The 72,089-nt window shown below is 34.9% G+C and overlaps 3 protein-coding genes across 9 annotated transcripts; 1 reads left to right on the top strand and 2 right to left on the bottom strand.

The window, feature by feature from the left end:
- Positions 1–5,454: 5,454 nt before the first annotated feature.
- LOC145822452 (cyclic pyranopterin monophosphate synthase-like) lies at positions 5,455–11,978 on the top strand. 7 transcript variants are annotated; one of them, XM_082919507.1, is made up of 4 exons: positions 5,455–6,524; positions 7,281–7,646; positions 7,774–7,851; positions 7,974–8,149. In XM_082919507.1, exons 1-2 carry the CDS (start codon positions 5,960–5,962, stop codon positions 7,394–7,396), a joined length of 681 nt encoding a protein of 226 aa, XP_082775633.1. In that variant the 5' UTR covers positions 5,455–5,959; the 3' UTR covers positions 7,397–7,646; positions 7,774–7,851; positions 7,974–8,149. The 7 variants fall into 7 exon arrangements, with proteins under 7 accessions (XP_082775633.1, XP_082775632.1, XP_082775636.1 ...); XM_082919506.1 differs by having other exon boundaries at positions 7,774–7,859; XM_082919510.1 differs by having other exon boundaries at positions 7,281–7,650.
- A 7,370-nt stretch (positions 11,979–19,348) lies between these two features.
- On the bottom strand, positions 19,349–24,745 carry LOC114264002 (PPR containing protein). Its single transcript, XM_028204587.2, has 3 exons — positions 24,460–24,745; positions 24,248–24,357; positions 19,349–19,606 (listed from the first exon to the last, which is right to left on the bottom strand). Exons 1-3 carry the CDS (start codon positions 24,609–24,611, stop codon positions 19,575–19,577), a joined length of 294 nt encoding a protein of 97 aa, XP_028060388.2. The 5' UTR covers positions 24,612–24,745; the 3' UTR covers positions 19,349–19,574.
- Positions 24,746–42,193: 17,448 nt separating this feature from the next.
- LOC114264004 (D-mannose binding lectin protein with Apple-like carbohydrate-binding domain-containing protein) lies at positions 42,194–44,591 on the bottom strand. The gene is made up of 2 exons (XM_082917461.1): positions 44,309–44,591; positions 42,194–44,185 (listed from the first exon to the last, which is right to left on the bottom strand). The coding sequence occupies exon 2, from the start codon at positions 44,103–44,105 to the stop codon at positions 42,612–42,614; it is 1,494 nt and encodes a 497-aa protein (XP_082773587.1). The 5' UTR covers positions 44,106–44,185; positions 44,309–44,591; the 3' UTR covers positions 42,194–42,611.
- Between the last annotated feature and the right edge of the window lie 27,498 nt (positions 44,592–72,089).

Here is a 72,089-nt window from a genome sequence, read left to right as displayed (position 1 = left end):
TTTAAATTCGAATCAATAGAATAACATTAGTCAACTATAATAATTTAATTCTACTAACTCATTAATATTTTATTGTGTGGCAAAAAATAAATATTATTTTCTTGTGAGTAAGATTTTCTATATATATATTGCCAGTTAATGCCTCAGACCCCCACTGGGGTGACCTCAGGGCCCCCAGTAGGGTGTGATTGGTCTGTGTTTTTTTTTTTTTTAATCCAATAACCAACCCCACATGTGTGTGGAGATGGTGGAAGTGGTTGGAAACTGGAGGTCTCAAGCACAGCTCTTCAAAAATCTTTTGATCTTTAGCATACGTAAAAAATTTACCCATTAAGCTATTCAAAAATTATTCTAGGTTCTACGGATGGTAATTTGTCCATTCTTACTCCACCTTGGTATTTTCTACGCTAGTTTTCTTATTTTGATTAAAAAAAAAATGAGGAGGTGACAAAATTTGTAACATGTAAAAATCTTCATAAAGATAAATGAAATGGATGGTTTGTCATGTGTAGGTGTGGAAAATTGATTGGTTAGTTGGCCAAGTTAGTAATTTTATTATCGGAAGTGATGGAGATTCCTTCTTCCCATCACACTACTCTCCACACACACGTAAAAATTGGTGATTGAAGGAGGAAAAAAAAAAAATTTAACCAATCACAAGCTAAAAGGGGTCGGGGGTGCTCCCTGAGAGTCCAAATCATTATTCTTTTTGTTAGAATTTACCATTCACACTCACCTACTACACTCCACCTACCACCAATTTACCCTCACCTACGCCTCACCTACTACCCAAACCCTCTCCTATATAATGAGCCACTCTGATTTGTAATACAACAATCTTGTAACAATACAATCAATAATAATACATCAGTATTTTACATGGTATCAGAGCAAGGTTAAAGATCTTGGTGTTCTTCGCCTTCCGGCGGGCGGCAACCTTGCCTTGACCGTCCGCCGGATCTCAACCAATTCAAATCTCTCTCATTCTCCCCGTTGTCAACACTAGGAACTAACAAGGACAGCACTGGTCCACTCTGCAAGCAGTAATCACAGTCCACACGGCACCAGGACCACTATTCTTCAAACTCTGCTTCTGGTCTCAACTCAGTTCATCATCGGAGAGAGAGAGAGAGAGCCATGATGCATGTGCGCCACCGACACGACTCGAGCCCTTTTCTGCCGAACCCACCACGCCGCCCCTCGCGGCCGCCACCGCCGACGACCTCGCCTCCGCCATCGCCGCCTCTGCCGTTCCTCCCTCGTCCTAGCTCGTCTTGACTAGGATTCTTCACTTTGATGAAGTACAGTCAGTGGTGAGGCCCCTTCAGAAGGAGGTGAAACGGGCACCAATGATGCCGACCCTCGAAATCACATTACAGAATAAAGAATAACCACCCAACTTCTTCTTTCTCTCTCCGCGCACATAGTCCAAACCCATGTTCTTTGATTCTTTTCTTTCTTTCTTTATTTCTTTCTTTTCCTTTCATTCTCTCCATAGACCATCCATTCATTCTCTCTCTGGTCTTTTTTTTTTATTTCCCCCACGTTACCCTTTCCTTTTCTTTTATTTTATATATATATATTCTTTTTTTTTATTATTCTTATAATATATATCCACCATCCTCTAAAATAATAATTCTCTCTCTCCCACTTTTAACCCTCTCTTTCCTTTCTTTTTATTTTAATCTTCATATCCACTATCTTTTCTCTGTCATATCAAGCCGCTGTGCTCTGCCAAAATGCGATGATGATGTTTGTTTTAACCAAAAAAAAAAAAAAAAAAACATCACTCCATATTTTATTCATCTCCGGGATCACCCCCGATCACAATTTTACAAAAAAAAAAAAAAAAAAAAAAAACACAAACACAAACACAAACACAAACACAAACACAAACACAAACAAAAACAACGGCTTTGTTTTCTTTTTTGCAGACGGCCACACACTGACATCCCTTCTCTACTCTGCCGCCGGTCTCTTCTTCTTGCCTCCGTCCTGGGCGGCCCTTGACGGTGTTGCCTCCGGATTTCCCACGCCACCGAGCACATTTACTCCCTGCTCCTCCACTACAGCATATGGTGGACCTCCAAATCGGAACATCACGGTGGCCTTCCGCTTCAGCTCCTTGTTTTCTGCCCTTAGCACGCTTATCTCTGCTCGCGCATCCTTATACATGCGTTGGAGCAGAGCCAGCTGGGAGTTTAAATACTGCACCTCATTTGTCCTACTTTGCAGCCGGTTCGACAGGTTTGTAACCGTCGTCATGCTTTCCACACATGCCTTCAAAGTATACTGATTGGCCTCCACATCCGACTGCACTGCCATTCTTTGCTCCACCGACCGCATCGGAAAGTTCAACGGAGCAAACTCCGGGGCGCTTGGTTGAGGTTCCAGTGCCACCGCACCAGTTCTCTCTCTCGTTGACTCGTTGAGGTCGGGAAAGAGGGTGAGCAGCCCGCGGGAAGACGATGAAGCCATTTTCTAGGCAACAGAGTGTTACACAGTATCTCTCTCCGCAAACTCTCTCAGACAACCGAGTGTTACAGAATCTCTCTCAGAACTCTCTCTCAGAATATCTCTCGCAGGTTTTTTGCCTCCGCCTTAGCCTCCGTCTTATAGCCGAGGCAGCCACGCGCATCGCGCGCCTCTTGACGCCAGACAAACGGGCACGCCAACCAAGGCACTCACGTGCCTCGCCATGATGAATCCGGCACACCTTTTGATGAATTGGGCACGCCTTTTGATGGCACGCCTTTTGAAACATTGGGCACACCTTTTGAGGGTGCAACTTTTACAACGGTCCGACATGACCCCGTAAACTGTCTGCTACAACGGTCCGACATGACCCCGTAAACTGTCTGCTACAACGGTCCGACATGACCCCATAAACTGTCTTCTACAACGGTCTGACACGACCATACCGTGTCTCCTATCCTGTTTTATTTATCAGTTTATTTTTCTTGTTTTGTTCCTCTCTTCAAACTCAAGTTGGTTAGTTTCTATCCTCCTTGAGTTTGCGAGGGGCTGTTAGAATTTACCATTCACACTCACCTACTACACTCCACCTACCACCAATTTACCCTCACCTACTCCTCACCTACTACCCAAACCCTCTCCTATATAATGAGCCACTCTGATTTGTAATACAACAATCTTGTAACAATACAATCAATAATAATACATCAGTATTTTACACTTTTATTATGCATGTGAGCATGTTTTGTCTTGATACTGGGTTGGGAAAGAGAGAAGAGTTTTTGGGATTTAATTGGAGGCCTAATTCAACTACGTGGGACGACCATAAATGGGAAACATTGGATATTTAAAAGTAGCATGGGACATATGATTGGACAACACAAAGAAAACAAACTTTTTTGTGATGAACTTTAAATCTTGTGGGGATATTACATGTATTAATTAATATATCAATATTAATTATGATATTATTATTGATCTCATTCATTATATAAATTATAAATAGTAAAAATCTCTTAAATTATGTCACATCATCAATTGATACACTAATTAATATACTAATTAGTACATAAAACAGTATTCTTAAATCTTTGGTTGCTCAACCAAAATTTGGAATGGTTGGAATGACAACACCAATGTTCCCTTCCTTTCCTTATCTAATTTAACACAATTTTTAAGCTTGGGTCCCAACAACTTCACAACCATAGCATAAAAACTATGTTTTAAATTGGTATTTGTGGAGAAATTTTTTTTTTTTTTAAGAACAAGTTACTTATTTTTCTTCCTCTTCTATCTTTTTTTTTTTTTTTTTCCTCACAAATTTAAAAAGCAATCATAGTCAAATTATTTTAGCTTTCCTAAGTAGCACAAAGAGAAAAATAAGGCTACTATTTAATCATGCTTAAAAAATCAAAGTCCATAATGTTTTGACATTCTTTAACTTATCTTATGCAATTGGTCATTATATACTTGACCAGTAATTTTCATGTCTCTTGATCACCATTAAAATGTGTAGGAGAGGGTTCGAGAAAGGAGTTGGAAAATTCGAAGATCTTCAAAGATCCTTGAAGAACAACTTCGAATTCTCTAGAATATGATGAGAGGCTTAGATTCTTCAATAATCTCAACTTAGGAACACAACAACAAAGGAGATGATGGAGATAAGAGATTGGGTGAAGAAGAAGGCAAAATGGCTAGAGAATAGAATAATGGCAAGGCTCTCCCATTGATCTCCCACTTTCACTCTCAAGGTCGATAATGGAGAAAGGAAATTAGTTCTTTCCCAAGAGTTAAAAATCTCCAAAATCCATCCCTTGTAAAGCTATGGGTGGGTGCTATTTATAGGCACCTCATGATATAGGATGGAGCCCATGTGCAAGGCACATGGGGGATATTCTCTCTAACCACCTTGTCCGAGGAGGTGACCTCTCCGAGGAGGTGACTTCTCCGAGGATGAGAAAACCCCGAAGAGGAGATCACTCCCTCGGCGAACCCTTCTTCTTAGCCACACCTAACCAATGATCCCCAATCATCCCAAAGGGTCAGGGGTAGTCCCAGAGGACGTCCTGCCGCAAAATATTGCCGAGTCTCATGGACCCCCCGGGGTCGTGCCACCTCGACCCGGGTATAGGCTAGTTTAACCGAAGAGTGAATTTATCTCCACTCACCGTCCTCGAGATCGGGTCCTTTGTTCGAACTCCATTACGCCCATGGTTCTGGTGCGTAGATCCCGGAAAGCTCCGAGCCCGCAAGTGTTCTGGGACTCATTAACGGAGCGACTTCTAGATTGCGTCTGAATCCGTTCGAAGCCAAGTGTTTCGGATCTCTAGATTCGTGGGTCCGAATCCTTTCGAGTCCGAGTGCCTCGAATCTCTAGGCTTGCTTAATACCCTTTCGAGTCCGGGCCTGAGTAAGTCTCTAGGTTCGTGGATCCGAACCCTTTCGAGGCTTAGGGCGATTCAATCCGTTTAATGGCGATAAATCTGGGCCCACCGATTCTTGGACTTGCGATAAATTCGGGCCCACTAATCTTGGGCTATTGGGCCTAAATAATTTAGTGGGCTCAAATTAACCCCTCTTACATTTGCCCCTTGCGTGTATGAGAAATTTTAAATTTCTCAGACATGCATACTGTCATTTCTTCGCCCCTGTTTCGCATCACGTTCCCCCAAAAAAAAAAAAAAAACATTTTGTCACGACAGAGCCTATGGATAAAGTTGATGACGCACTTCAATTTACAGAAAAAATTGACAAGCAAGAAATTTATTTTTTTGTACTCTTTTTTCTTTTTTTTTTTTTTTTTTTTTTTTTTTTTTTTTTTTTTTTTTTTTTTTTTTTTCATCTCAATATATATATATATATATATTTCATTCCAAGCAAAAAAAAAATAAAGCACACCGACCATCATTTTTTATTTTAGAAAGATAAGGCCCATTATTTATTTTTATATATATACGTATATATCCTTATGAGGACCATAAGTTTTTTGACCTAGTCTCTTTTTGTCCAACCCTATATTCAGCCGCCCCTCTCTCTAAAACAGAGACCAACCCAGGCTTTTTGTTCTTCAACAAATCTGAGGCTAACGCCATTTGCATGCTGGTCGGCGCAGCTCCAAGCAACACCATCGAAGACCCACGCCACTGTCACGGTTGGCCAGTACTGGAACCAGCTCGCCACGGTAGCTGCTTGCTCATGCTGCTAACGTCCTGCAACCTCGCCACTACCTTCAGCCGTGATTTGATCAACGTTGACCACCGTTAACAGCCACAGCTTCGGCTAACCTTGGCGTCACGTCAGCTTCGGCTACCCCCAGATCTTGGCCTTGATTTCACACCCACTGAAATTCATCGCCCTTGGTTCCAGCAGTGAGTAATCAACGCCAACCACATGGCTGACTCAGCACGGTGTCGGTCTGCCCAGCCGCTCCGCCACCTGTTTGCTCCATGATGTTTCGAGTGCCATTGCAGAGCTCAATAAGGAAATGGAATCTGTATTTGGTGAACCTCCTCCAGCTACTCTTGCCGGTTCTAGTAATAATGAGCGCATGGTTCAAGATTCTCTGTCTGTATCCCCTAAAATTGCAGAAAATGAAACGGGCTTGACCCATATTGGCGGCAAAGGTGAAGCCGAAATGGTGGATGTCTCTCCCAAAGAAATTAGCAAGAGAGTTGCTGTTGCCAGTTGCAAAGTTATTCTGGGAAGGAAGGTGTTTGATTTGGTCTCAGCCAATCAGATGGCCAAGGGAGATGTCCTTAGTGTGGCGAGAATTGCCGGAATAAGTGGAGCGAAGCATACAAGCAATCTCATCCCACTATGCCACAACATCATCTTGACTCATGTTCGTGTTGATCTGAAATTGAATCCGATTGATTTTAGTGTTGATATAGAAGGGGAAGCGGCTTCAACAGGGAAAACTGGTGTGGAAATGGAAGCTATGACAGCAGTGACTATTGCAGGTCTGACAGTATATGATATGTGCAAGGCTGCTTCAAAGGATATTCAGATTACAGATGTAAGGCTTGAATGCAAAACTGGTGGGAAAAGCGGTGAGTGGTCTAGGGAGAAATGACGGTTTTCTGGAATAATATGGGTTCTCATTCCAACCACATGGCTGACTCAGCACGGTGTCGGTCTGCCCAGCCGCTCCGCCACCTGTTTGCTCCATTCTCAATTTTTTCTTTGCTCATTGTTGCTTTGAATCTGATCTTGCCACTTCTACCAAAAGCCCTCTTCTCCTTCTTCTTATACCATATTATATATATACACACATATATATTTATGCTTTGAGCTTTGATTTGCGAAATACATATTTGGAATTTTTGCAATCTTGCCTATCTCCACTAATTCATTGTTGATATTGGAAGTACTCACAGCACTGTTTTGTTGATTTGGGAATGATGAAGCATTGTTTGCATATTATAACCTTTAAATTTGATATCCGAGGGGATAAATGAACTCTCAATTCTTGAATTTCTTGAACACTTTCTTGGGAGAATAAAAAAAAATGTCATTGTAAAAGAAATAGAGCCGTATATCATTGTTTGTTGTTGATCCAGCGGAAGCTCAGGAAATAGATAGTTGATGCCGGGCTTTTGTTCGAACATTGTTGCTTTACGTTGGCTTTAGAGGAATCGACCCGAATAGATAAAACCTTGATTGTTGCATTTTTCAAGAACTTGCTCGTCTTGAAATTTGTAGAATAAATAAATGTTGTTGCAAAAGAAATCCGAGAAAATAAGTCCTTCATATTGTATATAGGTCATGTTGTTGAATAATTAATTATTGTCTTGTCGATCTTGTAGATGCTCGGAAGATAAATAGTGGATGCCCGATGCTTTGCCTTCGTCTTCGGCTGTTCAACGCGAACCACACGTCGCCCACTCAACGCGATGTGTGGTTTTGCTGGATTCGGCCGTGATTAATCAACGTGGACCACGTCGCCCTTTCAACGCGTCGTGTATGGTCGCCACCTTCTTTCCGACACCATTGCTGCCTCCGGCTTCAACTTGTCCAACGCCGACCACGCACGTTCGCCCACTCAACGCAACGTGCGTGGTCTTGCCCAGCCTAGCTCAGTCTTGTTGATTACAGTCTATAAAACCTCTCTGATTTCAACTTGAATTTCCAACATCGGCTTCGGACTTCACCCCTCTAACAGTCCCAAATTTGTGGGTATGAAATTCGGCTCCCTCTTCCTCTCGTTGAATAATAAAGATGATATATTATTGTTTGTTTAACTTGTGGATGCTTGGGAAATACATAGCTGAATGCCAAAATTTTGTGTGACCGTTGTAGCTTTACGTCGGCTTGGGAGGAGCCAGCCCGAAGAGACAAGAACTTGATTGTTGCATTTTCATGAACTTGTTCGGAGGAGTAAAATTGTTGTAGCTTAAATAGATCGATATTATTTGTTGATGTTGCCCCATTCTGATAATGCTTGAATCATATTCTGAACTCAATATTGCTCATCTCGTTTGTCGGTTTTACTATTTCAGGCAAATAAATTCTTGATTGAGATCCACGACCTCGGGGCCCTTAGAACCCACACTAATGAGAGCAAGGGCTGTTCCTCGGAAGTCCGAACAGAAGCAAGACTGTCCCTCGGGAGTCCGAAAGTAGCACACACCCTACTTTGGCAAGAAAGATTCCTCTGGAAGATAACCGAGTCTACCAAGCTTGCACCAACAGAAATAAAGATTGTCTCCCAGAAGTCCGAGCAGAAGCAAGGCTGTCCCTCGGAAGTCCGAGCAGAAACAAGGCTGTCCCTCGGAAGTCCGAGTGGATGCGCACTTCTACTTCGGCAGCTAATGGAAGCAAAGGCTATCCCTCGGGAGTTCGAGCAGGAGACAAGGCTCTCCCTCAGAAGTCTAAGCAGAAACAAGGCTATCCCTCGGAAGTCCGAGTGGATGCACACTTCTATTTCGGTAGCTAATGGAAGCAAAGGTTATCCCTCGGGAGTTCGAGTAAGAGTCCACTCTACTTTGAAAAGAAAGATCCTCGGAGCTCGTATTGATGAAATCAAGAGCTGTTCTTCAGACCCACACTAATGAGAGCAAGAGTTGTCCCTCGGAAGGCTCTCCTTCAGAAGTCCGAGCAGAAACAAGTCTATCTCTCGGAAGTCCGAGTGGAAGTATACTTCTACTGTGTCAAGAAAACTCCCTTCGGGTTGGTAACTGAGTCTACCATTCCTTTTTCTTCTTTGAGGGGCAACAAAAAATTGAAAACTGTTTCAAGCAACATAACACAATGAAAATATACAATGTAGAGAAAATAACTTTTAATGGAGATACATAATATAGAGGAAATAAAATTTTTTCATAACATAAGAAAGATAGAACTTCTTGGACAATGTAGTAAATGCAAACTGTAAATGTCATAGATAGACTTCTTCTACGGAATGTTGAAATTTGCCCCTAGAGTTGCAAGATCATTTGGAAAGCTTTCACCAGCTGCTCGGGTTGTGGCCATCATGCACCATCATAAATAGTACACCATCTTGCCTCCTTCTCGAACTTTCATCACCTTCCGAGGAATAGGCGGACTTTCTGGTCTAGACATTGCCCGCTTACTTGACTCTGCCATCAGCTCCTTGTCATCTTTGATATCCTCCCAACGAGGAATTTTGACCCCTCGAGGCTTAGAGGTGGTGGGAACTTCTTCGATAGCCAGTTCGGTGAAGTAGATGGCATCAGAATAATGAGCTTCATGGATCTCGAAAGGCCTTTCTGTAGCCTGAATCGTCACCGTCTTCTTTCCCCATTTTGCCTTAACACACTGATGATAACTCGATGGTACAGCCCCATATCTATGCATCCAGGTCCTCCCTAGAATGATGTGATAATTTGTCTCAGAATCGATAATATGGAACTTGGTGACCGAGCGAATCTCTCCAACGGCTAAATCAACTGTTACGCATCCGATAGTAACTCTCCTTTCTCCACCGAAGCCAGTGATGACTATCGGCTGCTTCACAATGCGTTCTTCAGAGATTCCGGCCTTTTCTAGAGTAGCGCGAGTCATAATGTTGATAGAGGCTCCACTATCTAGAAAGGCCCTTTTGAACTCAACCCCGTTAATAAAAGCAGTCACATAAAGCGGGCGATTGTGAGAAAAAGGATACTTTCGATCAACCTCGGAGAAAGTAATGGCACTAGATTGCTCTTTTGCCTTCCTCGGGATAGATCCCTCAGTCGACATGCATTCCTCATGGTGTGCCTCGGCTATATTAATGATAGACTTGGTGATTTCTGTTCTTGCCACCTTGGAAAGTCCAAGCTGGTCAAAGAACTGCTTGAACTTTACACAGTCTTGCAAGGTTTTGGCATAGTGATCCGGATCTTTTTCCACTCTTGGAGGCTCGTAGTTAACCATCTCCTCGGTCTCTTCAAAATAAGATGCCACATAAACATGGTGTCCTCCTCTTCCGTAGTACTCTGCTCCTCCTTCTGGATCAAAGGGATCTTCGCCATGAGTCGTAAATGTTCTGCCCTCTGGATCGAGAGCACTTCCATAGCAAACTTGCTCACCCTCTGGCTCGAGGATGTCGTCCAGATAACAATCATCGTCATCGAGATTGGCGATAGCCTCGATCATCGGGCCTTCATAAGCTATCATAGCAACATTCTTGCCCTTGCCTCGGTGTTGAGGATATGGTTGTTCTCGGATGTCTTGAGTCCCTTGCTTTTTGAACCTTAATTCGTCTGCCTCGACTTTATCTCTGAAGATTTTCCTGAGAGTCCAACACTTCTCTGTCGGATGTTTCAATGTACGATGGTAGACACAGAATTCAGGGCTCTCACGGTCCTTTTTTGATGGCATTTCTTCAACATAAGGCAATTTTAACTCTCCGTCAGCCACCCATTCCTTAACTAGAGCTTTCACTTCCTCGACTCCACATGGATAAGAAACATTCCCCTTTTCACCATTATATTGCTTTCTCTTCTGGCCTCTATGACCTCCTCCTTGTGAATTTCGGGTATCTGGGGCAGAGGCAGCAGCAACAATAGGTCCACGAGACGATTTGAAACTAGTCTTGTAACTGGCTTTAAATCCGGACTCCTGAGCCTGAGGAATGCTAATGTTCCGAGCTGCTTCTATTAATGCCGAGAAGGTGGGTAGCTTGTGATTAACTAGAAACATTTTGTACCTGCTCAATGCCCCTTCTAGACAAATTTGAACCAGATAACTCTCCTCAACTGCTTCATGACAATCCACGGCCTTGTCCTGAAACCTTTTGACGTAGTCAATGATGTCTTCACTTTCTTGTTGCTTCTCTTTACACAATGTAAGTGTGGTCACCTTCTCCACCACTTGAAAGAACTTGGAGTGGAATTTGTTAACCATTTCCTCCCAACTTCGGACAGAGTTTGGGGCCAAATTAACATACCAACTATATGCTCGGTCGGTGAGGGACTTAGAGAATTCTCTCAGTCGGAGGACGTGGTTTGAACCATGAATACCCAGAGTCTCGATGAATCGCACAACATGTTCTCGGGCATTTCCTTGTTTGCCGTCGAACTTGATGAACTTCGGCACTGTATACCCCTCAGGGTATGGATAGCTCAGCATCTCAATGGGGTAAGGCGGCTTGATGTCTGGATCAGGCAAAGAAGGTAAGGTCCTCTTGCCCCGTTCGAGATCGAACATGGCCTGCACATCGGCGAGAGTGAGAAACTGTTGAGGGAGAGAGTTTGATGGTGGTATTCCCGGGACTTGGCTTATGTACCCGAAGACTGAGCTAGGGGCGTCTTGGCCATTCTGGTGCTGCGAATTCATCATTGGTGAGGACATTTGACGATACTGGCCATCAGCGCCTATAGACAAGCCAGTTGGTGATGGGATATTGAATTGAGGCCCGTAAAGTCCACCGTACGGCGCCGCTATACCGGGTTGTGCTTGCAGATTTGTTGTCGGCACCAAAGGAGGCCCGCTTGGTGCTTGGGTAACATTTACTGGTGGCGTGACAAGATTAGGTACGGGCAGAGCTCCCTTTTGTGCCATCACGCTCCTTATGTTTTCCTGGACACCAACAGTCGCCGGAGCACCATTCATTACACTAGAAACTCCCCTAGTCACCATTGGATCTTGGCTTGGCACGCCATGGAGCCCGGGTATGGGCAAACTGCCGCCGCCTACTGTGGTTTGAGCATGTGTTACTGTGGCCGTGTTGCCATGAGCCATAGGTTGATTGGGGCCTACTTCTCCTTGGATTTGATTTTGCGCTCCGGCGGGAATAACTCCACCACCAGTTTGATTTCCGTTTGGCGCCGGTGCAAAGTTAGAACTCATCACCAACATGGTGTGAGTGAGATTCTGAAGAGTGGTAAGAATCTCTTGCTGAGTATTCTGAAGTCCTTGAATGGCTTCAAGCAAAAGTGGTTGATCTGGAGTCATGGTTCTGTCATCACCACCATTAGAGGATCCTTGTTGGTGAACTTCATCTTCTCCCGCCATCCTTGTTGGAGTTGTGTGGATTCCAGATCTCGTTGAGACCATTAACCAATCCGCCTCCCCAGCAGAGTCGCCAAAATGTAGGAGAGGGTTCGAGAAAGGAGTTGGAAAATTCGAAGATCTTCAAAGATCCTTGAAGAACAACTTCGAATTCTCTAGAATATGATGAGAGGCTTAGATTCTTCAATAATCTCAACTTAGGAACACAACAACAAAGGAGATGATGGAGATAAGAGATTGGGTGAAGAAGAAGGCAAAATGGCTAGAGAATAGAATAATGGCAAGGCTCTCCCATTGATCTCCCACTTTCACTCTCAAGGTCGATAATGGAGAAAGGAAATTAGTTCTTTCCCAAGAGTTAAAAATCTCCAAAATCCATCCCTTGTAAAGCTATGGGTGGGTGCTATTTATAGGCACCTCATGATATAGGATGGAGCCCATGTGCAAGGCACATGGGGGATATTCTCTCTAACCACCTTGTCCGAGGAGGTGACCTCTCCGAGGAGGTGACTTCTCCGAGGATGAGAAAACCCCGAAGAGGAGATCACTCCCTCGGCGAACCCTTCTTCTTAGCCACACCTAACCAATGATCCCCAATCATCCCAAAGGGTCAGGGGTAGTCCCAGAGGACGTCCTGCCGCAAAATATTGCCGAGTCTCATGGACCCCCCGGGGTCGTGCCACCTCGACCCGGGTATAGGCTAGTTTAACCGAAGAGTGAATTTATCTCCACTCACCGTCCTCGAGATCGGGTCCTTTGTTCGAACTCCATTACGCCCATGGTTCTGGTGCGTAGATCCCGGAAAGCTCCGAGCCCGCAAGTGTTCTGGGACTCATTAACGGAGCGACTTCTAGATTGCGTCTGAATCCGTTCGAAGCCAAGTGTTTCGGATCTCTAGATTCGTGGGTCCGAATCCTTTCGAGTCCGAGTGCCTCGAATCTCTAGGCTTGCTTAATACCCTTTCGAGTCCGGGCCTGAGTAAGTCTCTAGGTTCGTGGATCCGAACCCTTTCGAGGCTTAGGGCGATTCAATCCGTTTAATGGCGATAAATCTGGGCCCACCGATTCTTGGACTTGCGATAAATTCGGGCCCACTAATCTTGGGCTATTGGGCCTAAATAATTTAGTGGGCTCAAATTAACCCCTCTTACAAAATGACATTCAAAATTTGAGCACAACGTGCTAAGGTTATGTCACTGTTTTTTATTTTATTGGTTCAAGTCATTACTTATTTATTAATTCCTTATTTCAAACATAGAAAAAATAATGAGAATAATATATTGGCACATAAGCAGTGACACAAAACGATAAAAGAAAATAAGAGCAGTGGTTGACCTAGTGGAAAATGTGCTCTCTTATCAGATGTGATACATGGATTCAAGTCTTACCTGTTACTCTATGCAACTTTCTCTTCTCTTGTCATCTATTGCTGATTATATTAAAAAAAAAAAAATTAAAATAAATAAATATTAAAATAAATTATAAAAGTAAAAAATAAAAATAAAAATAAAAATCATCCGTCAACTCCAAGTCAATTAATTTCCCAGGATTTTCCCCACAAATTTTCCTGTGAAACAAACAGAGGCTTAATTAGTAATCTATCAATCACCCTGTATTTTGCCACTTCTCATTAGAGCTGGTAGTTTATCCCATATCAGGTCTTCATTCAGTCACTCATGTCCTCAAATCTTCACAGCACAAAGAACAGTCCAGTGTCATAATTGTCCAACAATTCAAGTTTAAAACTAAAACAAAATGACAATAATTTTTTCAAGAAACTAAACACTTCAAAACTACATCGTTTTTTCTACTTTAAATTTGGATTGTTGAATTACCACAATAAGATTATGGTAGGAAAAAAAATCATGGCAAATATTCTTGATTCAAGCCAAGAGCCTTGGGTTCCATTTTGATATATGGACTTGAAAAAATTTAGATGTAAAAGTTTAGATTTGAATTTAAGAGTCTTATCATGACCGATTATGATACATTTGAATTTAAGAGTCTTATCATGACCGATTATGATAGATTTTAAATAACACTATAAAAGTAGTTATTTGAAATCCTTCATACTATGGACTACAGTCATGCAAAGGTCATAACGAAATAGTTCTCATCTTACTCTACTCTATTTTCTTCTTTAATTTCTGAATCAATCCATATGATAGTTAACTCCCATATATTTTTTATAAAGTTTAATCTCATATTTATTCATGGGAGAATTACTCGGCAGTGGGGTAAAGGAAAAATTACAAAAACATGGGAATGTAAGTGAATTTGTGGTGGGGTATAAGTGAATTTGTGGTGGGGTATAAGTGAAAAACTATGTGGGTGCAAGTGACTTGCACCCCTCCATGTTTGTGTATTTTTTTTTTTTTTCTGTCCAACTGTTTAGGTCTCGTTTGGGAACAGACTAAATTAGTAACTTTTTGACTATTTTGTTAAAATATGAGCTAAAAAAAACTAGTATGTTTGGAATGACTTTTTGACTTTTTACGAAAAGATGTGCAAAAAATAGAGAGAAAAGAGAATTTTTGACTTTTTGGTATGAGTTGTTGGGTTTTTGGCTAATTTAGTAACTTTTTGACTTTTTAACTAAAAAAGAGAGTTCCCAAACAAGGCCTCTCTTTATTCATTTAATGTGTCATATGAAAAGTGAGAAATAAAGAGAAATGTAAAGGTAGTAAAAAAAAATACATAAGTGAAATATGGGATAATTGAAGCTAAACCAATCTATATAGTGTTTTACATATACATAAAGATACAAATGACTTGCATAATATGGGATAATTGAAATTTCACAAGGAAAAGACAATTTCATATTGTATTTGTATATTAGATTTATGAAGAGAAAAAAAAGAAAAGAAAAAGAATATGATAAAAGAAAATGAAGCAGAAGTTAAATTGTTTTTCACTTTTTTGGTTGGATCAATAGAATGAAAAGAAATAAATATATATTTCTCAAAAATAAACTTCATTTTCTTGTTTTAAATACCTATAAATAAATAAATAAAAATAGTATGTATAAGTAATCTTATTTCACCTGCATTTGCTTTCTTTTGACAAATTCAGGATCCAATAATAATAATAATAATAATAATAAATTCTCAGAGTGATCAAAATGTCAATGAAAATTTTGGATGAATACTATAACGTGAATGAAATTTTAAAATGCTACCTAACGGTAAGAACAATGTTATATAAATTACTAAATTTTTAATTTTGTTTTTTATTCACATGAGTGGTCCTTCTTGTATTATTTTAGCAAGTCGATTTTATTATTGTCTATCACATTTCATAAATTCTTAATTTGTATAATGTTTTTAAAGATGTAATAAAGGAAAAGGGACATTCTTCATCAATAGAGAATATGGTGTTAGAAGAGGGAGGGTCTAGCATTATTATGATTCCTTTTCAGCTTGAATGAGAAAGCAACCTTTTGGCACCAAAGAAAACCATGTCTCCTTTATAGTAGGGTCATCTACAAGACTGTCTTCATTATGGAGGATCCAAAATCTTTTATATATATTTATAAATAAAAAGTTCAATAGCTTATATATGTCTTCATTATCTTGGTTGTAAAAAGTGAGGATCATAAAATAATGTCCTCACTACAGTTAACATGACCTGAAACCAGCTTGAGGTTGAAATATTTAAAGTACCACTACATACAGCAGCTCTACAATTAGGTTTGCAATCTAGTGCATGAGATTTTTATTAAAAAAAAAAAAAAAAAATTTAAAAAAAAAACCTTCACATGTTTATTGCAATTTTAAGGGTAAATTACAAACACAATCCCTGAAATTTACTTAAATTACAAATTACTCCAATGGTTTTAAAAATTACATTATGTCCCTAAAGTTTCTAATTTAATAATAAATAAGTCCTTTTATTAATAAATCATCAAGTTAATTAACAGTTTTTAATAATGTTAAAATTTTATTTCAATTAATAATTCAGATAATTTTATTATTGTATAAATAAACGGTTAGAAATTTCACTTTTCAATTAATTATGTTAAATAAAAAATTCTGACAGGAAAGTATTTGTAATTTTTTTAACTAGATGGCGCAATTCGTATTTTAAACAAACCTCAATAGATGTATTTGTAATTTATCCCAATTTTAAAACTAATGTATTAATGATTGTATTTGTATTGGTGTTAGTGTGATGATGGTGGTGATAGCAATAGTGGTTAGCATTAGTAAGCATTTAGTTCGAAAAATATTTTCTACCTTTCAAAATTAAAATAAAATAAAAAAATTGTCCAAATAAGTTTGCTTTCCATTGATCAAAGGAAACATTTTTTGTTACGTTTTCTAGAAAATGCGAAAATAACTTGTTGGAAAATATTTTCTACCAAAACAAACTAAACGCTAATTTCTAATTGCTTAAACCCCAAGAGAACAACAATCAAGAATACCCAAATCACTAAACAATTAGGAAGAAATACTGAGCAAAATAGAAAATGGGAAGAAAGAAGTAGAAGACAAACAAGAATATACTTTTCCTTGTTATGGAACTCCTACTAAACTAATAGGGGTGAAACACTCCTTCCTTTGCATGCCTAAATGTCTCTTTTTAAGAATTTGCCAACTTGTATCAATGCTCAAACAAGACAACCTTTATTAGGGAATTTATGCACCAACTTTAGTAGCCAGATCACATGGTCCAGTTGTTACTTTATAGTTGGAATTTATTCTTTATTTTATATTACAACTTAATTTATGCAAGCTTTTTCTAATGCAAATTGCTTATTTATTTATTTATTTAAAAATGCTACACAAACTCACACTTTTACCAATCAAACACAAATAAGTGAGTCTTACCTGTATTTATATATAGATTCCACTTCCTTGAATCTAGTAAGTAAGAAGATGATATACGAAATTTGAGTATTTATATTATTACTCTTCATTTTTATCATATCAAAAATGATCTCAAGCATGTGTGGTCTGATCAAATGCATGTGTGAAATCTATAAACAATTCTTAACAGCATGCTGAATCAAATATAAATGTACTCTTCTACCAAAACATACTTCAATTCAATATCTTTAACAATTAAAAAATGCATAGCACATTGAGATAATCAAAATACAACAGTAATGGACTTTCAAAGCTAAAGAAAAATAATCACCACATCTTACATGGAACAATGAACAATTTTTTGTGAACTATAACCTCATGTGTCTAATTAGAAAGTCAATTTAGCTTACTTTACGAACAATAAAACTTTATAACTGGGGTTTCACTTAAAATCAGTAAATTCAATCTTCTCCCTAAATTATGCTTCATCACAGGCACTTGATGTCAACTCCACCATATTCTAACACTGCCACTCAGATTTGAATCAAGTTGTTCCAAACACAACTTGATGCAACTCTCTCTCTCTCTCTCTCTCTCTCTCCCTCTCTCTCTCTCTCCCTCTGTGATTATCAAAACTGTCAATTGCCATGTTAGACTTTGTATTGACTCCAAGATGTACACTAAAAGATAAAACTGAAAAGAAATAACTACCTATATGAAGATAATATGAAACACTTTAAAAAAAAATGCATCAACAAAAAGAAAAATATCCAACAATGCTACTCAATTCCATGACATGATTGGGTGTTAGTGATCATTTTCTATGCCTGAAATTGAAAGCAAACTTAAATATGTTTTTCAGAATATGATACCTCACTGCACTATATCAAGTCACTTGTGCAAACCTCTACAATTTCATGAAGTTATTTAACTTTTCTAGTGCTGCCCTTAAAGCATGAAGAAGAAGCCAGATATAGTAAAAGGTCTATTCTCAAGTGTCAATTATGTGATTGAGTAGGCCTCTTTTACTTGCTGGGAATTCTTCCAGAAGAAAGGCATTATGATTCTAGCATTCATCATTCCTTAAAAATGCCTCAACAAGGATCACCCAATGCACTTCTCAACTCACGCTTGACCTCTATGATCAATTTTATAACAAAATGTGAAATGTAGTGTCATGTGTACCGTATTAAAGGAAAATGGTCAAGAATTCCAAAAGAAAGTCAGCCAAAAAAGACATTGACCAACATGTAGATGCATTTTGCCCCAGATCACCACCATTAAGGAACGGATTGCCAAAACTTTGCTTAAGAGCTAAGAACATGATAAACAAAGACAATATGTAAAATCACCAGCTAGCAGTATGTGACACTAATACAGGTTTTATTTTATTTTTTTAAAAAAAGGTAAAAAATCCTCAAGACGGTTTTTTATCCCCCAAAATTTCAAAATAAACTACCCTTAGTCCTCAGAACTAAATTAACTAACTACATAAAACAAGAGCTATGATCAGATTAAATTTTTTTTTTTTTTTTTTGTAATCGGACATCCGGGCCAGCTTACGCGCACCTCGACTAATCCCAGAGAACCAATCCCATTGCTGCTAACCTACTTCCAGGAGTCCCATTTAAAGTCAGGGCAAATGCCCTGTATGGACATGGCTCCAAGGAGCTTATTGCTACTAGTGGATATTAAACATAAGACCTAAAGGGAGCACACCCTAGGCCCCAAGTTTTGCCCACTAGGCCTACCGCTTGAGGTTTATGATCAGATTAAATATGAAGTATAAGCTTCGCTCAATCTCAAAGATAAGAAGCCCTCAATCAGTAATTGCTTCCATAAGCAGGTTATATTCTGAGCTCAGATCTCGGTTTGGCTTTGGCTAAATAAACCAAAAAGCAAAAGCTAGTTTGTTTTCAGCTAAAAAAAAACTAAAAAGGCCAACTTTCCCACTAACAAAAAAGCAACTTTTAGCAATTACCAAACACATCAGTGTTTTTAGATTCTAAAAAAACAATTGCAAATCCCACCAACTCTTGCTTAAGTTACATGCCTAAACAATACACAACTTCCTATACAGCTTCTTGCAAGAGCATTTCCAACACTGTATTCCAATTTATATCATCAAGCTAGAAACAAAACAAGACATAGGCTAGTCACAAGGCTTCGCAACACAGCTCTCAAGTGAGGTTCAAGGTCAAAGAAAAAGTAATTAGATATGCAATAATCTATCACAATTTCATAGATTTACCTAGTCAATGCATGATCAAGGTCAACACTGGAACTCTCATCATTACCGAACAGTAGGAGTGCATATAAATAATAGTTAAGGATGCCCCACTGGCAGATTTCAATTGAACCATATATCAGTACAATTCTTGGAGGGATATCAATAATTATGTCAATTACCTCGTGTAACATGCCCCATTGGTACACCATGTTACCAAACCAAGTTGCAACTGAACCACGTCAGTGCAATTCTAGGAGGCATGATCAGACATGCCAATAATTACATCAATTAACTTGTGTAACATGCCTACCCCACTGATAATGAGTTTGGAAGAGCAAGTACACAAGTCAATGAGGCCAAAACAAGAATGCTTCTTAACCACATATCTAAATTTTGTTTTATACTGAAACTTAGAAATTAAAATTTGTGCCTACATCATTTAAATCACAAATAAATAAATACCTCGGGTCAGAACAAATTTTTCATTCCATCACTACAGTGACATTGCAGAGTTATTCTCCAATTTTTAAACATGGCCATGAAGCAGTAATTCAAGAGATAATCCTTTTGGCCTCCTTTGTAACATGACCTCCTTTAAACCATTTTCAACTAGATAGGGCTGACGTAATTAGTAAACCGACCTGCCAAACAACAAAAGTAACATGAATGTCAGTGTTCCACATTAGTAATATATGCCTGTTTTCAGTAATTTAAGCTATAGAATAGATCAACAGAATAAAATTGATAAGCTTGTTGATAAAAACAATTATACATATCATCATTACAGCCATTGCATGTCCTTCCAGCTACAGTGGCTGCTAATAGACTCATTTAAAAGCCATGTATGCCAGTGGCATTCTAAATTGTTCTGTGTATTGTATATATGAGAAAAAAGTTACACCTCAGCCTGCAAGCTTACCCAAAGGCCATGAACCTAAGTAGCACAGACACAACAATACAAATAGACCGACAAGACGATTTTCTAAATATGCAAAACACGAAACGCTTGGGACACGTTAATTTTTTATATTTTTATAAATTTTATCATATGTCTATTATATAAATAGTTTATTCAAAGGTTAAAAATAAAAAATAAATAAAAATAGAAAAACAACAACAACAACATAACACTAAATTAAAAAGTCATATATCCTTCAAGAAATTATTCACGTAACACAATTTCATTCTAAAGAATGCAAAACAATTGTAGAATATTGAAATAAACATGATGTATTAATCTTATAAATATTTCAAAATATATTTTGAGTACACAAGTTGCATTTCGAAGGATACTATATTGTTACTATGAAGCATAGTTGTCAAATCGGGATTTGAATCGTGAATCGAAATGGCCTCGTACCGAATCGCGAATCGAAATGGTCTCGTACCGAATCGCGAATCGAATCGAATCAAATCGTGAATCGTAAAGATTCGGTCACTTTTTCTAAATTACTTAGAAAAATATATCTACACCCTTGGATCAAAATATATTTTATGAATGTGAAATATTTAGATTTAAATCAATGAAAATATTGTGTTGAATGACAGTCACATAGTTTAATAGGTAAGAAGTTAACAACGGTTCCTATGTAAGATCATCATTTAACCTTTTTCTTTTTTTAGATATTTTTTATTAACCATTCTTAATAAAGATAGTAAGTAAAGCCAAACTCTCAATTTCCAAATTAACAATAGTTTAACAACAATATTGATATTTAGACAATAAGCATAAATATTTTTCCAAGTAATAATGACCAAATAATAGAATTATTTAGGATCTTTTATTTTAAAACCTAAAACATTTTAAAAGGTATAACTGACCTCACTTATGTAATATTCAGCTATATTTAATTTAATAAAATAGCAATAGATAATTCATGGTGTAAGTTACTTTAATCTTAAAGAAGATATATTATGATTTTTTAAGAAAAAAATGAGAAGGTTAAAAACATATTGGAACTAACTAAATCTGATTGGATCCTATAAAAAAGTCCATGATCGCTAAAATAACAGCAAACCATGTGTATGTATTGGTTATTTTGGTACTAAACGTCATTAGAAGTTTTTAAGAATTGCATGAATCGTAAAAATGAATCAAATCGTGAATCGATTGTGAATATTGTAATTCACTATAGATTCACTTTCAAAATAGATTCACCCATAGATTCGTATCAATTTTGCAAAAATCGTGAATTGAATCGCGAATCAAATTGCGAATCATAAGATTCTAATAACAAAGCTATGAAGGGATTCATCACATAGGTCATGTTCAAAGAAGTGTCTATAAGATGTTTGATATAATGGGTTTAAATTTTTAATTAAGAGAGGTTGAAGAATTGTCTGTCCGACACATTTTTAGGCATGTCAACAAACCGTCGTGTCCGACACGACATCCCTCCTCAATATAAGTGTTTGTGCTTCTTAGCCATGAACTTAGTGCGAACTCCTTTAATCTATAAGAATTATGTCAGATTAGCGAAACTACCACTATGTAATGAGCTTTAAGACTTATGCTCACAACTTACAAGGAGTAAAAGGTTGTAGGCTACTTAGTAAATCATTCATTAGACAAAATCAAAGTAAGATTTAGAATTCTTTTGGGATACAGGGAATTTTGTTGTACCGATCATAGAACAAGCTGCCTGGTGTCATACCACAGGAGGTAAAATGGATTTTGCCCTACATAAAATTATAACAACGTGGATGCACTGCAAAAGTGCTCAAGGGTGTCATTATTAAAGATTACTAACCAAATTAAGGGAAAACTTTAATAAAATGATTCTAATGTCAACCATGCATTCAGGTACAGAATAAAATCCCAGCCAAAAACTACTTGTCCATAAAATGTATATATACATTTGAAGTTATCAAAATGAATGAGGGGTAGGATATAAAAGAATGGATTCATCAAAGCTAGTGGCAGTACCAAATGAAAAATAGACACAAATATCAATCAAATTAGTTTGGTTATATTGAAAGACCATAAACTGCACCAAGAAGTGATTTAGGCCTCGTTTGGCAACTCACTTTTTTAGCCTAAAAGTCAAAAAGTCACTAAAAAAACTAAAAAGTCAACAACATATACCAAAAAGTCAAAGATTCCTTCTTCTCTCTACTTTTTGCACATCTTTTTGTAAAAAAACCAAAAAGTCATTCCAAACATACTAATTTTTTTGACCTCATATTTTAACCAAAAAATCAAAAAATTACTAAAATAACATGTTCCCAAACAACGCCTTAATGTGTGTTGAAATCACTAGAAAGACATAAAAGCAAAAAAGAATCTTGGTCAAGACTATGTAACACTTTGTGATAAGCACAGAGCTAATGGCATAAATATTTTTTTATAGCCAACAGCAAGAAGTTGATTCAAGGCTTTCTTGAGGCAAGTTGAGCTTCCACAAAAGTTTTCCTTAAGACTCCAGCTGTCGTTAGCATTTCATTCTCCAAATAATATACATTTTTTAATTTTCAAATGATTTACATCATGGCAAAACTAATTTGCTACCTGATAGATCCTATAATTCATCTTAATTTTATCATTTGCTTTATTTTTCTTTGGAACAAACATAAGTAAAACCATCTTTGGAGAAAAGCTGCTGGTGGTTTCTGCTGCTCCCCAAACAAAGGAAGCCATGTTGGGCTTTTTTTTTTTTGCTGGGCCATGTTGGGCCTTTTTGAGAAACACAGAATTGCTTCAGCAAATACTTAGGTGAATCGTATTTGGGCCCCAAACATGCATCACAGGGACAAAAAGGGATTATAAAACAGTGCCAAAGTTACCAAAGTTGTAACCAACAAGAAAATTCGTCATCACTTGAGTTGATGGCAGTCCTTGAACAATGAACATGAACTTGTTGCCAATATTTGTGTCCAACAAGTCAATCATCAGAGCTATTTTTACTGGAAAACAAACTGTTGCTATTACCTTGGCTACAATATCTTCAAACATTTCCCACAAAGTGCATGGATTCTATTTACAAAAGAGAAAAGTGGTTTGGGATTGTAGAACAGCCCAAAAACAGGTACCTATCATCAGATAAGCACATCGACAAGAAAAGGAAAGCCAAGCTTTGCCTTGCCCAGATCAAGTTCTAAAATATGAAGTTAGGCTCAAGCATGCTAAAATCTGACTGTCTGAGTAGGTACAAGGTCAGCAACTAGAGGTCACACAACTTTAAAGCTTGGCCTATATTAAGCCTACAGAATATCATAGCACCTTTGCATTCGAGTAGATAAACAACATATCCTCAAAATTCATAACTGAAAATCAAACTATCAAAATGTAAAACTAACTTTCCACCCATGAAAAAATTAAGCTGCAAGGTAATTAAGGGAGAACATGTTTGCCTTAACTTAACTAAAGCTACGACTTCCAATAGAGCCAACTAGGGAAAAATGGATCCATACAGCCAACCCCAAGTTCAGTATTAAATAAGTTATCCTTTTACGATTTATTTGAATCTCAAAAAGAGTTTAGGGTTAAAATTGCTTAGCAATGACTTCCATTCTACAATATTTTTAGCATTCTTCTTTTTTGTAATCCCATTCCCATGAACAAAGGATTAACATATTACTTCACAAATTACATAGCATAACACTAACCGCTTATCCATACCACTCAAACTCAAAGTCCTAACACTATGTTTGATTCGTGGATTTGGGTAGGGATTTGAAAAGTGAAAAGGAAAAGGAAAAGGAAAAGGAAATGTATGTAAAATTTAGCTATATTTCATTCACATTTCAACTACATTTCCTCTTTCCCTTGAAAAATCTCTACCCAAATTCATAAACCAAACACAACCCAAAAGAACTAAACTGACAATCTGAGCTGATTTGGGTCACTGGTGCCATACAGTTGGTTGCACCACAAGTCCGAATGCTTTTACACCACATAAAACAACTGAACTGGCCAAAATTGTTTCTTTATCATCATTATTCATTCAGGGAAGGCTACCGTGTGCACCCCAAGAAGGGTGTATAAACCTTTATCACAAAAAAGTATAACTCTGTTCAGGGTGCACACCATAACTTCGGAATTCATAACTTTTTTCAACACAAAAATCATAACTTCACATCACAAAAATTCATAACTTCCGTCACAAAACTCATAACTTTTCTTAATATTGTAGCATTATCATTATCAAGCCTCAAGGGAAGAATCTCTAATAAACATTGCAACTGATGAAATCAAACACATTTCTGAACAAGTGCCCAAATATCACAATCATTCAGTCATTATTGACATATGAGAGAGAGAGAGAGAGAGAGAGAGAGAGAACCTTCAGTGGATGAACTGAGTTCATTGGGAAGCTTGGAGACAAGACAAGCGGAGGCGATTGCACTATGAACAGGGAGGAGAGAGCTCAAAAACATTGATTCACGTCGCAACCTTTTTCAAATTGAGATGAAATTCAATCAAACAAAGAGCAAAATTCAAAGAACAACAAGTACCAATGTCAAATTAAAGCAAGAAAATTCGAATTTATATTACCTTGAAGGAGAGCGAAGAAGGGGGTTTCGAGATTGGCGAAGAGAGCGATTAGATAGAGACAAAGGGCGTGAAATTGAATTCACTGAATTGAGTGTTCGGGACAGAGTAGTAGTGAGATATGAGGATCTTCGAGCAATCACTGAAACTGACATTTTCACTACTTCTCGAAGAACTGAGATTGAAATCGGGAGGCTACAACATCCCCATAAACCTCTGTTAAACCCCTAGAGTTTGATAGTAGAGTCACAGCTACTATCGACTTAAAAAATGACAGCCCAATCATTGCAAATCAGTATCAATATTATGAAAAAAAATTATTAACTTCAATTATTGAAATTAGTAAAGTTATGATTTGAAATTATTTTTTAAAACATGTATGGATTTGTGATTTTTTCAATAATTAAGTTATAAAATGTCAAGTTAATCGAATATCGATCGACCAGTCCTTAAGCTTATCCACATAAGTGATTGCTCGTTAATGTAAGTAGGTTGACAGATGATCCAATAGATCAAGTCGAATTTCAAACTCAACATTTACGCTATGTTTGGATTGAGTGATTTGGAGAGAAAATAAAAGAAATTGAGAGATGTGTATTTTTCTTACTTGTTTGGATAATCTAAGTAGAGAGAAATAGAAAGAAATTGAGAGAAACTCATTTCTCTTTTGAGCCTCATTTTCAATCTTCTCATAAGTAGAGAGATTGAGAGAGAAAAGAAACCACTATTTTTATAATACAAATTTTGTCCCTATAAAAATAAAAGAAATAAAATGATTGAAAATATAAAAAGGTTATTTTGGTAATATAACATAAAATAATTTCTTTTATTTTCTCTTAATGAAATCTAACCAAACAAGAAAGAGAGAAATCATAATCATTTCTTTTCTTTTATTTCTTCCTTATCCAAACAAAAGTAAGAAAAATCACAATCATTTCTTTTCTTTTCTTTTCCTTTCTCTTATTACTTAAATAATCATTTTTTTTCTTTTCTCTTTTAAGTTCCCAAACACAGTGTTAAGCCTAACCCTAATCTCACTCAAGTTGGGAAAAAGCCCAATGGACTACACGGGCCAAATGTTGAGGCTTACAATATAGAATCATTTTTTTTACATGTCAATATATTATGCTTTGTTGTGTTGTGAGGAGAAAAAAGAATGAAAGAGTTCAACCTTATAAAATCTTCTTTCTTGTTTTTCTTAACTTTTAAAGTTAAATTAAATTTTAAAGACAATAAATTATCAAAAGTAGGATATGTGAAATTTTATATGTTTAGTCTAAAAAATTAAAAAAATATCATTTCAATTATTCGCGAAATTAAAAACTTGAGAAATTTGTACACAATTTTTTATTATTTCTTTTTTAGCAGGTGGCCCTCTTATGGGATGGTATAAGGTCTTCAATATATGCACTCGTTTGGCATAACTGGTTTTGGGATTAAAATGTTATTTTAGTTTATAAAAGATAAAATAGGTTAAAAAATTGGGGCTTTTTTTTTAAGGTCCCTAATATTATGATTTTATAGCATAAAGGGCACCAAATATTTTCATAATGTCTAAGGTCCCTCAACCTTGATCCAGAGAAATTTCAGTCAAGAGAAAATTCGTCCAGAGAAATTCTGGCCCAGAGAAATTTAAAATTTCTCTGGACCAAATTTCTCTGGAAAGTCTACAGCAATTCTGAATTTCTCAGAATTTCTCTGGCCCAATTCTTCCTACAATTTCTCAGCATTTCTCTAATGCATTGGCTGAGTCCAGAGAAATTTTGAATTTCTCTGGTCTAATTCTCTTCAAATTTCTCTGATTTGCAAATTTCTTTAGTTTTCTCCCAGAGAAATTTAAAATTTCTCTGGACTCCAAACCAGAGAAAAACAATGCACACACAAACACATTAAATAGAGAAAGAGAGAGAGGGTCAATCCAATCCTCAACCAATAGAGGATCAATCCAATCCTCAAACATCACATTAATGTTGCTTCTGTTAGATCCCCGAACGTAAATCAACCCAAATTTCAGGGTAAATCTGGATTTGTATTCTTATTTCTTGTGAAAACTAGAGAATTTCTCTGACATTCCCAGAATTTCTCTGGAGAGAAATTCTCTAGGAAGTCCAGAGAAATTCTGTAGATGGAATTTTCTTTGGAGAGAAATCCTCATCATGAGCAACTTCATCTTTTTCCTCTTGCTTAAAACAAAGCAAGTTCCAATTGAAGAGATACATTTTTTGTTTCAAAACCATTGGTTCTGGAAGACATATGTTGGAACTGATATTGATGAGAATCCCAGGCATGTGTGAATTCCCAAAAATGTTGTAGAAAATCGATGATTCATCAACAATTGTGTTACGAAATAACTTGTAGTTCGGTTAATATTCGGAAAAATACAGTGTTTTGTTTGAGCAAAATTTAAGCTTTGGAAAAATGTGAATTCTCCTCAAGTGATTTTCCAAATAACTTGGGGAATTGTGAAAATTGTAGAAATTGTTTGCAATATGGGATATTCTTGCTGATTACGGACCTGATTGTCATCATGAACAACTTTATCTTCATCCTTCTACATGTTTTCTTCACCACTACCCCAAACCATTTCTCTCTCTCTCTCTCTCTCTATATATATATATATATATATATTTACAACCTCATTGGAGCTCTGTTGAATCGTCTAATCTGCAGAGAGGCTGACTTTTATTTGGTGTGTGAAACGGAATCTGATTTGATTAATCTCCATCTATCAGCTTCATTGTGCCACAATTCCGATCAGAGACGATGCTTCTCCCCCTCTTCTTGGGGGCTTTCTGCTGCTGCTGTGACTGCGGCTCTAGGATTGGAGTAACAAAAGGACAATTCGAACCAGAATGAGAATGCTCGATCATACTCCCACCACACACCTCCTTCGACTCCATCTTCGCCGGTGTTAAACCCTAGCTTCCATTGATGAGTAACAGAATAGATAGAATACGATGAAGAGGAGAGAAAAAGAGCACGAGATCGTAGAGCCGCCCAATCAGATCACACCCACAATATATATATAGATCATAGAGCTCAATCGGCTGGAGAATGGAGAAGTTTAGAGAGAGAGAGACATGAGTTTTGATTTGGTAAGGTTAAATTTCTCTGTGATATGTTCAGGGATCTTAGACATCAAAAAATAATTTTGTGGACCTCTTCCATTATGAAAAGTGGAAGAGGGACCCTTCACTAATTTTCCCTAAAAAATTAATAAGATAAAATATTATATCTAAATCATAATCATTTTATTTTTTCTCTTAAAAAAGTCAAAAAACTTATCTCAAACAAGATTTTTTAATCCCAAGCTAAAATAGTCAAAAAAGTTAAAAAGTCAAAAACTAATCAACATCCCAAACAAACCCTATGAGCCTTCATTTAGGATGCGGGTTGATTTTTTGGCTTTTTAACTATTTTAGTTTAGGGCTAAAAAGCCTCGTTTGAGTTGATTTTTTGATTTTTTTGACTTTTATAAAAGAAAAAATAAAATTATTATTGGTTATATATGATATTTTGTCCTTTTAATTAAAATAATTAATATTTTATCCTATATGACTATTTTAGTCCAAACTATATATGGACCAGATCAAAGTACTCTTATATAAATTTGAGTGATAGAAATTCTTTGTTACACCATCACCACTAGAGAAATGTCTAATATGGAATGGTCTAATTTCTCTCTGCCAGATATCAAACCATCGTATATTTTTTGAAAAAACAAATTTGGATCTAAAGCAATTTTGCTTTTTCTTTTTCTTTTTTTCCAAAATAGGTATTTTGCTATGTTTAATTCTAGAAAAGTTACATAAAATTTGAAAAAACAATTCGTCCAAAATTGAACAATGTGTGCAAAATGATGGCCTTTTGAAGTTTGAACACCACAATTGCTAATTTTCTTCATACTTGCACTAAGCCTCCGTTTGGGAAGTGGGTTGGCTTTTTAGCTTTTTGACTTTTTTGGCTATTTTAGCCTGGGCTTAAAAGCTTGGTTTGGGAAGGGCTTTTTGGCTTTTTAACTTTTTTGAATTTTTTTGTGAGAGAAGAATGTAATGATTATGGATTGGATGTGATGTTTTGTTTATTATGGCTAAAATAGCCTATTTTATTTTTTGTAACTAAAATAGTCAAAAAAGCCTGCAAATCCACTTGCCAAACACAGGCTAAGAAACTTTTGTTGTTTAATAGTGAAATTTTGTTATACTTAGAGAAATTTTACCACCACCACTAGTGAAATTTTTAACCTATAATTTTTAGGAAATTTCATTGTTACTTAATAGAGAAATATCTATGTATTGAATAGAGAGATTTTACCACCAACACCAATAAAATTTCTAGCACGTATGTTTTTTGAAATTTAATTGTTTCTGCACGGAGAAATTTGCGACCACCACAACCAATAAAATTTTTAATAGACTTTTTTTTTTTTTTTTTTGATGAGTAGGGAAATTTCATCAATGTAAAACTTCTAATCCATTCTTCTTCTTCTTTTTATTTTTATTTTTTAATGTGAAAAAAATTTAAAAGTTATTGCAACTTGCAACAACACAAGATTAAGCAACCCAGTTGAAAGGAAGCTTATCCTTCAAATGACTTTAATCTGCTTTTGAAATTCAAATTTAAAATACTGCATTGACTTGATTCCAAATCTATTCATTTTCAATTCCATAAATTCACATACAACCTTAGAGTAGAATCTTAATAAATCAAAAACTGTGAATGGCTGGATTTCATTGTCCATTGTACTTCACTGTCTATATGATGCCTATAATGTTCATTATTTTCACATGAATTGACTATCTTTATTTTCACCAAGTGTGCATATCTCAAAAGTCAATCCTTAAAATTAAAATGGAAATTAACTAAAATATGAAATCCAACAATACACCAAGAAGAAATAAAATACAACCGCAATAATAGTGGAAAGATAAACACCACAAAGGATATCAAACTGATCTTCACAAGAGTTTAATCCACAACATTACACCACAAAATAGTCTTACACAACCACCAAGTCTTTTTTTTTTTTTTTGTCAAAGATAGAATGTTAGTGTACGAGCACGAAAATAATCTTTTCGTATAATCCTGTTGATTAAGTTTGCACTTCTCCAAACGTCGTCACTTTACTACCTGAAAACACAAACGTGAGCTAGCCGGCGGATGTATACTAAAAACCTCTCTAATGCCTAAGTCAGCAAATAGACAATAGACACAAAAGCTCTGTATATTCTAAAGTAAAAATTGTGATACCTGTACATAGGTCCTGTCATGAGCTTTTATAGATTCCACTTGGCACAATTCTAGTAAGACTCCAACTCTCCTCAGCAGAGTCCTCCTAAGAATCACACGCATCGGGATAATACATATCCTGATGACACCCTTCTCACTATCAACCCAAATGAGATGGCCCAAACCTCCTTACCTCGGCTCGATAGCAGCTCAACTGAGCTAGGAAGAACTTGCCCCACGCCAGACAGAACCAGGGCAGTCTTTAGCCGAGATAACCACTCTGAAACCCCGTACCATCATACCCCGATCCTGCTTTGATATAACCACCTCGATTGAAGCCTTGGGCCGAATACCCGTCCAGTCCATGACCGAGCTTAATCCATTCTCATTTCTACCCGCAACGCAGCCCAATGACCAAGAGTGAACCTAGCTCGGTCCATTCAATAGATGGCCTTAGCTTGGCCTTATTTAGACATAAATTGCTATCTCAATTGCCCCTTAATTCCATCTGCAGTGTATGATTAGGATTATTCTTCTCCAGCCGAGCTAGATGTACAAGCCTCTAACCAAGCTCAATATTTTCGGGCTCCCCATTCGCTCGGTCCAGAAATGTCTTGTCAGTTGCTTTACATGCCGTTCCACTACTCAAGCACGTCTGAAACGTTTATTTATTCCTCTAGACACGTTGCATGCCGCCACTAGTCAAGTACACCTATTACAGCCGTCTTTGTACCATGAAATTTGAACAGCCCGCCCATTTTCGCACATATACCAAAACCCATTTCTTGAACCAAAGCACGCTTACTGTTCATCTTCTCTCCTTTGCCTTTCTGAGTTCCACATCTGTATCCTAGCCCCAAAACAAGTAGCCATACCACCCGCTTCACTCGACCTTTTGCTAGTTGGATTCTGCCTTCAAGCTTTAAACCGATAAGTTGCTAATGCCTCTCTCTTTCTCTTTTTGGTGTTCCTTTTTTTTTTTAATTAATTTCCATGATTCTAGTACCTAATCCCCATATATGCATGCTATATACACTAGAGTATTGAGTTTTAAACCCAAAACCTGACACTCAAGCTTAAAAAACACACTAGTTGGATTTTAAATCAGTTTAAAACATGGTCCTTAATCCAAAATTGTGTTGTGACCGAACTAGGAATTTGTTTGCGAACCTTAGGCTTGTACTTGACTGAACTAGAAGTGAGCTATAACTTTGTGTATTAATCACCAACCATGCTACAAACTTTCAGTTGGCCCTGTTTTACAGGCAGTTGAACTGCCTGTAACCCAGATGCAGCCGAGCTAGGTTTTTTTTTACTTGTTGCCTATTTACTTAGCCCGGTCCAATTTATCTGGGTATAACACTTTTTCATTTCCACTTTGTAGACTTGACTAGGTTGGCCAGGCACACCCTTGCACTTTGCCCCTGGGCGATTTTGCTCAATCGAGCCATCCAAAGTCACACCAACGCCGAACTAGGCTGTCGTACTTATTTTTACAAAACAAACTTTAACTTTAATGAGTAAATACCGATTCCTGGTAGACTCGCCTGGGGCAATGGCCGAATTTTGAAGAGACTACCATATTCCTAATAGCGTCCACCTCTCCTTAGCCAAGCTAGACACCACACCCCGGGGCAAACCGGGCTTTGTCCCTTTTACAATGATATCAATTGTAGAAGCCGGGCTTCGGTTCCCTGTATAGCCCTTTATATGCAAGTTCTTAAGACAAACCAGATTGTGTCCAACCCGACTGTCCACAAACACTTATAGAATAATAAACGGTATCGTCGAGCTAAACCGCCGGCTCGGCCTCAGCCTCGGATTAGCCGAACTATTTCATCAATATTCACTCAGCCAAAATGACGACGGCTGGGTATACTACCTCAAAGTAAGAAGAGGCCGAGAAAAAATTATAAAAAAAAACACCCCAGACAAATATCTAAACGATGATGATTTCTTCTGAGTTTCTGGAAACTTTGAAGACCATAAAGCCCAAATACCGGGCTATAACATTAACTGGAACAAGGGAACAACTGGTAAGGACAGCTCGGTTCCTTCTTCTTGGTTATCAAAACAGCTCCCATACTAACCCTTATGTTCTTTATTCTTTGTTCTTTATACAGATTTGAACCACTTGAAATCGACTTTCGCCTACGCGAATCAAAACGCATTCTGAGCCGCACTACAATACCAGCATCGTGAGTGGACTGAGCTACTCGACACACAACCGACCTACCATTACAGCGGCAAGAGGAAGACCAGAGTGACCGACTTTCTTCTTGAACCTTCCCTCGAGCCAGATCTCACTGTTTCCCAAATTAACCTAATTCTCCTTACAGAAGAACAAGAAATGGCAAAAAGAAAGGCCGTACGAGCACTTATCACTAAGCAGACCTCCGGCGAAGTGCAAACCAAGCTAGAGCCATTCGGTCAACTGCATGAAGCAGTGGTCGCCCTTCCAACTACTAGGGCCACCACATCTCAGTCGAGCAAGCATGCATGTACCTTATTGACCGACCCGCAACGTCTGGTGAATGAGGAGGATACCGTGCTTCCTGAACCTGCGCTGCCGAGCCCAGAGTCCGCACACTCTGACTGAGTAAGCCCATCAAAATGGACACCCTCTATGACCTACAAGAACCATGCTGTAACCACCACAGATTCAGTGGTTGCTGACAAGGACCATATGCTCGCTTTTAACCTCTCCAAGAGTGTCTGTCTGCCACTAGACATGAAGCATCATGACCACCTAACCGAGCTCAAAGCTATTCGCTCAGCGACCAAGTCGATGGTGCTTGTAAGTTCTCCCATCTAGGTGTTTCCATATTAACCATCTGTTTGCTCAGTTTATCCTAACCGCTACCTTTCCTATCTACAGGCCCTGCAGAAAAACCACGTGGCCCACAAGCGTGTGCTTGAACTCCGCAAAACCGCTCGATCGACCGTAGTTGATGCAAATGCCAGGGCAGCCGAACTGAAGGAGGCCTAGCTAAAGTTGGCCAAGCTGGAATCCGAAAACAAGCGTCTGACTGAACTAGTCAACGTTGTGAAAACCAATAAAGAAAAAACCTAGCCGAGAAAAATGAATGCTACCTGCGTGAACTGGCAAAGTTGGAAAGAAAGAAGAATGCCAAGGTCGCCAAGCTGAAGAAGAAGATGGAAGACGCCAAAGACCGAGGCTTCAAAGAATGAGAGGTAACCTACGTCTTGCAGTGTGAAGCTGCCAAAGACATTTTCTTCAAATGCAGGTGGAAGGCTGTTGTTGTCAAGCTCGGTCAGGGGCCAGACACCGAGATCTTTCAAACCCTCCCCCTCACTTCATTCCAAGCTACATGACAAACTACGCCAACGCGGTCTAACAGAAGTTTCTTCAAGAGAGGGAAGAGGAGGAAGAATCCCCTGAACCGAATAATGCCTCACTTGCAAACACTGACCCCAGTCTCCAGCCTCTTCTACCAGCTCGGGTGGGTCCTCTCAGCCAACTAGTGCCAAGTACGGTTGAGGGGGTGGCTGTAACCGACCTAGTCTATGAAGTATCTACCGGAACCGGCCTACCGAGTGGCAAAGCCCGGGTTGATCTAGATGCTGATTCAGACGATCTTTTTGCCTGATTTTCTTCTATTCTTCACTTTCAACGAAAAAATGTAACCGGGCTACAAGCCCCTCCTCTTGTAATGGATTTCTAATGAATGAATCTTTTGTTTGCTTTTTGACATCTTTTTCTTCGGCCAATGTACTTTTTTCCTTTAGTGTACTATATTTATTTATTTTTTCAAGCATAGCTGGCCTAATTTGGCTCGGTCTTCCCTTATTCTGCCCACCTTTTGTGGCTGAGATAAACATCTCGGCTAGATGGCTGCTCCAGGATTTAGATGAGTGTTGGTCAAACCTGCCAACCTTCTTTAACATAGATCCTTATCTCAGTTGAAGAAAGAAAAGTGTTGGTCAAACCTGCCAACCTTCTTCAGTCTAGATCCTTATCTCGGCTGAAGAAAAAAAAAGTGTTGGTCAAACTTGCCAACCTTCTTCAGCCTAGATCATTATCTTGGCTGAAAAAAGAAAAATATTGGTCAAACCTGCCAACCTTCTTTAGCCTAGATCCTTATCTCGGCTGAAGAAAGAAAAGTGTTAGTCAAACCTACCAACCTTCTTCAACCTAGATCCTTATCTCGACTGAAGAAAGAAAAATGTTGGTCAAACCTGCCAACATTCTTCAGCCTAGATCCTTATCTCGGCTGAAGAAAGAAAAGTGTTGATCAAACCTACTAACTTTCTTGAGCCTAGATCTTTATCTTGGCTGAAGAAGAAAAATTTGTTAGTCAAACCTGCCAACTTCTTTGAGCCTAGATCTTTATCTCGGCTTCAGGGACAAGCTAAATGTTAGTCAAACCTGCCAACTTTCTTGAGCCTAGATCCTTATCTTGGCTGAAGAAAATAACTATGCTGGTCAAACCTCCAACCTTCTCGGTTGCCTCCAGTCAGTAACAAGTACAAACCATTTTTACAAACTTTGGGAAGGAATTTTGATAGAAAAAAGTCTACTTGTTTTACTGAAATAGAAAAATTACAAGTGTTTTTAAGAAAAAGCTAAAAATAAAATAGTTTGAGATTGGCCGTGTTCCATGGTCTAGGAACAGCCTTGCTATCCATATCTTCTAAGTGATATGCCCCTTTTCCTGCTAGACTAATCACTTTGTATGCTCCTTCCCAGTTGGGCCCTAACTTGTCATCTACCGGTACTAAAGTGTTTCCCATTACTTTTCGCAGTACCCAATCTTCAATCTTAAATTTTCTTGGATGCACTGTTTTGTTGTATTTTCTAGACAATTCTTGTTGATAAGAGACAATGTGCACTAATGCCCTTTCTCTTCTTTCTTCTGCTAGGCCGAGTTCGAGGTTTATGGCTTCACCATTCAAGTTTGGATCAAAATTCTCACTTCTAATAATGGGGAGGCCCACTTCCAATGGGATTACTGCCTCCATGCCATAGGCCAATGAAAAGGGTGTTTCTCCAGTTGATCACCAAGGTGTGGTACGGTAGGCCCATAAAACATAGGAAAGTTCCTCAGCCTACTTGTCTTTTGCTCTTTCCAACCTCTTCTTTAGACCGTCTAAGACTACTTTGTTGGAAACCTCAGCCTGGCCATTAGCTTGGGGGTACGCCGGTGTAGAGTTGTAGAATTTTATCTTGTATTCTTCGCAAAAGCCCCTAAAGATTTTGCCATCAAACTGAGTGCCGTTATCGGATATTAGAACCTTGGGTATTCCAAACCGAGTTATGATGTTCTACCAGACAAATTTCTTAACGTCTTTTTCTTTTATAGATGCGAGTGCTTCTATCTCTATCCATTTTGTAAAATAGCTCGTTACTGCGAGAAAGAACTTTCTGTTGCCAAGCGCAGTTGGGAGTGGTCCTATTATATCCAGGCCCCACATTGCAAAGGGTCATGGGCTAGTCAATGGTAGAAGCTCTCTGGCTGGTTGATGTATTTAGTGTGCGAACTTCTGACATTTCTCACATCTCTTGACATACTTCTCTGAATCTGCTTGTATATACGGCCATCAATATCCCTGTGAAATTGCTCTGTAGGCCAGCGATCTTCCCCCTTGGTGACTTCCGCAGACGCCTTCATGTATTTCGAACAAAAATGCCTCGACCTTACTGGGATGGACATACTTCAAGTAAGGTCCTATGAATGGAGAGAGCCAAAATCGCTGTGATTTTGCTCTAATTTTGTTGGCTTCTTTCTTTTCTTCAGATAAGATGCCATCTTTTAAAAATACTATGATGGGATCCATCCAGGAAGGACCTAGCTCGGCACAACATGCTTCAGCTGTTTCGGGTTCTTCAATACTTGGTCTGGGTAGGAATTCAATCAACAATGGGTGTGGGATAAATGTATCTGCCATTGACGCAAAATCGGCCAGCTCATCTGCTTTACTATTTTCCTCCCGACTGATTTGCTCTATTCGGACTACTTCAAACTTTATGATCTCCTTTCTGACCAAGTCTTGGTACTTAGCCATCCTATCATCCTTCGCCTCGTAGTCGCCTGAAATCTAGTTAACTGCCAGCTGGGAGTCACTGTATACCATCAGCTCGGTGGCCTTCACACAAAGTACTGATTTTAAGCCTGCTAGCAATGCTTCATACTCCGCCTCATTGTTCGATGTTGGGAAGCCAAGGTTGCCTGCCTATTCAATTGTTAGGCCATCCAGTGAGATGAAGACTATGCCAAGTCATGCACCGTGCCTGTTGGATGCTCCATCCACGAAGAGTTTCCACATCTCTCTGACGAATAGCTTCCAGCAAGTGGAGGGATCGGATGATGTCTTGGGATCAGGGGTGGTGCTGATGCTGATGTCTTCTTCCAGGTTAATATCTGTCGTTGGTCTTTGATCCTTACTGTCGGACTGTCTCAAGACTTTGTTTTTGGGTGAGTCTTTGCTGGTAGTGCTGCGGTTTGTTCCCTCTTCCCTTTCTGTAGGCCTGAATGGCTTACTACGCAATTGGGCGTCCTGCTTTGGGGGCTGCACTATTCCTGTAGCACTTCTCTCCCTTCTTTCGATTGCCTCGGTCAAGTCAATCGGGTAAATATGATGACTTCCTGGTGTGAACTTGGCTACGAAGTCTGCCAAAGCTTGGGCCTTTATTGCAGTTCTTGGTTAAAACTTAACGTTGAACTGCCCCAACTCCACTGCCCAGTTCAAAATTCGTCCAGAAAAATCCGCCCTCTCAAACAAGGCTTTTAAGGGGGAGGCCGTTAAGACAATTACGGTTTGGGCATAGAAGTAGTGTGACAATTTTCTTAAGGCCATCATCAAAGCTAAGGCCAGCTTTTCCAATGGCAGGTATCTTGTTTCAGTGCCCAACATTGTCTTGCTCACGTAAAAGATAGGCAAGTGTTATATTCCCTCAGCTCTCACCAACACTGCGCTAATTGCATGTTGGGATACTGCTAGGTATAAAAAGAGCTCCTCTCCTGGTACTAGAGTCACCAATAACGGATGAGAGGTCATGTAGTCTTTCAAGCTTTCCAGAGCGCGGTCGCACTCATCATCCCACTCAAACTTGGCCTTTAGTGCTTAGAAGAACGGTCAACACCTGTCTGACGACCGATTTATAAATCGGTTTAGTGTGGCTGCTAGGCCAGTGAGATCTTGTACCTCCTTGATCGTGTTAGGCCTCTCCAGATCTTGGATGGCTTTGATCTGAGAGGGATCTGCTTCTATACCCCGGTTGGTCACTAGAAAGCCTAGGAATTTGCCTGAACCTACGCTGAATGCGCATTTAGATGCGTTCAGACGCAACTTATGGGACTTCAAAATTTGGAACATTTCCTCTAGGTCTCTAAGATAGTCCCTTTCATCTCTGCTTTTGACCAACATATCATTTATTGAAGCCTCCATTGTTCTGCCTAACAATGGTTCAAACATTTTAATGATCATCCGTTGGAATGTAGCCCCTGCATTTTTTAGGCCAAAGGGCATGACCTTGTAGCAATATAGTCATCTGGGTATTGTAAACAATGTGATCTCTTGATCGGGTTCATACATAGCGATCTGATGGTAACCGCGATACACATCAAGAAAGCTAAGTCGGTTATACCCTACTGTCAGGTCCACCAGTTGGTCTATTCGTGGTAAAGGAAAGTTGTTATATTTTGGGCATACTTTGTTAACTGTTTTGTAGTCCACGCAAACGTGCCATTTGCCATTCTTTTTTGGCACCACTACAGTGTTGGAAATCCACCTAGGATAGTGTACTTCTTTGATTGCTCCTCTCTCCAGCAAGTTTCCCACTTCCTCTGCCACTATCTCTGCATGGTGGAGTGCCGATCGGCGAGTTCGTTGTATAATTGGTCTAGTAGTTAGATGGACATTAAGTTGATGGCAGATGAAATTAGGGTCAATGCCAGGCATGTCATACGGCGTCCAAGCGAACACTTTGATGTTAGAGGTTAAAAATTCCATAACCTCTATTCTCTCAGTGCTCGACAGAGACGAGCTGAGCAAAAATAATTTTTCTGGGTTCTTTTCATCTATTCTTACCACCATCAAGTCTTCCACTGTCTTCTGTTCGGCTGTTTTGCCGACGTCTGTAAACAATTCGTTGATTTCTGGCTCTTCTACCATCTGTACAAATCCTTTTGCAGCCCGGCTGCCATTTACTATGACAAAGCACTGTTTTGACATGATTTAGTCCCCTAAGACTTCTTTAATCACTCTGATTTCGTTAGGGAACCGTAACATTTGATGGTAGGTTGATGCTACTGATCGCATGGTGTGCAACCATGCTCTTCGCAAGATTATGTTGTAAGTGGAAGAGATTTTTAATACCCAAAATTGCACCTGTTTCCTCATCATTCCTGCTTTGACTGGTAAAATTATTTTGCCCACCGGCCATTCAGGCATTGAGTTGAAGCCGACTAAAGGAGATATTACGGGTGCCAAGTCTCTGTCCTTCAATTTCAGTTATTTGAAGGTCTCGTAGTATATTATCTCGCAAGAGCTCCCTTGGTCAATTAGGATTCGCTTGATGTCGAAGTTCTTGACGCGCAAAGTGACCACCAGTGCGTCGTTGTGAGGGCATTGTAACCTTGCCAAGTCTTTGTCAAAAAAGGAGATGACGTTTGTTGCCTCCGTTTTTCCCCTTTTGACGTTAGATTGTGCACTTAGTACCTCTCTCAAGTGCTCAGCTTTTTGATCATCCCTCTGAGCTCACATACCCGCTCAGGTTCGACGATCTCATGTATCACGTTAATTATGCCTTGGGGTGGACCGTCGACTGGCATCCTATTTGGCTTGTTGTGATCCTAGGAAGTCCGCTGTGTTCCCCCCTCTATATACTAGTCCAAGTGACTAGCGGCCACTAACTCCTCCAGATGTTGCCTCAACGATGTACAATTTTTAGTTCGGTGCCCCTTTTTATCATGGAAGGTGCAACGGTACCTATCATCGTAGCCCCTTTGTGCTTCTCCCAACTTGGCTAGGTACTGAACGAAGGGTTCATTGCATAAAAATCCGATAGATAGCTTTGTTGAATACCGTGGTAATGGCAGTGTGGACTTTCAACTTCCTTGCTTGGAGGTCCTCTCTTTTGGCTCGTCTGCCTCGCCCATTCTTGCTTGGTTGTTCTACCGTGTTGTTTTTTGTATGTTAGACCCAGGTCACCAAGGCTGAAAGGAAACAAAATACACATTAGGGCCTTGTTTCATCGATACGTGGCCATAACCTGGCAAAAGTGGCTTAAGTGCATGTAGGGGTCTAACTTCCCCTCATAAGTAGTGAATTTGGACTGGTGGAAGCTTGAGAATAACGATGCGTTCTCAATTGCCAGAACGAATGGTGAGCTCTGCAACCTTGCTAACACTTTATCTACTAGTTCGTAAGTAAGGCGTGATATTGGCATCCCTACCTCGACACTTTCATGTGTCTTAGGAGCCAATCGTTGTAGAGCTGAAACTCTACGAGGGCCGCGAGCCTGGGTGACCTCATTAAATCAGGCCCTCTCCTCTAGCACTGTACGCAGGTCTGCTGACCCAGGCAACTCTGTATGCCTGGATGTCGTTTGGTGCGTATGCGAAGGCCGATAACTGTTTCCTTCTATATAAGACCTTTCAATCCTCGTTCTCTCAGACCTAGAGTAACGAGTCCTAGAAGTCCTTGATTATGTATCGCCTGTCCTGAGGTTTCTACTTTCAGCTTGTGATGGTGTGACCTGTCTGTCATGATTTTTTGAGTGGTAAGAGCGTGTGTTACCTTTGCGCCTCTCTTCCGTTGCTATCCATTTGCCCTTTATCTAGCGCTTCATTATCTCCATGTTTGCCGCCATCCTCCGTATCAATTCGTCCTGCTCCCTTACCTGATCTTCTAGAACCTGAGGATCCAACCTTCACCTCTACCTTACAGGGCTTTGGGAGCGACGAGGACTGGAGCCCGTCTTTCATGGGTATCCCTCCGCAGGTTCCGTCGCTGGGGATCTAACTCTGCCATGGGCGGGATAAAAGGTAAGTTTCGCGCCTTCTGCCCCTCTCGGGGTTTGCCCATCAATGACAAAGTGTGGCAAGTCTTCATTGTACGTCATTGAAATCAGTTGAAAGGAAACTTAATCAAGAGGTTTGTTCTTTATGATTGCAATTCCCACAGACGATGCCAATTATACGAGCACGAAAATAATCTTCTTATATAATCCTATTGATCAAGCTTGCACTCCTCCAAACGTCATTACTTTGTTGCCTGAAAACACAAACGTGAGCTAGCCGACGGGTTTGTGCCGGAAACCTCTCAAATGCCTAAGTCAGTAAATAGACAATAGACACAAAAACTCTGTATATTCTAGAGTAAAAATTGTGATACCTGAACATACGTCATGTCATGAGCTTTTATAGATTCCACTTGGCAGAATCCTAATAGGACTCAAACTCTCCTCAGCAGAGTCCTCCTAGGAATCATACTCATCGGGATAATACCTATCCTGATGACACCCTTCTTACTATTTACCCAAATGAGATGGCCCAAACCTCCTTACCTCAGCTCGGTAGCAGCTCAACCGAGCTAGGAAGGCCTTGCCCCACGCCAGATAGAACCAGGGCAGTCTTTAGCCGAGATAACCACTTCGGAACCCCGCACCATTGTACCCTGGTCCTGCTTTGATATAGCCACCTCGGTTCAAGCCTTGGGTCGAATACCCATCCAGTCCACGACCGAGCTTAATCCATTCTCATTTCCGCCTACAGCGCGACCCAATGACCAAAAGTGAACCTAGCTCGGTCCATTCAATAAATGGCCTTAGCTTGGCCTTATTTAGACATAAATTTCTCTCTCAGTTAGTATTTTAGTAAAGTTCTGTTACAACTTAAAGGGATTGCCACTGATCCATCAACCTGGATTCCAGACTTTTCACTTACTATATCCTAAGACGTGGTTACATGCCACTTGACCATAAGAGTCTCGGCACACTACCACTAAGTCAAAGACTCTAATTAGTTGTACACATTTCATGATACCAAATATCATGACAAGATTGTTAAATTAACCACTATCACATTACACATTGACATATAACTCTTCAAGGTAATGGTTCTTTTAATTTAATTCTTATGTCAATTTGATTTTATAATTTTATTTGTATGACTTTAGTTAGGGGTGTGCGCAGTGCGGTTCGGGCGATTTGAGAATAAAATTACAAATCGAATGGCAGGTTAGCGGATTAGCAGATTGACAAAATGCAGTTTGGGTGGTTTTTGGCAGATTTGCGGATTGAAGAATATTTTAACTAATTATCATACATTTTCATAATATAAAAAATTAATTTGTATAATATTTTTTAGATATATAACACAAAATAATTTTACATAATATGCTTCATATATATAACTATTAATTTGTAATAAACTTCATATCTTAAATATCTCGCACACTCATTTTTACATTGATATTTTATTGGAGGTTAAGAAATATATATGTATTAACTATAGCGAAGCGGAGTGGTTCGGTTGGCGGATTATAAATTTTAAAGTTTAAACCGCGGTTAGCGATTAGAGCGGTACGGATTAATGCGGATCAGTGCGGTTTTAGCGGATTAGGCGGTATTTTACACAGCCCTAATTTTAGCCACCTAATTTTATACATTGTATTAATTTAGTTCAATTAATAATATACATTAAAAAAATTAGATAAAATAAAAGCAAAATGTTTCATTTTTTAAAAGGAATTGAATCATTTTAATTGAATGCTAATCCTACAGTCACTTTGAGAAGGGTAATGAATTATTTTTGCATTTTATTTCAATTTAATTTTAAATTGACATTAAAATTGGATTCAATTAACACAAAATAAAAAGAGAAAAAAAATCAAGAATAAAATTGATACAATTTAAATTATGGAGATTAAGTCAACATAATATAAAAGCTAAACTACAAGATGGATGTAATTTGTCTTAAAAATGACAAAAAAAAATTATAGTAACATATACTCTCCGAAGCAAATATAAGGCAAGTTTTGTACAACTTATTTTAAGCTAAAGTCTCGTTTGAGAACATGCTAATTTAATAATTTTTTAATTATTTGACTAAAATATGAATTAAAAAAAACTAGTATGTTTGGAATGATTTTTTTAACTTTTTACGAAAAGATGTGCAAAAAATAGAAAATTTTTTTTTTTTTTGACTTTTTAGTATGAATTGTTGGTTTTTGGACTTTTTTAATAACTTTTTGACTTTTTAACTAAACCAGCTGCTTCCCAAACGAGGCCTAAGACCTTATTTGTCATAATCTAAAAAATTTAAAAAGTCAAAAAATCACTATCCTATTTAAGTCACATCACCTCTCTATCACATCACTTTAAACTCAACCCATACCTAATTCATATTTTATAAAAAGTTAAAAAAATACACTTATTTAGATCATTCCCAACAACCCCTAAAAACTCATAATTAAAAAGTAAAAATTAAAAAATACCATTACCTCAATTTAATGGAGAAAAGCTATAAACAATCTCCATAAGTTGCCCCAAATCAAAGCCATATATCTACTATTTGAAATTTGCACCAAAAAATAAAATAAAATAAGTTTGGCATGATTGAAAAAAGACAAAAAGTCAAAAAGTCACTATCCTATTTAAGTCACATCATCTTATTTAAATCACATCACCTCTCTAACACATCACTTCAAACCCAACCTAAACTCAACCCATATTTCATAAAAAATCAAAAAATACACTTATTTAGTCTTCCCAAACTAGGCCAAAGCCTAGTCTGCATGTTGCGTCATCCACGTTTGCATGTCTTCATGTGTTTGGCAAGTGAAAAAAAACAGAGCATCTCCAAACAAGGCCTTAATCCCCGCAAGAACCATGCAAGTTGATTATGAATCAGTGATAAGACAAAAATGCCCTCAACCCACAAAAAATGTCATCCCTTGCGTCACTTTTCACAAAGCTCAATTGACCGAAAACTAGCAGACCCCAGGTTCTTGTATGGTCCCACACCCACTTCACCATCTTCCTCCACGTACCCCTTAACCCCTCTCTTCCTCTTCCAAACCCTAAAAATCCCAAGCCCAACCACCATTCCAAATACCAAAACTGCCCCACACAACACTCCAATCCCAACCCCATACCCCACTACCCTATCCTTCTTCCCTACACCTTCCCTCACCTTAAAATACCCCACCTTGGTCTCATCCCCAATACCCACCAAACTCTGTATGGGGTAATCTATCATGTAGCAGAACCCAGATGAGTTACTGTACACCACACCCCAACATGTGCAATTCACTTCACACGCCCTCTCACATTGGAGCTCCGAACCCATTTTCTCATATCCCATCAGCTCTTTAAATGGTAATTCCACACCATTTCTTCTCAAAACCCAATACTTGTCATCACCATTTGTGCCACAAAAGTCCCCGGAGTTGTTCTCCTGCGGGTCACACCCGCCAGAGCTGTGGTCGGTCCGGTTATTCATGCAAGAACAACCCTTACCCGGTTGGCAGAGACCATACGACCCGCAAGAACTGGGTAACTCACATGGGTCGGATATTGCCTGGTAGTCCAAGACCCAACTTGACCCGGTCCAGAAATACCCTTTTAGATTCCCGTCCGGTTCGATCCGGACCCGTCTGATTCCGGATCCTCTCTGTTGAAAGGTGCTGAAAGATTGCACGTCGACGGGAACCAACCCGTTTTGGTACATACCCAGAAACCCGTCCGAACTGAGCACCATGTAAATGGGTCCTTGGCCTTCAATTACGTCTGCCTTGGCCTCTAATGCCTTGTGCTTCAAATAAATCTGGTTGGAGTCGGATCCTGGGTTGAACCGGGCATACAACCCGACAAAATCGGATCCTAACATCATATAATAAAGCCCATTTGAAGAAACTAAAGACATGGCACTTGTGAAATTTTGATTCTCCACAAGGGTATCTGAGGGAAATTGGAAACTTTGCCAGAGAATGGAATGAGACTGATCGAGCTTTTCTATTTGGAGATTAGAGGTATTTGATATCCAAACCCGATCCCCATCGGTTTGAGTTGACCAAAACACCCCCGAATGGGAATCAGAAATAACAAGACTGCCATTGAAGAAGAGCCGAGTCGGGCCGGACCATTTCGGCAACCGGGTCATGTTGGCGACCCAAAGTTGTTCGGAGGATGGAACGTGGATGACTGAAAGAGCTAGTTGAGTCTGTTTGACTCGGATGAAACCCAGTGAGTAGTTGCCAGTGGAATCGCTGAGCAGAGCTTGAAAAGAAGAGACTGATGGGTCTGGAGTGGATGTGAAGCCTCTGAGAAGCTCTTGTGTGGCGGCGGCGGTGGTGGAGAACAGAATGAAGAGGATGGTGGTGATGGTGTAGAGGAGCTGAGTCAAACCAAAACGAGTCACCGAGTTGATGGGTTGGATGGCATGTCTCTCCATGTTGGACTCGGTTCAGGCAAATTATTCAGTAAGATATGATTTGACGTTTGAGACGTGGCTTCAGTAAATGAAGTCGGTTCCTCATGAACTCCGTTAGCAAGGATGTATTTTGGAGCACTCTCAAAATTTATAAAAATTATATATATATATATATATATATCTATTAATAATTAGTAAGATAATTTTAAGAGATAAGAAATTACATGTGCTTTTGCGCTTCAAATTTTGAATCTTGAATCCGTCTTTCGTGTTAGTTAGACGCGGGTCCTTCTCCCGCCAAGTAGTTAGTCTGCTCACTCGAGAAGAAAGCCTTACACTTACTCTCTTTTAATTCCGACGTAGCTCGGTGGAGTCAAGGGGTTATAGGGTGAAAAAATGTGTGGAGAGGTGTTCCATGCATATGAGTGTAGATATATATGTTGTATATATACACATATAGTACACTTTCCTCATTTGCTATAAGGCAGGATGGACCAAAATAAAATAGTTTTAAACTAGCGTATTATACGACAAATATAGGGTTGTTTTGAAATGTGAGTTGATTTTTTAGTTTTTTTTTTAGTTATTAATTTATGAAAAATGTTTGGGACCTCTAATTTAGAGGTAGTGGTAGTGGATCTCACTCACTGCCACTGTCAGTCATGTGTCTTGATTTTTTTATTTTTTATTTTTTTTCCCTTTTCCACCTCATTAAAGGTGTGTTTTTAGAGATGTCTAGCATTGTTGTTAATTTATAGTTAAAAAGTCTCTTTTGAGATAGGTTTTTTGACTTTTTCAAATTTTATGAGAAAAAAATGAAATGATTATGATTTAGATGTGATTTTTTATTTTATTAAATTAAAAAGTCTATTTTATCTTTTTATGACTATTTTAATCAAAAAAAAATCACATTTTAACTTTTGTCAAACAAATGCATAGTTAAGAAATGAAAGGATTAGTGATCTATTACTGATAGATACCCTATATTGACAGGGAGATAATCAATGATAATAAAATATAATTAATATTTGGATGTATTAACCCATGTGCTGTAACCATTGTGCAAGTTAAAAACTCTAGTCAAAACCTATCTGTAGGGATTATTAAAAAAGTGTATGATTATGCCCCAAAAAAAAAATTAAAAAAAAATAAGACAATAGGCTAGAAAGAAATAGAAGTAATGAAGCTTGTATTTGTATAAGACTCAAACTCAAGTGTTGTTTGGGATGGAATCAGACAAATATTATATACAAAAATTTAACTAAATGTAGATTATATTTATATTTTAGATCCTAGTAAACAAATATGGTAGATGACAAAATAAAAGGAATATTTTTAAATATATATTCATTTAGTTGTTTATTGAATAGAAAGACTAGCAAGAGTAAGGGGTTGTTTGAGGTGTTTTAAATAAGTATACTTTTTGTCTTTTTAAATTAAAAAATTGAGAAAAAAAATATGGATGATTGAGTTAATTTTTTGACTTTTTATGAAAAAATATGTATTAAAAAATTACAAAAATTAGTTTATAGGGAAAAATTAGGATTGAGAGTTGTGCTGCCGTAATTTTTAACTTTTGGTGAATAGTGTAAACTTTTTAACTTTTTAAATAATTTTTTGACTTTTTGATTTTTTTTTATCTTTCCAAACTTCACCTAAGTATTGAAAATTTATTTAGTAGTTTCTTTAAAAAAAAATTAATAATCAAATGGTGTCTATATAATTTTGTAATTTTTCAAGATATTATAACAGGAACTTTAAGAATTTGATAGAATTATTTTAGTGCTTTCCTAGAGAAAGACTACACAGATAGAGTTAATGGAGTCATGTCTACTTTATATACACAACATCCGGAGAGCTTCTAAATATAGTTATTATTTTTTCTCTTTAAGAGTGTATAATGGAGGTAGAGAAAAATTAAGTAAATATATTTAGAAGTGATTACATTTAGGTGTCATTTGGGAAGGGTTCATTTGGACTTTTTTGGTTCTTTGAGTCACAAAAGACAGAATAGGTTATTTGAGCCATAACAGACAAAACATCACATCCAAGCTATAATCATTATACTCTTCTCTCACAAAAAAAGTCAAAAAAGTCAAAAAGCTAAAAAGTCATTCCCAAACCAAGCTTTTGAGCCCAGGCTCAAATAGTCAAAAAAGCCAATCCACTTTCCAAACGGAGGCTTATTTTATCTTTTTATGGTTTAGCATTGAAATACTTTATCTTCTATAATTTAAATATAGTAAAAAAAGTCTCATGCAATTTTGAATCAGTATTACTGTTAGTTTTTTCATCCAAATTAATAGAAAGTATATTACACACACTATTTTTTTAGACTGAGTTTTATTTTATAAAAAATAAAATAAAATTAATATAACAAAAGGACAATTTTACCCTTGTTTTTTACAAACCTAAAATTAGATTAAAATGTTAATTAAATTAAATTAAAATATAATTAAGAATTGAGCTAAAATATAAAATATAATTTAATAAAATAAAAATAATTAAGAATTGATCTAAAATATAATTAAATTAAAATTAGATTAACATGTTAGAAATTATAATAAATAATTATGAATTTATGATTAATTGTGATCTAAAATATAATTAAATTAAAATTAGATTAAAAAGTTAATAATTACAATAAATAGTTAAATATTTAAGATTAATTGTGATCTAAATATAATTAAATTATAATTAGAATTAATATAAAAATTTAAGAATTACAATAAATAATTAAGAATTTATAATTAATTCTGATTTAATTGAATTAATACTAGACATTATAAATTATGTGTATGAAAGATGAGGAAAACAAAAAACAAAAAAAAAAATTTAGGATATTATAATCATTTTATATCTATAATTAACGATATTAATAATTACATTTTAGTCTAAAATCATATAAAAAACATATAACTATTTTTAAAAGCTAAAGTAAAGTATTAACCAGTCATATCACACCAAGATAAAATGAATTTTGCCCATTAAAAAATTCGCATGTACGTGGGTTAACTGAAAGAGCTTTTTACTAATCCACCCTTAATCATGAGAGGGGAACAATTCTATTTTGCACATCTAGAATTTTATTGTCATATATTAGCCTCGTTTGAGAAATTGGTTTAGAAGCTTTTTTGGTTAAAATAGTCATAAAAAATAAATAATTTTTTTAGTTTAATAAGATAAAATATTACATCCAATCCATAATAATTATATTATTTCTCTCACAAAAAAATCAAAAGTTCTTCCTAAACTAGGCTTTTTAGCCCCAAGTTAAAATAGTCAAAAAAACTAAAAAGTCAACTCACTTCCCAAACGGAGCTATTATATACTAGCATATCACTCCTATTATATATGAAATAAAATAATATATTATTTATTAAAAATACGATAATTATATTTATTTTTTTTATATTTTATCTCTCCTAAATAAAATTTTATATATAAGTTTAAGTAAGGGTTTTATTTCAAATATTCTTTTACTATAACATATAGTATAGATAAACTAAGATTGTTATATTGATAATTAATAATTAAAATTATGCTCTGCTTAAAAAAATGACATAGTTCTAATATTTCACTATTTTAGAATAAAAATATATGAATTTTAAAAATTTGTCATATTGATTTTTGAAAGGGAAATAATTAAATAAATTTTAGAAACTTAATGAGTAAAAAAGAATCACCGTGACATATAACACCGCTAAAACAATGTTAAACCAGCAAATCATTCAAACCAACAATGGTTTACCTTAATCAGTTAGGTCAAAAGACCAATCAACTTATACAAAAATTAATTAATTAAAACTTTTAAATTTTATTTTATTAAAATTTAAACTGTCACTAAATATGAAAAGCAATCTATTAATTTAAATTTAAAATTGACACAATATAAATTTAAAATTATAATAATCTATCCCATATTTTATAAGTTTTAAATACAAATTTAAAATTATCATAATTATCTCATAATTTTTGTATTAAAGAGCAGTAAGAGTGATGTTGAAATTATCAATATATCTATATATTTTACAAAAGAATAACTTTAAGGAGAGGTATTATGAGAGTTTCAAAACCGCATACAAAATTATTTTTAAAATTAAAACTTGTATATGGGATTGTAAAATAAAAGTTAAATGGAAGCTAACCAATGAAGATTTTCTTAACTGTTTAAAATTAAGAAAATCAAAAAATAATTAGTATGAGATATTGATCATAAGACTTCTCACTAAAAATCTCATTTTGCTTATATAAATGGGAGTATAAGATTCACTTTATGTAAGTGAAACAATTCACTTTTTATTTCTTTTCCCGATATGAGATTGTAAAATAGAAGGTAAATAGAAGTTAGTCAATGGAAATTTTGGTAATTGTTTAAAATTAACAAAATTTTATAATTTTTGAATGATGGTTTGAGATTCCTCTCTAAAATTTTTATTTTTCTTATATAATATATGTAGGGACATATTTTTAGGTAGTTCACGTGGCGGAGGTTGTTAGCCGAGCTACTACGTAGGCAGACCATGATGCCTAGATATGGTGCAATAATATCAGAATCTGAGATATTTTAATAGAGGATTAGAGTCCTAAATGACATCAAACTACCTATTTGGATAGAGATGAGACTCTTGAGAAAGTTGGACATTGACCACTATAAAAGTGAAGCACCCACATGGGTCTAAGGTATGCTTTTTATGTTCTGTCTAGCGAGTCAAGCACTATTGGTTATTTTTAAGAGATATTTGATTACTGACTTGAGCGTTGGAGTGCCCCCGAGTGGATGAAGCACCGCCGGATTCTTATCTTTCTGTGACAGATTGTTCGGACTTAATCTATTCTGCCGGTGCTCTCCAACTAAATTCCCTTTTAATTGTGTGATCGGAAATCAACACCCACAATATATATAAATATATAAGTTTTGTAAAATGTAGGGGTCCATGGCCATCAATGGCTAGGGAAAAAATAATTTCTCATTGCTAGTTAGAGTCGTGATAAATATGATTGACGCAACTCAAGTTAAGTTGAGTGGTGCACTACTAATTCAACCGTATTCGATTTTTTTTTTAATAATTTTATAAAGGCGTTGGCCTCTATTATTAACCAAATAACATCAATTTGATTATTAAAGTTCTTCGATATTGGTATGCAAGTAGGGGTGCGTTTCATGCAGTTACAACCCAAGGAATTCAAGAGGAAGGGTGTTGTGACAACACTCATGTTATAAATTTTTGTTTATTTATTTTTGAACATTTCTTACCATTAAGATTATTAATTCTTTCAGTAAAAATCTTATCGCATGCATGCTATCACAGCACCTTCCCTAAATCCCAACCAAAATTGAATTTGTAAAATTTTAAGTTTTGAACAATATAATTTTAAATTTTGTTTGAGTCGGTTAAAATTTGTCACTTTAGATTAAATTCAATCTAGACAACCTAGAAATTTCAAATTTTATTGTTAATAGATGTTACTAACATCAAATAATTAACACAAAATACTCATTATTTTCCAACGTTGAATTAAGTTATACTTGATTTTAAAATAAAGAGTTTAGAGCATCTCCAATCCAGCATTAGATGTTTCATCAAATTTGAATTTGATGAAAATTCATATTAAATAAAGGAAAAATCAAAACTTTTATCAAATGAAGGGAGTCTTTTATCTTTTTTCAAATTTAAATTGTTACCGTTGAGCCGGACATCCTCTCAGATATCCATCCAGATGTCCACCCAAGAGCAATTTTGACATTTTTTTGTTCATATCCGAACGACTTTTAGAACATTCGCTCAAATGTCCTCCGGGATAATCAGGAATATGAAAAAATCTTGTGAAAACTCAAATTTTAACATTGGAGTGAATTGTATCAAATTCAATTTTTTATCAAATTTTTAGTCGAATTTAATGAAATTTTTTATTTAACATTAAAGATGGTCTTATGGCCTCGTTTGGGAACAGGTTTTTTTTGTAACTTTTTGGCTAAAATGTGATGTAAAAAAAATTAGTATGTTTGGAATGATTTTTTGACTTTTTACAAAAAACTGTGCAAAAAGTAGAGAGAAAATAGAATTTTTTATTTTTTGATATAAGTTGTTGACTTTTTTATTTTTTTAATAACTTCTTGACTTTTTGACTAAAAATAACACTTGCCAAACGAGGCAGCAATACATACTGCGAGCCCTAATCTCATTCCTCTCCTCTTGTGAGCCAACCTTAATTCCCTCTTCTTGTTTGCCATTGGTGGATTGAGCGATGGTGATAAGCGTCAACCACGTAAAAGCATATCCTGGTAATTCTCTTGCTTCTTATACAATACCAAATTTTTATTATGTTCCATGTTTAAAATTTTTTGAGATATTTTTAATTTCTTTTTTTTTCTTTTTTCTTTTAACAAAAGTACAATACATTGCTTTAGAATAGCTTAGCAACTCAAGATAAATTGTGTCAAATTTAGACAATTCGAACATAAATTAAGCTCTTTGAGAAAAGTTCAAATTCAAACTAATTAAGTCTAGATTACAAATTAAACTCGAATCAAATATGAACAAAACTCTCCACATTTTAAATGAGCTCAAACAAATTTTTATTCCGATGGAACCCACTTGAGTTACAACACTAATTGCATGACATAATCTATGATTAAGCATGTTAAATGATTGATTGATTGAAATCCTGAACTGATTGATTGAGTGTATAGCTTAAGTGCATTTCTATCTGTTAATTGTTGAATGATTTGTTCATGTTTTGCGCTTTAAACTGTAAATTGAAGGCCTTATCGGCGACCGAATCTGAAATCGAGTAATGTTTTATGCTAGTTAGAATTTATGTGATTTTATGGTATATTTAATTGAAATGTAATTTGGTATGATTAAATTAAATTAATGAAGTTAAAATGCATCAACTTGAGTTATTTACCAAAATGTCACTTAGTGGACTTTCATGAGCCTTTTATTGATTTGTACATATTAGCATTATCATCACTTTTCCTCAGCCATTTGAGAGCAAAACCGACTAGAGAGGGAGAGATAGGAGATAGTTTGAGTTCATCAAGAATTGCTTGGAATTTAGAGAAATTGAAGTGTAGATTGCAAATTGAGCTTGTATATCTTGAATTCAAGACCTAAGGTAGGACATTCACCTTCTTGTTTGTGAATTTGAGTTGATTCTTACATGATTCATGGAAGTTTAATGAGTTGAGTCTAGAATTGACTTAATGAGTTGAATTGAGGCTTAAATCATGCATGCATGTGCATATCTTGAAGTTTAGAGTTATTTTCATGGAAATTATTGCATGCATGTCCATATTATTGTTATAATCCATGAATTCACCATGTTTTTTGAAGGACTGACTCATTTGATCTTGTGTTTGAAGCTTTAAATTCATATAAGCTCATGCATGTTACATTTGAGTCTTGTTCTTGGAGTTTATTGAAATTGTGTTCAAATGGAACTAACTTTAGGCTTTGATTTCTAAAATTGATCTTTGAAACATGTCATATTATGAGTTTACAAGTGTTTTCCAGAAAATAAACCCAAAATGATCGAATTTAGTACATTTAAAGTTCATTTTGAGCTTGAAGGTTCAATCTGGAATTTTCAAAATTTGGACTCACGCTCGAGCGAGGAACTCCACGCTCGAGCGTACACTCTGGGTTCATGCAGTCCGCTCAAGCGAGTAAAGTGACGCTCGAGCGTGAAATGCGTGTAACCAATACTTTGCATGTGCTTACAGTCCGCTCGAGCGAGGACTTGTGTCTCATGCTCGAGCGAGGGTCGAGCGCGCCGTTGAGCGTGAATTTCACCCATCCAGTACTTTTGCAGTCTGCTCGAGTGAGGAAAGTCACGCTTGAGCGGAGCTCCTTTGTCTGCATGTCCGCTCGAGCGTAGAAAGCCACGCTCGAGCGAAACCCTTGTTTTCTGAAAATTTTGAAAAGTGTTTTTACATGCATCTTTGCATCCTCGCATCCTCATTCCATCCTAGGTATTCTTAGACCTAGTTTAAGGCATCTTAATGAGGATATTGATATAGAACCACACCGAGACAAATTAGGGATTAAGTTATTATTTCTGAGCTGTGTAGCTTAGTGTGTGTTCGTTCTGTAACTGTGTAGGGTTGGCATCCGAGGACGCTCTAACTGCTCTAACTGCTTGTAGCCCAGTGCTCTGTGAGTAACAATGTTGTAGAGATATGTTCAATCATGAATATTTTCTGAATGAACAACTGTACTGCTTTTTGAAATGATATTTCTTACTGAATGAATGTTTGTCCTATTTGTGAACTGTATTCGTGGCATCCATAGCAATTTACTGTTACTGTACTGTACTGCTACTGTCACAGAGATCTCTGTCGGTTCCCATGTTTGGAACCACTACTATTTACTGATATGATGGCCATCAATTGACTGTTCGGTCTGATAAGACCTACTGTACTGTTTGCTATTGGATGTACCACTTATGACTGCTATGATCGAATAACTGATATACTATTCAAATAACTGTTTTAAATACTTAAAAGACATTCATTCTTAACATCTTTACGCATATGTTATTTACTGGGTTTTAGCTTACTGTTTATATATATATGTAGGTGTCCAGGCACCGGACCGAAGCTAGGAGCGTTGGGTTAAACTCCCTTTTTGTCAAGTCAACCAACTTGCCTCACTGCGAGGTTTCATGTGTGTCCAAGCCAAGGCTGCTTCGGGGAGTTTTAGATCTCCCCTTTCTGTCTCCGTATTGTATAGACTGTATAGACTTGTACTGTACTGTTATGGTAGGGATTTGGTCCCTAACCCGAATAATTGTATATGTATGTATATATTGTTTTGTTTCTGACTGTGAATATGTGTGAAAAGACTTTTTGTATACAGACTGTCACAGCTCATTGGACATCTTTCATTTACTATTTTGGCTTCCGCCAGCCCATGTACTCTGTATTACTGTTATTACTGTTAAGCAGGCCTTCGATAATCACGTATTACTGGCCGGTTACGGTGCTAAACTCATAGGGGCGGGTTTGGGTCGTAACAAATTTATTATGAGGCCAATTATAATTTTTTTATTTTATTTTAAAAATCTATAAAAAAAAAAAAATCATGTAAGTTATGCTTATAATTTATGAGATAAAAAAATTAAATAAACACTTTTAGCTTACTTCAAACTTGGAGTTTGACTCATGTACCTCATTTACTCCAAAATCAATATTAAAGCAATTAACAAATCGCATATTGCTTGTTATATCCTTGTGGTTGGAAGAAAAAACATTGTAAGTGGTTGGGATTGTAGAAACGTTAGTTGGGTTTGGCTAGGAATTTATATGGCATTTATTTATAAGCATACACAAAGATAGATAAACAGTAATGTTAGGGATACTAAATTTTCTACCAAACAAATGACCAAATGTCTGTGGGGTCCGCAATTTTGTGGGCTCCACACCCATATGAGACATTTGATCATTTATTTGGTAGAAAATTTGGGACCTCTAGCATTTTCCTAGATAAAGAGAGAGGAGTAGATGAATTATACAGACAACTGGTTATACATGCGACTTTTGAGAGGAAATTAATGAGAGATATGGACCATTAAGATGGAGCATTCAAAGTGAATGTGTTTGACAATCTATAGAGGATAAGACAATTGGGTGTTCCCCTTCCCTTCCCTTTTAAAATTACACCCCACTTGTTGACTTTAATTGTCCAACCAAACAATCCCCAACCATCTAGATGAAGTAGTATTCAATACTTTTAGACCTTGTTTGGCTATCACTTTTTTTTTTTTTTTTTGTCGTCACTTTTTAGTTATTTAAGTGAGAAATAATAATAATCACTTAGCTATGACTTATTTAGCTAACAATTGTGAAAAAATTACTATTTTTAATAAGTTTCATCCATCTTTGACAACTCATAAAAAAAATACAGTTTTGTTCTGAATTCTTTTTTTTTTTAGTAGTGAAGTTTTTTTAAAAAATTTTGCATTAAATTTTGTTAATTTTATTTTTCAGGTCTTGTTTAAGTCTAAAATGATCTAAAAAAGTGAAATTCTGAAAATAAAAATTTAAAATTAGTCATTTGGTTGTGATTTATTTAGCTGACAACTGTGAAAAAATAACTTTTTTTTCTAACAAGTTTTATCTGTCTTTGGCAACTCTTAAAAAATATAAAAATTTTCAAAATCTTTTTTCTTTAGTGAAGTTTTTAAAATTTTTGCATTTTTTTCTAGGTCTTTCTAGTTTAAAATGATCTAAAAAGGTGAAAATTTTGAAGGGAAAAAAAAAACTATTAAAGAAAAAAAGCCACAAAAAAAAAATTAAATTTGAGAGATTTGGTCAAAACTCTCTCATACTAAAACTTTAATGCATTAAGGATAAGTACAAAAAAAAATTTCTTAAAAAGTTTAACGCATACCATTAATATCAAAATATTAAACTTTAAAATAATATAAATTTTGATGTAAATGTCAATTTTTAATAAAATTAGTATTTTTTGAATTCTCTCGTCAAAATCTGTCAAATAAGATCAATGTTGACTATGAAATTCTTTATAAAAAAAATTATTACCATCGAAATTAATGTAACTAGTAATAGTAATACGTTACTCTGTTTGACAGTAACATGTTACTCTGACAATATTGTCTATAAATAAAAATAAAAAAAGATATTTTATTTTATCCTTACTTAATTATGTATTTTCTCCTTAAGAATTTATGAAGCAAAATAAATTGAATTATTTTTTTCATCAAATAAGGGTCCAATAAGACCATCTCCAACGGTGAACCAAACCTGGCATCAAATTCAAAATTTGGTGAAAAAATCACTTTTTTAAGCTCCAACGTTTTCACCAAATCGATATCAAATCCAGAATTTAGCAAAAATGGTACCAAACTGAGTGCAGGCGAAGCATTTCACCAAATCACTGTTCCTAACCGTTGGGATGAGACGAACGGGTCGATCATCCGGTTGACCAACCGGTTAACCAACCGATCGCCCCGGAGAAAGTTCAGACAGTTCACAAAAAGGTAGAAACCAGTCAAAAAAAAAAAAAAAATTTTTTTGCCTAGGTGGTCGACCGATCGGTTGACCACCCGGTCGACCACCAAAAGTTCAAAAAAAAAAGGTTCAAACCGGTAAAAAAAAAAAAAAAAAAAAAATTGCCGTTACTGGTTGACCGGCCGGTCAACCAACCGGTTGCCCAGCGCAAATTTGATGAAACGGATTTGATGTTGAACCGTTGGAGCGTGAAGTATCAAATTAAGGAAATAACCCATTTTTGACTCAGATTTGGTGAAACATTTGCTACACCGTTGGAGATGCTCTAAAGAAGTTTTAACTAAATTTCCCCCCAAAAAAATCAAATTAGCTAAAGCTTCTCAATAACAAAAGAGCTAACTTTTTAACACTTGTCAAGCACATCAATTATTTTAGCAATAACTTTATCATTAAAAAAAAAAAAACATACGAAAAAAATTGTCAAACTCAACCTTAAAATTTTAATATTTAAGAATACAAAAATGAGCATTGCTCTAAAAACAATTAAAAATAATTAAGAGCACTACTTTAATAGTACCGCTAATAATGTGGAAGTAGGCCCGCCCACTGCCTGTACCTTGTTTTTTATTTTTATTATTTTTTTTTGACATTCTCAATATATTAATACTATTAGTAATTTTTTTTTTAAAAAAATAATCGAGACCCCATTTTCCCCACCCCTTTGACCCCCTCTCTTCTTGATTGGCCAATTTTTTATTTTTTTTCCTTCTCCTTCTATCACTAGCCGCGACGTGTGTATGGAGGTGGTAGAGATTGGTGATTGAAGGGATTTCAATCACAATCTTTTTTTTAATGGTATAAATCATTATTAAAAAACAATTACTAATAATTTTCTTTTGCCTCCCCCACAAGATTTTGACTTGACCTATTAAATATATTTATTCTACGATGTCAACCCCAATCCATACATATCCTTCTTTCTTCTTTCTTTGAAGATCTGGTTGGATCTTCACCCACTCCTTTCTCTCTCTCCCTCTCTCCAGAGTGGAGGCCGTAGACAATGCTCAGACAATTTAAAATTCTTTGTCCAAAAAATATGATTAGTTAGCTTAATGGTAAGAAAGTATCTTCTTTCAAAAAAACAAGTTAACATATTGTTTGCAAATCAAAAAGTAAATCCCAAAATCATATATAAACTAATGAACTCAATTTTTGACAAACTATAGACTAGTGCTGTAAAAATCAACAAAATTTAGACATTTCTTACCACAATGTTATATTTCTTAATTCATCATTCTTAAATAATCCCCAATGATATGGCATTAAAGTTAGATCATATATAATATAATGTTTAATATATTAAAATTTGACACTTGTCAAACACATTATTATGAGTGGTTTTTAAAGGTGATAAATCAAGATTCTCAAATATTTTTCATAAAATAATTGTGGATACACATAAAATTATTTATTTATTTGTATGTATTAAATAAAATACACATTTATATAACTTTTTTTCTTTTATTTAGAAAAAGATAGGGTGATATGGCAAATGTATTTCAAATCCCATAAAAAATGTTTTTAACATATTTTTTTAAAAACAAATATAGGATTTCCAAACTATATTATCTTCATTTTTCAACAAGAAAAAAGAGGGGAAAAAATAGAAAATTCTGTATATGTTCTTAATTTTTTTTTTTTTTTTTAAATCTTAATACAGTCCTAAGATCATATCTTAAGATGCACATTTATGAGAATTTTCACATGATTCACTAGTTAAAAGTTCAATGCGATAAAATGATGAGATAATTTTTAGAAGAGGAAATTTCACACAAGTTTGATCTTATAGGATTGTTATTTATCATCAGATAAATTTTATAGTTTTTTCAGCTCATATGTGAATATATATAACAAATTATCAATGTACAAGTATGACTCACAATGTCAAAAAAATATAGCCTGCGTTTGGTTGTATTTTGTAAATGTGATTTGAGAGTATGAGTTTTATTTTGAGTTTATGTGTTGTAGAATTATGATTTGAGTGTAGAAAATTTGTTTGGTAAAGAGTTTTGAAAATAGTTTTGGAAAAGAGGTTTGATTTGAGTGGGGAATTGTCGATGTGACATTTGATATGTGATACAAAAATTTACAACTCATAACTAAACATACAACTCAAAATTATTTTAAAACACATAAAAAATTTTAAAAAATTTAGAGAATATTTTTCCCGAGTATGTAAATCAATTGCCAAAAAAAAAATCTAGAATTCAGATGACATCCGGGTGGACATCCGGGTGGTCTTCTGGGTGGACTTCCTCAGGCAAAATTTTGACAAAAAACGCGGCCTGTGCATCAGAGTTCTCTGCAGAGAGTGTGAAAAATTGATTTCAAAACCATAACCAAACATCATACTCAAACACACGTGTAGAAAATTGATTACAAATCACAACCACACAGAGCCATATTTTTTCATGTATTACCTATCTTAATTTTCAGAATTGGCTATCTTATATATATATATATATATATAAAACATTTGTTGAGACCGTAAGAAAAATAAAAAATATAAAAAAGTGAAATTTATTTGGTGACAAACCTTGGAGAAAATAAAAGGCATAAAAGATGAAGAGGCACAAGCATTCGAAGAAGCTACTCAATTTGTATAATATTAAAACTTTTACAATATGAAAGGAGAGGAAAGAAGAAAGACAATATCAATCAATCCCAAGTTCACATGCAACCCATCACTGTCCTTCTAGATACATTTCCTTATATTTTATATTAATTTATTATAATTATATAATATGGTTTATTGGACGACTTTTTGTTTCTACACACGGAACGTCAAAAAGATACAAATTTGTTTCTCAAGTAATTTTTTAAAATTTATTGTTGAAACCTTCTAGGCACTTGTAGAGTAAAAATCTCCAAATTAGCTACAAAATTTTTTCTCAAGTAATTTTTTAAAATTTATTCCTTAACCAGACCTGCTGATTTATGTGTTTCTATCATCTACTGATAAATTTTTATTGTATATTCTCTTCTCTATCCTCTTATGACCCGGTTTGGTAGGATTTATTTTCAACTTATTTCAGTTTTTAGCTTAATTTAAGCCATTTTGATGTGTTTAGTTTAACTTAACGATACAGATTATTATTTTTTGTAAGTTAAAAATCAACTTATTATTTGAGTGTGAGAGGAAAAACTTAATTTATAAGTCAAAAATCAGCTTATGTTCACAGTTATAAGTTATAAGCTGTTAAAGTATAATCTATAATCACTTTTCCACTTCTCTACCAAACGGGGGCTATGTCTTATTAGCTAATGAGATTTTTTATGTTAAAAAAAAAAGAAAAAAAAAAGGTGATGTTATGAATGACCATATGAACATTTAAATTCAATAAAGAATGAAAGTGAATAGATGATTTGGATTGGCAAAGTTTGATCATTATCATCAACTTTTATACCATAATTTGAATGAATTTGAAAAGAAAACACAAGTTAAACCCAACCTAACACAAACAATATTATAAAAAGACCTCAAAAAGTTGAGTTGAAGTCTAATCATTCAAGTTAGATTCACACGGAAACTCCCTTGGCCTGTGTTTGGCAAGGGCTTTTTCAAGTTTTTTTGGTTATTTTAGCCACAAAAAATAAAATAGGTTATTTTAGCCATAACAAACAAAATATCACATCCAACCTATAATCATTACATTCTTCTCTCACAAAAAAAGTCAAAAAAGTCAAAAAGTCCTTCCCAAACCAAGCTTTTTAGCCCAGGCTAAAATAGCCAAAAAAGCCAAAAAGCCAACCCACTTCCCAAACGGAGGCTTGGAAGTTTTAAACTTGTTTACCTCTAATCTATTAAATAATTTATCAGAGATTTTTTTGTTAATTAATAATATGATGTCATTATTATACTTAATATTTCTTTCTCTTGAAGTGTTATCGAGACAACGATAGTTCCAGATACAAAAAAAAAGTAATGTGTTTTTTTTTTTTAAGCTATAAAAAGAGTAATGCTACATATATAGAATTTGTATACAGGACAATATTTAAAAATTTAATGTATGATTCAAAAGCATTCAAATTTATTTCTTAAAAAATGTGTACCACACAAAGTAGTTGTAAAGGCTCGTGGTCATACTTATGAGTAATAGTGATCAGATTTGTGAAGAATTTGATACGAGACTATATTGTGATTGGTTATAAGTCGAAATAGTATTGGTTATAAGACTTATAACTTAAGTTAGTAAAAATTATAAAATATTGGGTAAATTACATTTACCTCCCCTGAGGTTTTTGACAAATACAGAGACCTCCCCTGTGGTTTGAATAATTACAGTAACCTCCCCTACTTTACCTGACAATATCAAGATTTCCCCTGCTGTCAAAAATCACTAAACGGTGTCACTTTTTTCTTCAAAAATTACTTTATTGCCCTTCCCTTTAAAAATATTAAAAAATATTTTTGGATTGGAGGATAAGTTTAGAGTGTTTGGAACAATATTTTTAGATTTATTTTTTAAAAATATTAAAAAATGTTTTTAAAAAAATTATTTTTTATTTTAAATATACAATTTTTATTTAAATATTTTATTTTATTTTGTAAATATTTTAATTTTTTAATTTTAATATTTTAAACTCAAAACACAATTTCACACTCAAACCGTAACCAAACACATAACTCAAAACTCAATTCAAAAATTATTTTCAAACCTTATAACCAAACACATAACTCAACACTCCACACTACTTTCAAAACTCTACATTCAAATCGTAACCAAACACATAACAAAAAAATAAAATACTTAAAAATATATTTATAAAATAAAATAAAATATTTAAAATAAAAACTATATATTTAAAATAAAAATTAAATTTTTAAAATTTTTTAATATTTAAAAAATATATTTAAAATATTAAAAAAAATACAACACATAGATGTATGAAATATAATGCACATTAAAATAAATAAATAAATATTTAAAATATAAATATGTATCCTAAAAAAATAAATTCAAAAAATTTCAAAATTTATAGCCAAACAAATTTTTTTTTTTTCAAAACTCATAACTCAAAATACGACTCCACACTCAAATCATGATTCTAAAATTAATTTTAAAAAATAAAATAAACTTTTTTTGAAATTTTTTTTCTTTTAAAATAGAGTTTTTGAAAAAGTTTGGTTTTGAGTTTTGGAAAGAGTTTTGAGTTTTGAAAAAAGTTTTGAATTGAGTTTTAAGTTTGTGTTTGGTTATGAGTTTTGAAAATAATTTTTAAATTGAGTTTTGAGTAATAAAAACATGTTCCGAATTTATTTTTTTTTAGAAACATGTTTGGTTCTCTTTTAGAATTACAATTCCAATTACAAATTTTCAAAAAAAATTTCAAAACTCATAGTGTCCAAATACACAATTCTAATTAGAAATTTTCAAAAATCTTTTCAAAACTCATAGAATCACAATTCAATTAGAAATAATTTCTTGAATTTACTTTTTTAGGGTAAATATTTTATATTTTAAATATTTATTTATTTATTTTAATGTGCATTATATTTCATACATCTATGTGTTGCATTTTTTTTGATATTTTAAATATATTTTTTAAATATTAAAAATTTTAAAATTTTTATTTTTATTTTAAATATATAGTTTTATTTAAAAGATTTTAAAGATTTTATTTTATTTTATAAATATATTTTTAAATATTTTATTTTTTTGTTATGCGTTTGATTACGATTTGAATGTTGAGTTTTAAAAATAGTGTGGAGTGTCGAGTTATGTGTTTGGTTATGAGGTTTGAAAATAATTTTTGAATTGAGTTTTGAGTTATGTGTTTGGTTACGATTTGAGTGTGAAATTGTGTTTTGAGTTTAAAATATTAAAATTAAAATATTAAAATATTTACAAAATGAAATAAAATATTTAAATAAAAATTATATATTTAAAATAAAAAATATTTTTTTTAAAACGTTTTTTAATATTTAAAAAAATAAATCCAAAAATACTGTTCCAAACACTCCAAACCTATCCTCTAATCCAAAAATATTTTTTAATATTTTCAAGGGAAGGGCAATAAGGTAATTTCCTAAGGAAAAAGTAACACCGTTTAGTGATTTTTGACAGCAGGGGGAATCTTGATATTGTCAGGTAAAGCAGTGGAGGTTACTGTAATTATTCAAACTACAGGGAAAGTCCCTGTATTTGTCAGAAACCTCAGGGGAGGTAAATGTAATTTACCCTAAAATATTTTCTGCATGGTAACACTTTTCTACATTGTAAAAAAACTATATATAAAATACATTTTTTTAGTAGTGTGCATGTGATAATTAAATATTAGATAAATATGATGCAATAATTTAATTTTAAGAGAAACTCGGTCTGGATGGGCCCATATGGACTGGATTGCAAGGTTGATGGGCCAATATAGGCCCCTATTACAGTTAATTCTTGATAGGCTTAAATAGGCCGAAATCGTAAATTGTTGGGAGTGAGATTTTTAACCCAACTGGTCATCTCAACTCTATTAAATTTGTAAACCATTTATTAGCCCTCTTTGGTATGGCTTATTTTCAGCTTATTTCAGCTTTTAGCTTAATTTAAACTATTTTGATGTGTTTGATTCAGTTTAACAATACAGCTTATAACTTTTTGTAAGTCAAAAATCAACTTATTCTTTGAGTGGGTGAGGAGAAGCTTAATTTATAAGTAAAAAATTAGCTTATGTTCACAGCTATAAGCTATAAGCTGTTAGGTTATAAGTTATAATCACTTTCCCACAACTCTACCAAATAGGGCCATTATACATGACGAAATTTCAATGGATATGTGAATATTTCTCTTAAGTAGCAGGCTTGTCCCATTTTTTTACCGTGCCTTGTCTTAAATTTTTTTTTTCAAAGACATGATGAATTTTTCTGACTCTAATTATGAGATAGACCAACAACATTATATACTCAAAAAAAAATTATCTAGATAGTAAATCAATGAATTATATTTATTGTAGGTATGTTCACATTTCACTAATTTTAAATTTACACTATATTCTTCACTTTCAGATTAAATTTTAGAATACTTTTTCATGATTCCTACTATTTTTAAAAATTCAGAGAGAATCTAGGACTAGCTATTTACTTGTTCAACTTTACTAGGTTGGGAAAGAAAGGGGTAATTTCACATCAGTGAGCATTTGGAAATATATTTTCTAATTAGTGAGAAGCTTTATAAACATTAAAAAGTAAAATTATAAATTTTTTCATGAATTTACAATTAATTTTTGAGATTTCCACTGATATGTAAATTCCCCGAAAAATATATGTATTTATATATATTTAAAAAAGAAAAAAAAAGGAAAAAAAGAGCATACATGGCTAAGAAACATGTGATGTGGCTTTGTTCTAGATGCATTGTTCGGAGGCTAAAATACAAGCCACAAAAATACTCATTTAAATTTCGATGTGCCAAATTGTTACTTATTCCTTCTTCTGTTTATGATCGTTTTAAAAATAGAAGAGAAACGATGTCGATTGGTATAAATAAATATAAAAAAAAAAAATCGGTGCACTTTTTTTTACAATTAATTTTAAGAGAGATGATAAAACTCATTCTGACAAGTGGTATTGGCAAAGTAATATCAAAGTCAAATTACGAATTTAAGTCCCAGGCTAGTGTTGGATATTATAGTGGCAATAGTTGTTGTCATATTGTTATAGTTTTAATTCCCAAGCTTACCAAAAAAGCACCAAGGAGATCCACTCAATCATATTTCGCTTTAGGGATTATGAAATTTTTTTCATGAAAATGATCATGAAAGAATTATGATTCTTGGATTACTTTGATTAGTATGTAGTGCTTTATTCTACGTGTAATTAAAGGGTCACAAAATTTTCATAATTATTTTCATGAAAATTTTTTCATGATACCTAACATTACTGTTTACTAAAATAAGAAATGGGTAGGGGGGTGAGAACTTTGCAAACTAATACAACGCACCTTGCCTACCAATAGTGGGCATAAAATGATAATATTTAAAAGGTCAGACTACAATCCAACTCTTTTACACATTATCTTATCACCACAACAAAGTCCATCCACTGAGAGTTAGGCTTGCATAAATATTGTTGATTTTGTACTTAGATATTCAAAGCAAAAAATCTAGAATGTTGAGAACTTAAATAAATGCACTTATATTGTACATGGATTGACCAACCCATAAGCCCCTATAGTTGACATATGTTGATATATAAAAGTAAATAAATACAAAATAAAATAGAAAAATAAGAGATATATATAATTCGACTATGATGGCCTAACGTCCATGGGAATAATAATATATTACTCATAAATACAATTATATTGTATTTATAGATTTTAAAAATAGATTTAGAATTGATTAGAAATCTACTATCTCTTAAACATAATTCATATCTATTTATCTCTAGAAATAAGAGTAATATTGTAGATCTTATCTTTAACATCTTTCCTCAAGATGAGTCTAAATCCTTTGTGAAATTTTCCTACACAGGATCCTATAGTGCAATGAAAAACGATGTCGTTTTACTTTTTTTTTCCCCTTTTTCCAGCTTCTTCTCAGCTAAGCTTCTTCCTTCAAGATGAGCATGGATCATAGATAAATGCTCATGTGCTTCTTCTTTTTATATTTATTTTTTTGCTCTCTCTCTTTTGTTTTTTTGTCATTTAAAGAGAAAAGACGTGAAGTTTATGTGGTTTGGCCATGATGGCCGGATAATATTCAAATGAATAAACATGAATACAATAAACTTTATAGACCTTAGAGATTATTTGGATATTACTATCACGTAATCCTTATTTATTCATCTCTAAAGTTAAATTAATATTGTAGAAAAGAAATATTTTTTTGGTGGGTAATGATATTATGAATTTTGGACATTTTTATTCTACTTTATTGATTTGGTTATGTAATAGGAAACCTCGAGTATAAAGCATATAAAAAATAGAAGATTTGCTACAATTAAACCATATGAAATAATATTACTAACATGGTGATGGGTATAAAAACAACAAACAAAAGGAGGAGGAGGAGGAGAAGATGGCATATTAATGTTATATTTGGTTTATGAATTTGGATAGAGATGTGGAACGAAAAGGAAAAAATGTACGTGATACTTTTTCTCTTTTCCTTTTTTGATCCCTTCCCAAATTTGTGAACCAAGCACATTCTAAGAAAATTCAAATTTTCAAAGTATGCATTGGCAAACAGTATCATTTCAGTTTTCTTGTAAGGTACCATTTGAATATCCCATCAAATTAATTTCATTTTCTCACAACATTTTACATGTGTCATTTCAAAATAACTCACGACACATTAGTATTTGAAACCATTTCATTTAAATTTGAGCTTATAACCTATCTCAGTCAACCATATCGGTTAATCTAAGAAGTGCATTAATGCGTATTTTTGGACCCAGTACTGATATAAGAGTTATTATTAAGCAAAAACATAAAGTTCAAATTCCATCGATTATATATATACAAAAGGCCATGTTACCAAAAAGCGCTACTCTCTTGGCTAATTACGAATTGGTAAGCACATTCTTAAACATGGCACACTTTCATTCCAAGACCGTAAATTTAGTGAACCGAAATGATTTCAAAATTTTTTCAATATATTTCCTTATAAGTTATCTTAGGACTAAAAAAAACAAATATAATGAATTAAAATCTAAGATGAGTTATGTTTTGATCAGACAAAAATATCAAAAATGAAAAAATAATAATAATACATTTAATTAGATGCCTAATTAATAGTTAAAAGAAAATTATTTTAAAAATTATCTCAAATTTTCAAATGTAATATATACAAATCTTCCACAATTATATCACATTTAAAATATATGATATATTACGTTTACGTTTTCGCTTCCGTTTCCGTTTCGTTTTCATTCTTGTTTTATGTACCGAGCGATTGACGATAAGATAAGGGTAAGGTGTGGAGAATACTGTGACATGGAAATAGAATAATTCCATTTTTACTGTCATTGTCGCACTTGCGCAGACGATATAGGTTAGAAAGTGGCTTGTTAGTTAGTGCTGTGAAAAACAACAAATTATAATGCATTTTTGACCAAACCACTATATAGTAGAGCTAGTCGTGGAATAGTGGCATCGTCTTTGAGCTATGCTAGGATCATTTCATTTTCAACCCTAACAGGATATATGTGCATTAGTGCATGCCATTATTGATAAGCCATGTGTGGTGGAGGGTTTTTTTTTTTTTTAAAAAAAAAAACTAATAATGCACTTCTAATATCAGACCAACATTTCTTTCTAATGGGAAATGTACATTTTCCACATGTGGTAGCAAAACACAAGATGTGTATCTATTTTTTCCAGCTCTCCATGTGGGTTTTCTTTTTGACAAGCCTCAATTTAATGGGTTGAATAGTTCTTGCACAAACTGAAAATGCTTTAATATCTATAAAATATTACTTTCAACCAACAGTACCGTCTAATCTAAGAAGTGGATTGTAGATAAGTTTGTTCCAAATAAATAAGACTTACACTTAGTCAATTGGATTAACCCATAGGCCCTATTAAGAATATGTGATACTTCTCATAAAAGAAGAAGACGAAAAATATGTGATACTTGATTAGGATAGATTTAAAAAAAAAAAAAAAAAAAGACAAATCACACATATACACAAAGAACATAACATTACGTGTTTTACTCTATTATGATATGATTGTTGTGATTTATAACATAAAAAGTTATAAGAAATTATGAAAATAGTCGTTTTCTCTCAATTATAAATACATAGAAAATTAAAATTATAAAGTTGGATCCCACTCAAGAGATTCATATCCAACTTATTAAGATTCAACCTATCCCAATAAAATTTTACTTTGCTGGTTCATATATAAATTAAATACTGACATGTAATCGTTCATATTATTAAAAATAAGTCCGTGGGGTTTATCACGGATTCTATTTCGATAATCCGAATCGTTCAATGTGTAGAGTTCGTTGAGTACTTTATCCTTATAAAAAATCACGTTGATTGAATATCGATAACTACTTGATCGGATCATATTTCTGTAAAACTTTTAAATAAACATAAATAAAACTTTTAAATAAACATAAAACTTACAATTGTTTACTGGAATGAAACAAACAGTATTTCAAATACATAACTTGAAAACTTACTTGGAAATAAAATTGTAGAGATACCTATTTGAGGAATGAGCACTCTCAATTTTTTCTAACTCTGCCTTATTCTTAACTGAAAATGCCCTTTTATAATCAAAAGAGACTACTGTTAGCCTTGTGAGTGAATAATCTTGACTTGAAAGGAGTATCAGGAGCACATGGGAGCTATCTGCTGCTTTCGGTGAGTGACTAAAGTTGATGGCTGCTTTTTACTGTGCTTAATTTGTCGGTTGAATGAATCATGATGAATGAAAAATAGTAATGTTGACTTTTTGATGGATAGTGAACAGTAAAATTGACTTTTTCACTATTCATTGCTTGGAGGCATGTGACTGAGGGAATCAATAGAAATATATATATCAGCAGCTTTTCTCAAAAGACGAGTATTGATTGAAGCTGATAATTATAGCTATATAGAATCCAATGTTGATAAGGTGAACAAGTGACTACGCATATGGATCCTGAGCATTTTGAAATTCGGGTCCATATGGATTTGTAGTTAAACCTTCAGAAGAGTTTGAACTGTCTGAACTTTCTTCTGAATCACTATTATCTGAATCTAACTTGGCTTGGGCCATAAGGAGACGAGCCATTTGGAGAAGCTCATCCTTGGACGACTTGGATTTAGGCTTAACCTTGGACTTGGATTTTTCCTTTGATTTGGGCTGATCAGTGATGGGCTTTGCTAACTTGGACTTAATCTTTGACTTGGATGACTTGGGCTTGGAAGAACTGGATGTTGGGCTTCCAAGATTGACTGGAGGAAGTTGACTTTCTTGTGTTAATGGAGCAGCTGGGATCTGCTGAGCTTTAACCATAGCAGGAGTTGGAGCATGCATGTTGATTGGGAATTCAATTTGAACAATTTCAATGATGCGTGGAATTTTGAAATTTTCCCACCATTTAATCATGTGTTGACAGTAAATAACATCATCAGAAATACCATATTGCCATTTGAATATCCAAGGGATTTTGTATTTGGATATAAAAATAAGCAATGGAGGGAATTTCCTTTGCTGAGGAGTGAATGAGAAAACAGTGGAGAAGTAATTGACTTGTTCCATAATTACAGATGGGAAGATTTCTTAAATGGCGCCATACTGAGTCTACCATCGCAGAAACCAGGTAGGTAACTCAGATTTGAACTTTTGATCAAATTGAAGAAATCAAAAGTGACTGTTTGACTCATTTTGATACAAGAGGACTTTGAACCAAGCATCAATGTAATCATAGTAACTGTATTGAATTGAATGACCAGGCAGATCGCGTAGTTGATAAAGAGAACCCCAATCAACCAAAGAAACAAAGTTGTGAATATAGAGTGAATGGTACACAATTTTACTTATGTAAGCGCGATCATAAATGGGTTTAATCACAATTGACTGATGATTGAATAGGATGTCTTTATAGAAAGTAATTGTTTTTTCTGGATGGAGAGAAATGAAATGCCATCCAGGAGGGAAATAAGATTTAACCAGATCATGAACAGTATGACTCTTTGGGTGACTAGGTTCTTTGAAAAAGAGATTAGTAGTGGTGGATTTAACATAATCAGATCGGGCTGATTTAAAAGGATTAGGAGGGTATGGAGTAACTGCTTGACTAGATAAAACAAAAGGATCAGTAGCCAAAACAGATGTATAACTAGGTTTAGGAATGTTACCAAGAATTTGGTAACGGTTAACCAATTCAGTAGGATGGTATTTGGTGACTAACTCCAATGGAGGCAGAACAAAAGGTTGACTAGATGGGACCAAGGCTTTGGAAGGAGGACGTGGACGAAACATCTGAGAAATAGATGAGATAAATTAGCATCCACTGAGGATATCTAATTGATCAGTATGTTCATGTAAACAGTTAATAGAATGAGCAAGTTGTTGTTTGTGAGCTTTAATCCGATGAAATTGTATGTACTGGGCTCTTTTAGTAGATAAATGGGTTGATTTGAGAAAGGCAAGGCGACGAGCAGTATGTTTGACTAAGATTTTATAGTGCTTAATCTGGTGTTTATGGTAAGGAATAGAGGGAATTGTCATGACTATCCACCCTGTAAAAATTCTCAGGTAAGAAAATTAGGAATAGAATTTTGACAACCAGGTATATATTCAATTTCAAAATCAAAAATACTTAAAATAGATTGCCAACGAGCAAAAATTTGCTTACTAGCAAGATTTTGAACATCTTTTTCTAAAACATATTTAGCAGATTTACAATCAACACGAAGTAAAAATTTTTGATTTAAAATATCATCTTGAAATTTACTAATACATAAAACAGTAAATAAAATTTCTTGTTTAATAGTACTATAATTCTTTTGTGCTTTATTCCAGACACTAGAATGATAACGAACAATTTGTTCAGATGATTGAGGAGTAATTTTCTGGAGAATGATGCCACCATAACCAATATCAGAGACATTAGTTTGAATAATTTTGAATGAATTTTCAGTAGAAATATCAAGACAAGGAAGAGACTTGACATATTGTTTGACTTGTTTAACAATAGCAGTATGAGTAGACAACCAAAGAGGAGGATTGTCTTTTAACCGATCAAACAGAGGTTGACAAGTTTTCCTAAGGTCTTTGTAAAATTCAGCAATATAATTCAGTGATCCTAAAAAACGTTGTAACTGGGTTTTATCTAAGATTTCATCAGGAAATTTAGACACAAATTTAATAGAACGACTAATAGGTAAAATAGTATTCTGGTGAATATCATAACCTAAAAATCTGACTTTGGTTTGAAACAATTTAATCTTAGGAGCAGAAATGACTAAACCATGACTCTTAATGGTATAAAAGAATGCAGTAAGATGTTTCCAGTGTTCACTAATTGGTTTTGAAAAAATAAGAATATCATCTATATAAACTATGGAAAAATGACTAAATGAATTGAAAATATCATTCATCATATTTTGAAATTCACCAGGTGCATTTTTTAGTCCAAAAGACATAACATTCCATTCATAATGGCCAAAAGGTGTAGTGATTGCAGTTTTATATCTATCTTTAGAATGAATTTGTATTTGCCAAAAACCACTTTTCAAATCAAATTTACTAAAAATAACAGCTTGACTAAATCTTTTGATTAAGTCTTTTTTATTAGGAATAGGATAGCGAATCCATTATAGAACTTTATTTAATGGTTTATAATTGATGACTAAGCGAGGGACACCTCGTTCCAATTCAGCATTTTTATTAACATAAACAGCAGGACAAGACCATGGTGATTTACTAGGACTAATAATTCGATTTTTAATAGTTCATTGATTTCTTTTTTACACATTTCAACTAATTCATGATTCATTTGAATAGGTCGAGATTTAGTAGAAATTTGTCTTTCGTTAAAATTCTTAATGTATGGTAAAGTGACTACATATTTTTTTCCTATACCAAAAGGCAGTTGGTAAAGTAGAACAAACAGTTATTTCTAATTTTAATTTAAATTTTTCAATTTGAGATATAACAACAGGATCAGTTAATTGTTGTTCAATGCGTTTATAATTGACTTCCTCTTTGAAAAAACCTAATTGACGAGGTAATCAATTAATAGATTGAGAAATATAACAGTCTTTTAATTGATTTAATTCCAAAACTTCAGGTGGTGATAAGAATTTAAAAGTAACTGTTTGACCAAAAGCTTGAGTTGTTATTCCTTCACTAGATGTAGTAAATGGATATAATAAGAATATAAATTGTGTGTCTAAAATAACTTTATCAGTCATATTTCTAACTAAAACAAATGAGGTTTTGAAACAGACATTATGTTGACATATATGGACTTTAGGTAATTTATATTTAATACGCATTCCACTACCATTAGCAGAAGTTAATTTTTCACTTATTTTTTCATAATATTTTGTAGGAAATAAACCTTCTTGAATACAATTAAAATCAGCACCAGTATCAATGAGAGCAATAACATTTAATTCAAAATCATCAATAACGAGTTTAACTTTTGAATATGAATTTTATTGATCAAATTTAATCTTTTATCTTCATGATTATGAGATTGATGTGATCAATTATCAAATAAAAGATTATCAGGATTAGTATGTTCAGATTCAGATTCATTAGGCGATTCAGCATTGTTTTCTTGGAAATTCTCTAGACCTTTATTAAGTTTTAATGTAAGAATTTCTTCTTCTAAAGCTGTATCTTTATTTTGTAAATCTTTAATAGTTTGTTTAATCTGATTGATTTCATGTTGTAAATCTTGAAGAGTAATTTCTTTTTGCTTACTTTTAAATCTTTATAAAGTTTTAGATAAACTAATAATGGGTTTATCATGCTTTGGTTTATGATCACTGTTAGTAAGTAAAGATTTTAATTTGTCAGTATACTTTTGTTTTAATTGGGGATCATCTAATCAACCAATTAATTCAATAAGGGCAGTTTCCTCTTGATTTTGTTTAATAAGGACAGTGATTTGTTTAACGAGTTTGCAACAAATATCATTACATCCTAATTCAATATTATTAGCAGAATCATCACTAGGTGAATGGTAATCAGATGAGGTATGAGAATTATCAGAAGAAGAATTATGATCAGATTGGTTTAATTGGAAGATTTGAAATAATTGGTGTTTGGATTCATCATTAATTTGAAGTTTTGATTAACTTTATCTTTTAATTTTTGTTTTTCTTTACATTTGTTAGAATAATGACCTTTTTTACCACAGTTATAACAAGTAATATCTTTATTAGATTTAGATTTTGGATGGGATTTTTTATAATATTTCTTTTTGGATTTAGTATAGAATTTATCATTTGATTTTGAAGGTGAATAATTCTTTTTATACTTACGAGAATATTTGTAAGATGATTTTAGGGGTGAGCATGGTTCGGATTGGATTAAAACCAAGACCAATCCGTTGTTTACGGTTCCTGAAAAATTGGAACTAATCCAATCCGTTTAAATCATGGAACCAATCCGAACCAATCCATTTAAATACGGATTGGATCGGTTTAATACCACGGATTCACATAATTAAATAACAAATATATATATATAACACTTTAATTTTATAAAAATATAAACATAGCGCTATATTAGTTTCACGATAGCAACATATTTTTCTATAATAGTGGCATACTGTTCTAAAATTTAAACAACCATACAAAAATTGGTTTCACCATAAGTATTTAAGCCATTACAAATTAAAACTAAAAACTAACAAACAAAAGTAATAAAAGAAGATATTATACGGTTTTAGGTTTGAGTTTAAATTTTATATAGAATAAGAGAAGATACTATGGGGGAGGATGTATAATAAAAATATAGACTATTTGTATACGGTCCGGATCGGTTCTAATCCGGAACCGTGGGGTTCAATCCGGAACCAATCCATGGACTACGGATTTTTAATTTTTCAATCCGGAACCGAACTGCGGATTCAAAAAACCAATCCAAACCTATCGGATTGGACTGGACTAGATTGGATTACGGATTTCACGGATTCCTTGCTCAGCCTTAGATGATTTATGTTTATTGTACTTATGTTTTTTACGATGAGAATGTGCTACAGGAGGTAAACCGTATTGTTCACAGAAATTACCTAATTCGTATTTAGCCTTATGTTTATCTTTAGCAGCTTTTTGACTAAGTTTAAGATCAATACACATTCTTAATCTTTATTTTTGAATAGTACTTATGATATCACCATAGTTAAATTATCATATTTAATAACACCAGTAGGTTGACTAAGTACATCCCTAATTTTGTAGGCAAAGAGACTAGGTAATCCATTAATAAATTTTTCTTTCCAAAAGGATTGAGTACAATCTCTCTTAACATAACTCTAGAGGTAAAAACATCTTTATACTATCTAAAATCACT

This window comes from Camellia sinensis, chromosome 3 (assembly GCF_055761805.1).
Source record: "Camellia sinensis isolate YWXY chromosome 3, ASM5576180v1, whole genome shotgun sequence".
NCBI lineage: Eukaryota > Viridiplantae > Streptophyta > Magnoliopsida > Ericales > Theaceae > Camellia > Camellia sinensis.
Note: the sequence above shows the minus strand (reverse complement) of the source record. Positions and strands in the feature narration are given on the sequence as shown.

Coding starts and splice junctions, on each gene's coding strand:
- LOC145822452 (XM_082919508.1), top strand. CDS start 5,960: ATGGAATCTGTATTTGGTGAACCTCCTCCAGCTACTCTTGCCGGTTCT. Junction 6,525..7,280: donor CAAAACTGGTGGGAAAAGCG/GTGAGTGGTCTA, acceptor TCGATCTTGTAG/ATGCTCGGAAGATAAATAGT.
- LOC114264002 (XM_028204587.2), bottom strand. CDS start 24,611: ATGTCAGTTTCAGTGATTGCTCGAAGATCCTCATATCTCACTACTACT. Junction 24,358..24,459: donor CTTCTTCGCTCTCCTTCAAG/GTAATATAAATT, acceptor AATTTGAAAAAG/GTTGCGACGTGAATCAATGT. Junction 19,607..24,247: donor ACTCAGTTCATCCACTGAAG/GTTCTCTCTCTC, acceptor GTTGTTTGGCAG/GTCGGTTTACTAATTACGTC.
- LOC114264004 (XM_082917461.1), bottom strand. CDS start 44,105: ATGGAGAGACATGCCATCCAACCCATCAACTCGGTGACTCGTTTTGGT.